This window comes from Diceros bicornis, chromosome 6, assembly GCF_020826845.1.
Source record: "Diceros bicornis minor isolate mBicDic1 chromosome 6, mDicBic1.mat.cur, whole genome shotgun sequence".
Taxonomy (NCBI): domain Eukaryota; kingdom Metazoa; phylum Chordata; class Mammalia; order Perissodactyla; family Rhinocerotidae; genus Diceros; species Diceros bicornis.
The window spans coordinates 16,270,775-16,342,863 of record NC_080745.1 but is presented as its reverse complement, the minus strand read 5'-3'; the positions used below and the strand labels follow the sequence as shown (position 1 = coordinate 16,342,863).

The following is a 72,089-nucleotide window of genomic DNA, read 5'->3' as shown; positions in this document are numbered from 1 at the left end:
TGAAGTTCAGAAGACAATGCTAAACAAGTTCTTACTTTTCCCCATGAATCGCCTCTCATTCCATAGATCTTCAGGATGGGCAGCAGAGAATCACTTCTCTCTGTCTCTCTCTTTATTTATTTCCTGGGGGCCCCTCCCTCAATAAGAGAGAAAGCCCTCTGAGCTTCTCCTGTCCTCCTCCAGATCAGTGCCCTTCAGCGCTCCTTCCAGTTGAGCTGTAGGTGAGGAGACCTTCAGAAGGAATCATTTACAGGAAAGAGAACAAGCTGTTCTCTGTTCATATCAGCTCTCTGCACTTTGTGGACATGGTTTAAAGCTCACAGCTTCTGCCTCTAATCTCAGTTTTGCTGAAGACCAGTCACAGGGAGAGAGAATCATGCTCTGTCAGTCTCCCCCAGAGAAGCACTGTTTCCTCACGGCATCGCCAAGAGCGAAGAGGAACCGGGTGGAAGAGGGGGTGGCTGCCCCAATCCTCACAGTACCGAAGTTTATCCTCTATGCCACGTCAGCTCTGATCTGGAGCGGGCTTCCAGGGCTCTCTGATTTTCTCCTCCACACGTTGATATTTTCACCCCCAGCCCCACCTCACATGTATATGCATACAAGGGTGCACACACACCGGTGGTGGGCACTCACTGCTCCTTTCTCAATTCTGCAGTCAGATGTTCACTTTGGATATATATCTGGGTCATAGACTTTGACTGCTAAGATCTGCTGAAGCAAATATAACAATTGATCTTAGCTCTACTCTTAATTTTTTGAGGAATCTCTGCACCGTTTTCCAGAGGGGCTGCACCAGTTGATCCAGTTATTCCACTGCTTGGTATTTATCTGAATAACAGGAAAACATGAGTGTGTAAAGATGTATGCACCCCTCTGTTCATTGCAGCGTTATTCACAATAGCCAAGATTTGGAAACAACCTAAGTACCCATCAGGGAGGAATGGATGAAGAAGATATGGTGTATGTACACAATGGAATACTACTCAGCTATGAAAAAATATAAAATATTGCCATTTGCAACAATATGGATGAACCTTGTGGGTATTATGCTAAGTGAAATAAGTCAGATGGAGAAAGTCAAATACCCTATGATCTCACTCATAAGTAGAAGATAAAAACAACAACAACAACAACAAACACATATATACAGAGATTATATTTACCAGAGGGGAAGGGGGGACGGAGGAGAGCGAAAGGAGTGACAGGGTACATGTGTGCGGTGACGGATGGTAGTTAGTCTTTGGGTGGTGAACATGATGTAATCTACACGGAAATTGAAATATAATGATGTACACCTGAAATTTATATAATGATATAAACCAATGTTACCTCACCTCAAAAAGTAAAAGAATAACAATTTAGTGCCAGCATGGTGGTAGATACTACTTGAGGCTCCGTGTCACTGGACCCTTACTTCCAGATGTCTTTATCCTCTTGCTGCTCATTTCTCATCTCCTGGGAGAGGAGTGCGACACCTCTTTTGTCCCGGTTGGTGCACTTCTAGATTATCCCGGCACAGTGGTTGACGTCAGCACTCCTGGGTGGGCTCCGTCTCCTCTGCCACTTCTTCGATGGGTGAGGTATAGCTGTGTGTGTTGCCCTCGCAGCTCTGGCTGTGGCCTCCAGCTGCACCCAAGACACTGTTGAAGATTCTGACTGGACTGCCACCAAACATGATGTCCTTTCACACAGGCTATGCCTAACTGGTACTCCTAAACTGTGCAGTCAGCCCATGTCAAGCCCCAGCTGTTGCCATTATACTCTAATGTCAAGGTGGGAGGCTTGAATTGGAGAAGTAATTGCACCCAACTCTACACCCTATACTGGTTTTGTGTGTGTATGTGTGTGTGAGTGCTGTCTGATTCTCAATAGCCTTGACTTTCTCCTCTTCTACCAAATTAACTGAAATAAAAAGTGAAACCCTGGTGTCCTTAGGAGCCTCCGGCAACCCAAGATTTACTAGGAGAGATTGGCTGAAAACATTTCCCACCAGCAATGTGGGATTCTTTTCTTTCTCATCCCATTACTGTATTCTCTCCCTACTGGTTTAGGTAAAAAGGTCCTTAATCTCTTCACAAAGTTGGAAGTCTTCATTTATTTTCTCATTCTCTCTCGGTCTCAAAGTAAAAAAATTAGCACGTGTTTTCTTAGTGATTTCTAACCCGCCGAAGACTTGAAGAAAAGCCAGCAGCCAATCACACCCTCCAGGCTCCCTGGCGACGCACCACCCCAATGCAGTTCACATCCTGCCTGTGTTTCTGTCCAGGGCCCTCCATTCTTGCACATTTCCCTAACATGTCCCAGCTGTGTTCACATCCTTTCTTCCCTGGCACCTGCTCTCAGCTTTCCCTACCTGGGAACCAGCACCTGTCCTAATGCTTTTTATGGACTGCCAGTCTTAGGTCTTTGTGTGTGTGTGTGTGTGTGTGTGTGTGGCACAAGATCCCACGTCAGCTGGGGCCCTCTAACTCCCTCTGCCATATTTCTATGGATTGTCCTTCCTTTTAGAGCGGCTATCCAACTTTGTCTTTTCAAACTATTTATTGGAGCACACAGTTGTTCGAGGCCCCTACAATCATATCACCTTCAAGAAGTTTGTCATGTAAACTCACAGGGTAAAGTGTGACCCTGTCTTTATGCCTGAACCAGGCATTCTCAATACAGCTTCCTCCCAGGAAAAGATGTGCTATCCTTCTCCACCACAGTTCCTCCCACTGAAAGTGATTGTTCTTGCTGGTGCCTTTCAGTAATAGTGGAAAACTCCTCAGCTCCATTGAGCTCTAGGGGATACTGAGGAACTGTATTTTGACATTCCAGATGGCAACTCCCAAAATGTCTCTATTTAGTGCTTGGTAGGTCATTGGAAAATATCACTATTGGACAGTCATAAATACGCAGAGTCCCTAGATGATGTCAAACCGTTCTCTTCCCATTAGACCACAGAGAGCTCTTTGTGGTGGGCATGAGATATGTTTTCTCTCTGCTCTCCATCCATATTCCTCACAGTCAAAAACCCCAGAATATTTGTACTTATCTGTTTCCCCCTAGGGCTGGACAATCTATTTCTTAAAATTTTCTTCTTGGTGAAACTAGGGGGAAAGTTTGGTCTTCCAGATCTTTTAGACTAAAATCTACATAAAGTAAAGAAAGCTTCCCCTTGACAATATGGAAAGCTTTTTCCAACCTACTCTGGGGCATTATTTACTATTTCTGTGTCTTTTCTTCCTCTTTTTTTCCCTGTGAAGGGCTAATGGAGGAAGGATAACCTTACCCTGCTCGTAAATAGAGATTTGAATCAGAGCTCCACCACCTACTAGGTCTGTGACTTTGGGAAAACATATCAACTTCTCTGGTTATCAGTTTACTCATCTATCAAATCGAGTTGTTAATACCCACCTCAAGGGGGTTTCTGAGAATTAGATAAAATAAGTAACAAGAACATTCCAGATTTCACCACCCCAGAGTGCAAATTAGGACACATTTACATTAATGTCACAAATTTGAGAGCTCTGAGGCAACACCTACTTCTGCAGGATATCAGTCCCCCTGAGGTTTCCCTCTTGGTGTCTGAAGTGGGTCCAGGGCTGAGGGTGTTCATGGGACAGCTCATCTCCACCCAGCAGACCTCACCTCCAGCCCCTGTGAAGTTGTGTGATTCCTCGCCTCCCTCAGCGGCCCTGGGCACACCTTGTCCTCCCTCTATATCTCCATTCCTAGTATTCTCTACAGCAATTTGAAAATGTTTTTGGAGCTTTTGACAAAAATATGCTCAAGATTTGTGTAGTAGAAGGGATCTGACGTGCAAGGAATGACTTTGACTCTGTATGTGCCCCCTCTCAGTACCCACTGCCCTGGGCTCACCCTCAGTGGTTCCTGTCAGCATTTGCTGTCCACCCGCCATCTGGCCTGCCTCCCATGCCAGGGAGCATACGCATTCCAAAGTCTTAGGTTATTCCAAGTGTTGCCTGCAAAGGCACAGTCCAAGTTCACCCCTGCCCTCCTAGGCCCATTCCTCGTTTATGCTGGTTCCTGCAGCATGAAGTGAACTTCAGGCTACCACTTCCCTTCCTGCAGTCTCCTGAGTCTCAGTCCTTGGACTAAGAATGTCCACATCTTGTCCTCTTGCAAAAACTCAAAAATACTTTGAGGTTTAAAATGGTATTTTCCCTCCAATCCTATCAGTTCTATACTCACTAAAAGAAAACAATAAGAACAACAATGAAATTAAAAAAATAACAAACATAGGCAGCTCAGTCAGAGCGCCCTGCATCTTTATATAAAGGAGTAAGCAATGTTTGTCAAATACAGTCAGTTTTTAATTGACTGGGCAGGGGGCTGATTGCCTACATTTAAAAATAATAATAGACTGTGCATTTATAGAAAACTGCAAATTTTCATCCATCAGGGGAAACTTCTAGAACTACACAGGAGGCACCATCTTGTGTGTCTGTCTTCTGCTCCATTGGAATGTCATGGGAACAAGGCAGGAACAGGGAAAAGGTAGAAATGTTAAACAGCTAGCAATAAAACATGGTATTTTATCTCCATGAGTTAGAACTGCAGATCCCTGGACCCAGCCCAGACTGAGTCAATCATCCCTCCAATGGGCAAGGTCCACACAATATGGAAGAGGGGAACAGAGGAGCTGCAGTTAGAACAAATAAAATCATTAATTTTCTTATTTTGCATCCTCTTCAACAACAATAACAAAATTACGTCTCTTGGCAGAAAGGGAGCGAATGAGGAGGAGGAGAGAACTCACAAACAAGAGTGTGATGAGCCCTGCCCTTCCTCACCAGACCATCTGCAGGACTCTGTAGAGTGAGGACAGGCTGCAGAGTGCCAAGAGCACGTTGCCTGGTTCCATTTTAACAACTGAAAAATAAAAGGCTTAGCTGAGCAACAGAAAACAACAACAGATTGTTTTAATTGAGATTAATCTTTTGTCCATTTTTTAATCTGCAACTTGTAATGTTTTGTGTGCTTAGATTGTTGTGCCTGCAATTTTTCTTACACTTAAAAACGACATCTAGAGAGCAGTCATCATGTTATAAATATTTAATGTAAAATTAACGTCAAATTAAATTGGAATCATGCTTTGACCAGCTTAACTTAATCTCTAATAATAACAATCTTTTCCCCTCTGTTGTCTGGTTAATTAAGGGTGGGTAGAAATAGACACTTGATGCACCATTGCTGAAGAATGAGTGAAGACCAGAAACTCCGTCAGGGGCTCAGCGACCCCTCCTACTCGAAATCCAGATCAGTCTGGTAGACAGCATTTCCACCTGCACCCATATTCTCTCCCTTTCCCTTGAGCACCCTTGAGCTTCACCCACATTGCTTTGGCTCCTTGGAAATGTGTGAATTGGCATGAGAAAGGTCTCAGACACATGGATATCAGAAGGATATGAGAAGACTCCTGGGGAGATAGTGCCTCACAGGCAACTTCCATCAGAACACGGGGCTGTGAAGTGAACGAAGACAACATCCTCAGAGGAAGGGAAAATGTTGAGAGGACCACTTCCAAAAAGAAAGTGATTCGTGGAGTCACCATGATATAAGTGATTTTAACCACCTGCACAAGAGATTGCTCTAAGGGAAGATTACTAAATGCCATGATGAGACCAGATACTAGTGTCCACAAAAACTCCACAAGGAAAGTAAAACGATTATAAAAATGAATGTGAACTTTACCAGTCATGGTTTAAAAATGTTTTCATAGCTAATATTTCATTTGATCTTTGCAACACCCTGAGAGGTAGGCAGTACTATTTCCTTTTTTACACAGAAGGAAACGATAAGAGGAAAATCCTGAGTTTCTCCCTCAGGCAAACCTGAGACCGCAGTCAGATTTTGTCCTGTACTTGCTTAACCTCCCTAAATCCTTCCAAGTCACTGACTATAAAATAAGAGTTTTTATAATGACCTCATTGGACTGTTGTGAAATAAGTAAAGCAATTAAAACAATGCCCTGAACTTAATGGACACACACATGCACACACACACACAATGGTAGCTATTATTCTAATAGATTTGAGAAAACTGAAGTCTAGAGGAATAATTTAACTTGGTCTAGAGAACACTGAAAATAAGTTGCCACTACAAATAGTGTCTATATTAAGGCTAAAGTCCAAAACTTCCTCAGTATGTCAGTTACAACTATCAAAAGAGATACTATGAAGAGGTAACAAACTTACATATGCTTTGGTAATCTACCCCAGAGATAGTAAAAATATAAAAAGATGTAGGTGTAGGTAAAAGGCTATTCACTGTGAAATTATTTGTCATAGGAAAAGATTGGAATAAACACACATGGCTGTTAATAAGGAACTGGTAGAAAAAACTTTAGTTCGGCCACATAATTCAGTAATCTTAAGCAAGAAAAATGAACGAAGAATAGCTCTCCCTACTGTTACTGTGTGCTCTTCAGGATATAGCATGAAGTGAACAAAGCAAGATGGGCAAAAAAGTATGCATATTACGCCACCACTTATCTATGGAGAAAGAGGATACACATGTATGTAAATATTTACCATATTAAAAAGTGTAAGAGACTCCCACTTTTGGAAAGATGCAATAAAGTACTTTTCCGTATTCTTCCTGCTAAGTACAACTAAAAATGCTGGACAGTACACACAAAACAAACATTAGATGGATTGTAGATGAGAAAGAAGGAAGACTACCTGGGAACCTCGGGAACCAAGGACCACATTGTGGTTAGTTCTTTGGGTTTTCTTTTTGCTTCATATTTTCCAAACATGGAGCTGAAGAATCCAGCTACATAGAAGTACCAATGGTCACAGACAAAAAACACCCCAACAAAAACCTGCTCTTCTGAACCAGAGAACTAGGAAAAGAGCAGCCTTCCAAGACAGAATGATGACTCTGTTCCAGTCAAACACCCCAGAGAAAACAGTGGCCCCGCCCACATCCACATCAGCAAAGGCTGAATGAGGAACCAAGACTTCGCCATTCTGTAAAGAGGCACCCCAACACCCCTGCTGATGTTGTACCAGAGAAGGCCCAGTGGGGAGTCAGGACTTTAATCCCTACCAGATGATAAAGAATCCTCTCTCCTCCTGCACAACGTCATGGAGACTATATGGGGAGCTTAAGTTCCCATTCATACCATGCAGTAATGAGATGCCCTTCCCCTCCGCACTGGGGTGGTGACAGAGAAGATGACAAAGGAAAGTCTGGACTCTCACCACCACTCAGTGGTGCTAGGCCACACCATCTGTGGTATCAGTGGATCCGTGCCATGTGGGGAGCCATATATAGACTACTCTCAGACAGGGAGTTATCAATGGAAGCCTAGAGGACAAACAGAACTCCTGTTTCTGCCCAGCAGTAGTGAGAAGCTCCCCCAATCTTGGATGCCAATAAAGGCCAAGTGGGGAAACTGGCTTTCTAGGTCCATCTGGCTGTAGTGACACAGAAAATCTCCCTTATCTTGGTGCAGCACTGCCAGAAAAAGCTAAATAAAATAAATAGTTTAAATAAGATGCAGAGTCTCAAAACATAATACGCAAACTGAAAAGATTTCAATAAAAGATCACTTATCATACAGAAAACCAGGAAGATTTTAAACTAAATGTAAAAAAGGTAATCAATAGATGTCCAAACAGAGATGACAGAAATGTTAGAATTACCTGAAAAACATTTTTAAATCATTCATCACAGAAATGCTTCAATGAACAATTATGAACATGCTTGAATCAAAAGAAAAAAGAGAAAAGCTCAGCAAAGAAATAGAAGATATAAAGAAAAAACAAATGGAATGGAAGTTTTCAAACTGAAAAATAGAATAACCGATATAAAAAACAAACCAACAAAAATCTCAATGGATTGGGCTTATCAGCAGAATGGAAAGTCAGAGGAAAGAATAAGTGAACAGACAGAACAATAGAAATTATCCAGTATGAATACCAGAAATAATACGGACTGAAAACAATTAATAGAGCCTCAAGGACTATAACAAAAGATCTAATATTTGTATCACTGGAGTCCTTGAAGGAGAAGAGAAAGAGGGTACAGATAAAAAAGTACTCAAAAGAACGATGACTGAAAACATCCAGAATTTGGGGAAAAAAAAAAAAAGAGAGACACATGAATCTATAGATTCAAGAATCAGAACAAACCCCAAACAAGGTAAAACCAAAGAACATATACCAAGACACATCAGAGTTAAATTTTTATAAACTAAAGACAAAGAAAACATCATGAAAGCAGGAGGAATGAAATTATACCTTACCCCTTGGGAAAAGCAATTCAGATGACAGCATATTTCTAATAAAAAAAAAAAACATAGAGTTCAGAAGGAAGGGACATACATCTTTCAAATGCTGAAAGAAAAGAATTGCCAACCTAGAATCCTATACCCAGTGAAAATATCCTTCAGGAATAAGAGGAAAGCAAGATATTCTCAGACAAAGGAAAACTAAAAATGTATCACCAGCAGACCTAACCTAAAAGAATGGCTAAAGGAAGTTGTCAAAACAGAAAGGAAATAAGGAACCTCTGAACATTAGGAAGGAAGAATGAACACATAAGATAAACTATAGGTAAATGTAGTAGTCTTTCCTTCTACTTTTGAGTTTTCTAAATTGTGATTAATAGTTGAAAAAAATTATAACACTATCGATAATGGTTCTAAACGTATATAGTGTAAATTCTTAAGACAATTATAAACGGGGAAGAGTGAAGGGACATAAAAGAATATAAAGTTTCTACATTTCACTTGAATTGGTTAAATATGACACCAGTACACTGTGAGATATAAACACATAATGTCTTTATAGAGCAATGTAATATGTAATTGTAATGTACACATAGAGCAACCACTAAACAAAGATATACACTTATAAACACTATAGATAAGTCAAAATGCAATTCTAAAAAATATTCAAGTAACCCACATGGAGGTAGAAAAAAGAGAAACAAAAAAAGAGAAAATAAACAAAATTTAAAATAAAATGGAAGACTTAAGCCCTAATATATCAATAAATGTATTAAATACAAATGGTCTAATACACCAATTAAAAGACAGAGATTGGCAAAATACATTAAAATATACCACCTAACTATATGCTTTCTATAAAAAACTCACTTCAAATATAGTGATATAAGCATATTGAAAGCAAAAGTATGGAAAAAATATAGCATACAAATATTGACCAAGAAAAACCAGGAGTGGTAATACCAGATAGACTTCAGAAAAGATAAAATTATTACAGACAGAAAGAGACATATAACGATAAAAAGATCAATCCATCAAGAATATATAACAATCCTCAAGTGTATGCAACAAACAACAAATCTGCAAAATATGTGAAGTTAAAGCTGACAGACTGAAAGGAGAAATACTCAAATCCACAATTATAGTTGGAGTCTTTGACACTCCTCTCTCAACAATTTATAGAATAGCTATGCAGAAAATCAGGAAGAACATAGAAAAACTCAGAAACACCATTAACCAGCAGGATATCTTTGACATATATGCAACATTCCATCCAACGACAGCAGAATACGCATTTTTTTCAAAGATCCAACAGAACATATACCAAGATAGGCCATAACTTGGGCAATAAGACAAACCTCAACAAATTTAAAAGCACTGAGTTTATACGAGATGGTTCTCTGTCCCCAATGAAATCAAATTAGAAATCAATAAAAGAAAAATAAGAATATTTACAAATAGAAACTATACAAAACACTTTTAAATAATGCATGGGTCAAAGAAAAAGTCTCAAGGGAAACCAAAAATTATATTGAAATGAATGAAAATGAAAATACAACATATCAAAATTTGTGGGGCACAGCTGAAACAGTACTATGATGGAAATTTATAGCACTAAAACATATTTTAGAAAAGAGGAAAAGTCTTAAGTCAATAATCTAAGGACTTAGAAATACAAGAACAATATAAACCAAAAGCAAGCAGCAGAGGACAAATAATAATGATAAAAGTAAAAATGATGGAATTAGAAAACAGAAAAGCAGTAGATCAAATCAATGACTCAAAGAGCTGATTCTTTGAAAAGATCAATAAAATTGACAAACCTCTAATAAGACTGGCAAAGAAAAAGAGAGATGATACAAACTACAAGTATTAGGAATGAATCAGGGACTATCACTTCAGACCCTTTATTTGTTTTATAAACAGAAGAATAATGTGGAAATCTTGTGAATAATGCTATGCACATAAATTTGAAAACTCGGATGAAATGGACCAATTTATTGAAGAGGACAAATTACTATAGCTTGTCAAATATGAAATAAATAATTAAGTAACTCTAAAACTATTCCTACTAAAAAATTAAGTATTCCTAAAAAGAGATTAAATTTATAATTAATACTCCCCATAAAAGAAATATTCAGACTCAGAGGGTTTCACTGGAGAATTCTACCAAACTTTTAAAGAATTAACACCAATTCTACACTATTTCTTCCAAAAAAGAGAATATGAGGGACACTTCCCAATTCATTTTATGAAGTTAACATTACCCGGATATCAAAACCAGGCAAAAACAGTACAGAAACAGAAAACTACAGACCAACATCTCACATAAATATAGATGCAAAATATCATTAACAAAATATTAGCAAATAAAATCCAGACACAGGGGGCCGGCCCAGTGGCGCAAGCAGTTAAGTGTGCGCTCCACTTCGATGGCCCGGGGTTCACTGGTTCAGATCTCGGGCTCACACCGACGCACTGCTTGGCAAGCCATGCTGTGGCGGCGTCCCATATAAAGTGGAGGAGGATGGGCACGGATGTTAGCCCAGGGCCAGTCTTCCTCAGCAAAAAAAGAGGAGGATTGGCAGATGTTAGCACAGGGCTGATCTCCTCACAAAATAAAATAAAATAAAATCCAGAAACATATAAAAAGAATTATACACCACTGCCAAACAGTTTGTTCTGGGGATGCCTGGTTGGTTCAATGTTAAAAAAATCAATCAGTGTAATTCATCATATCAGCAGGCTGAAGTAGAAAAATTACATGATCATATCAATTAATGCCAAAGAATTATTTGAAAATATCAAGCATTTGTTCATGTAAAAATTCTCAAAAAACTGGAAATACAGGAGAACTTCTTCAACTTGATGAACAGTATCTATAAAAAACCTACAGCTAACCTCATATTTAATGGTGAAAGACTAAATACCATCCCCATACTTATGGGGGCACCAATTTTGTATCTGACCCTTTTATTTAACATAGTTCTTGCTAGTGGAATAATGCTAGAAAAGAAAATAAAAGGAATGTAGATTTTAAAGCAATAAATAAAATTATCTGTATTTGCAGATGTCATAATTATCTACATGAAAGTCAAAAAAATCTACCAAAAAACTCCTAGGACTAATAAATGAGTTCGTCAAGTTCACCGGACACAAGATAAACATAAAAGATTCAATTCTATTTCTATGTATTAGCAATTAACCTGTGGAAACCAAAATTAAAAATACAATACCACTTACAATTGCTGAAAAAAAAAGTTGGGTATAAATCTAATAAAACATGTACAGAGCTTGTATGCTGAAAACTGCAAAACTCTAATCAAACAAATCAAAGATGTAAGTAAATGGAGAGCCATGTTATGTTCCTGCATTGGAAGATTCCACCTAGTATAAATGTCAATCACCTCAAATTGATATATGGTTCCAATACCATCCTTATTAAAGCCATAACAAGAATTTTAGATACAAGAAAAGTTATTCTAAACTTTATTTGGAAAGACAAGGGAACTAGAATAGCTGAAATAATTTGAAAAAAGAAGAAGAAAGTGAGGGGAATCTGCCTACCCACCTACTTTTAAGACTTATATAGCTGACAATAGTAAAGGCTCTGTGGTATTTATAGAAAAAGAGACACATACATCAATGGAATAGAAGAGGTAAACCAGAAATATATCCACACAAATATGCCCAATTGATTTTTGACAAAGGTGTAAAAGCCATCCTACGGAGAAAAGACCACCTTTTCAACAAACGGTGCTGGGACAAGTGGACAGCCATATGACAAAAAAATGAACCTTCATGGAAACCTCACAGCTTATACAAAAATTGACTCAAAATGGATCACAGACTTAACTGTAAAATGTACAACCATAAAATTTTCCAAAATAATTGAAAAGCTACAAGATTTAGTACAAGTCAAAGTGTTGACACCAAAAGCACAATTCATAAAGGGAAAAATTTAATAAATTGGGCTTCATGAAAATTAAAAACTTTTCTCTGTCAAAGACCCTGTTTAGAGCATGAAAAGACAAACGGTAGACTGGAATAACATATTTGAAGACTAGACGTAGTCGGCCCTCTGTATCTGTGGGTTCCACATCCATGGATTCAACCAACTGCGCAACGGTGTACTACTATGTTTATGATCTGTGGTTGGTGGAATCCACAGATGCAGAACCCGTGGATAAGGGGGACAACTAAGGGACTTGAACATCTGTGGATTTTGGTATCTGGGGGTTCCTGGAACCAATACCCCGCTGATACTGAGGGGTGACTCTATCTGACAAAGGACTAATAGCTGGACTCTCAAAACTCAATAGTAAAAAAACAAATAATCTATTTAGAAAATGAGCAAAAGGCACGAACCTTTCACTAATGAGGATAAAGAGATGGAAAATAAGCATGTGAAAAGATATTCAGCATCACTAGTCATAAAATATGAAAATTAGAATCACGATGAGACATCACTTACGTCTATCAGAATAGCTAAGCTAAAAAATAATGACAACACCAAATGTTAGTAAGAGTGTAGAAAAATTGGATCACTCATACATTGCTCGTGGGAATAAAAATGGTATAGGAAAACCGTTTGTTAGTTTCTTATAAAACTAAACATGCAACTACCATACAATCCAGAAGTTGTACTTTTGGACATTTATCCCAGAGAAGTAGAAATGTATGTGCATGCAAAACTTGTATACAGATTTTCCTAATAGCTGAGGAACTAGAAATGCCCAGACACCCTTCACTAGGTGAATGGTTAAACAAACCATGATACATCCATACATCCATACATACTCAGCAACAAAAATGACTAAAGTACAGTTAAATCTCAAGAGGATTATGCTGACTGAAAGAAGTCAGTCCTAAAAGGTTACATGCAGTATGATCCCATTTATATAATATTCTTAAAATGACAAAATTATAGGGATGGAGAAGAGATTAGTGGTTTCTAAGAGTTGAGGAGGGATGGGAGCAGAAAGAAAATATAAAAAGGCAGTTTGAGGGATCCTTGTGGTGATAGAAATATTCTGTGTCTTGACTCTAGTGATGTCAATATCCTGATTATGACATTGTAGTGTATTTCACATGCTATCTTGTATTTTATGTTACGGTACAATATTGTGTATATTGTACTGTATTGTATCTTGGTTGTGATTCGCAAGAGGTTATCTTTGGAAAGACCTGAGTAAAGACTACACAGGATTTCTTTGTATTATTTCTTACAAGTGAATCTACAACTCTCTTAAATAAAAAGTTTAATATTCACAGTAGCCAAAGGTGGAAACAATCTAAATGCCCATTGATGGATGAATGGATAAACAAAATGTGGTATATACATGCAATAGAATATTATTCAGCGTGAAAAAGGAATGCAATCCTGATGCATGATACAACCTGCATGAACCTTGAAGCTATTATGCAAAGTGAAATAAGCCAGACAGAAAAAGACAAATACTGTATGGTTCCAATTATATGAGGTACTTAGAGTAGTCAGATGCTTAGAGACAGAAAGTAGAACAATGGTTACCAGATGTTGGGGTGGGGAGATGGATAGTGGTGACAGTTGCACAACAATGTTTACGTAATTAGAGTCAATGAACTGTACACTTAAAAGTGGTTAAAATGGTAAAATTTATGTTGTATATATTTTACTGATAAAAAAGAGAAGAACCCAAAACAAAGCAAAATAACAACAACAACAAAAAAGTTACATTTAGGGGAGGAAGAGAACATGATGGAAGGAACAGAGACAGAAGCTAGAGTTTTCTCAGTATGCTTTCCTTGGCAGATTTAACTTTGGAAATCTTTTATATAATTATAATACAATTAAATTTAAAATGTGAAATCCTTAAAAAACAAAAGCTGATTGGAAGAAATAACACCGAACTATATTGACTTGTGGCATATACCGATAAAAATTTTTAAAATGTCAGTGTTCTCAGAGATCATATTGTTGGAGATGGCTTTGGTGTTTTACTCTGAGACTATTTTTTGTGTATTTATTGTAATATAAAGCAAATGAGTAATTTTATTGGAGTTGCTGGGACCTGAGAAATTTAGCATGAGAGAAAGAAGATACAAATGTAAGATTTATGAGGTTAAATAAAAATCCTGTAGTTTGCAGACTGCTGGTCCCAGAGAGGATGGTTTGGACTTTCCTCTAAATACAACAAAAAACCCTGCAAGTAACTCAACATGAAATTTAAAAAAAAGTCTCTGCAAGGTGGAAAGAGGAGAGCAGAATGGCTAGGGGCCTCAGGACTGGAGGAATGACCTGATGGTGTGTCCCCTGAGTTTTGTTTTGATTTACCATGTGTCCCAGACTGGGCGCTACAGAGGCCTGCACCCTGGAACTGCCAACAGGTGTAGACACAAAAAGCCCCAAGAAAAGGCTGCTTTCTCAGGCCAAAGGACAGAGGAAGGGGCAGTCCAGCACAGTTATAGTGGAGAGCTCTACCCCTGCTCCATATGCTGTGGCAGCAGGTGAGCTTTTGCCACCTGCACAGGTGACATCAGAGAAGATCAGACGGGGAACCTCATTTCCCGTTCCCCGACCAGCAGGAGCAGCAGGTGGATCGACATCACCGCCGTGCTGCCCACAGCACTAACACAGACACAAGCTAGGTGGGGAACCCCATCCCTGTCTGCCACCCAGCAGCAGCAGCAGGCTGCTTTCTCTGCTGAAAATGATGGCAGGTGAAGACCCCCCCACTGGCATAAGCAAAGACAGAGCAGGGAGCCCCCTCTTTTGTCCCCTATGCAGTGACAGCAAGAGGGCCTGCTGCAGCCAACCAACTGTACTAGCAAGCCCATCATCTCCTATCCAGCAGTAGAAGATGACCCAGACTCACCCCCAGCAGAGAGTGACCCATTGGCAAATGGTGACCTAGACTCAGGGTCTTCTAACTCCCACCTCCAGTGGCAGAAAGCAGCACAAACAGATATTTTGCTTCCCTGGTGGCACCAGCAGAGATCCAGCACGAAGCCATCATCATCAGGAGAACCGGAGAGCAGGCCCAAGGAAGCTACATTTATCCTGCAGACCTGGCACGCCCTAACTCCCACCCAGAAGCCCTGGGAGGCCCAGACAATACTTTCCATTCCTACAGGCAGCACCGTTAGGGATTGAGTGCCACCAGCACTGAGAAGCCAGACGCCAAATGTCACATATTGTATGACTCAATTTATATGACATAATCAAAAGAGGTAAATCCATGAGACATAAGGCAAATAGGTTGTTACCAGGGGCGGGGAGTGGGGAGAAAATGAGGAGGAACTGAGTATTAGGTAAGAGTTTCCTTTTGGGTTGATGAACATAACTTGGAACTAGATAGAGACAGTGATTGAACAACATTGTGAATGCAGTAAATGCCACTGAATTGTTCACTTAAAATGGTTAATTTTATGTTATATGTATTTCACCTCGATGAAGAAAATAAATACTTAACATTAAAAAAACCCCCAAAAACCCTCAAACATCCAGTTGAAAAGGGGAAAAAGACATGAAAAACATTTTAACAAAGAGAATATATAGACAGCAAATAAACACATGAAGAGATGCTCAACATCATAAGCCATTAGGGAGATGCACACTAAAACCAAAATAATACGTCATTACACACCTATCAGAATGATTAAAACAAAAAATAGAGATGATAAAAAATGCTGATGGAGGTGATCCTGCACACTGCTGTGGGAATGTAAAATGTAAAAGAGTTAGGCAGTTTCTTATTAAACTACACATACATGTCCATACAACTCATTAATTGCATTCCTGGATATCTATCCCAGAGAAATGAAAACTTGTCCACACAAAACCTATACACAGTTGTATTTGGCAGCTTTGCTTATAATAGCTAAGTTCTGGAAATAATCTAAATGTCATTCAATGAGTGAATGGTTAAACAAACTGTGGTACATTCATACTGTGGACTACTACTCAACAGTAAAAAAGGAAACAATTCTTGATATACTCAACAATATGGAGGGATCTCAAGGGAATTATTCTGAATGAAAAAATAAATCTCAAATGGTTGCATGCTGTATGATTTTATTTATATAGCATTCTTGAAAAAACATTACAGAAATGGAGAATAGCCTAGTGGTTGCCAGGGGCAGGGATTAGGGGAGAATGGGTGTGGCTATAAAGTGGTATCACAGGGGAGCCCTACAGTGATGGAACAATTCTAGATCTTGATTCTGGTGGTGGTTACACAAATCTACACATGTGGTAAAGCTGAAACCCCCTCTCCCCCCAACACATACACAGAAATGAACGCTGGTATGCTGGTGCAATGTGAATAAGTTTTGTGGATTGTACCAATATAGATATGCCGGTTATGGTAGCATACTATAGTTATTCTGAACATTACCCTTGTAAGGGGCTGGGAGAAGGCTGCCGTGGACCTTATTGTACATTTTTTTTGCAACTAACTGTGAATCTGTAATTATTTCAAAATAAAATATTTTTAAAAAACCTGTAGTTCTGTATTTTAATGAAAGTATCAGTGTGAATTTATGATGTATTTTATGCTTAAACATACATATGTATCTATATGTGTACTGACAAGTTCTGTCCACTGATAAGACCTCATAGAAGTGATAAGTTGAGGAGCAATGGTCACTCCAGCACCCGGACTGCAGTCTCTACCATTTCACACTGAAAGGAACCTGGACTCCATGGATAAGAAAGTCTTGGTCTGGGACAGGAACAGCCCAAAATATAATCAAGCTCACAAAGTCTACTAGAGTAGTATCAAAAGAAATCAGAAACAAACTTGAAGAAGCTCCAAATGGCCAAAGAAGGAACATTATGAGCTTCAATAAGAATAATAACTGCAATGGGTTGAAACACAGCAAATAGGTTGAAAATCCATGAGCTGTCCCAGCACCCATATCTTGATTTTTAAATATCATTCTCCTATAAAAGGTGTCAGGGTTCCTTTCAAAATGCAAGATGAGACTACAGTATCTTGTAGTGCCAGAAAGTAAGGAAGAGCAGAAAAACAAAAGGATGTGGGCATGTCAACAAGGCATAGGAGTCAACCTGAAAGAGTTTCCAGGGACCAAATCTAGAACAATCCGAGCAACAAAAAAAATAACGTAGCTTTGGATTATCACTCAAAACGTAAAATAAATATCCCTGGGTCCATATGGATATCTGATTGAATGAATAAATAAATAAATGGAGAGAAGAGACCAATCATCTTTACAGAAGAATTCTAAATTGATACAGATAGCCCAGCTCCAAGATATGAAGCTTAATGCCCCCTCCCCAACTCCTGAGTGTGGGCTGGACTTAGCTTCCAATGAATAGAATACAGACAAGAGGGAGTAACTTTACAGTGGAGAAATCAAGAAAACACAACGTTGGCCAAGTAATGAAGGTTAACATCACCAGTGATAGCATACCTCCTGATATGATGTGACAAGAAGTGCCCTTCACTTACGCAATATTTGTTCTGAAACTCACAACCTCAATGCAATCATAAGAAAAACATTAGACAAACCCATATTGAGGCACATTCTACAAAACATCTGACCAGTACTCCTCAAAACTGTCAGGGGCACGAAAAACAAGGAAATACTGAGAAATTGTCACAGATCAGCGGAGACTAAGGGTACACGACAGCTTTATTAGTTTGCTAGGACTGCCATAACAAAGTACCCCAGACTGGGTAGGTTAAACAGCAGAACTTTATTTCCTCGCAGTTCTGGAGGCTACAATTCCAAGATCAAGGTGATGGTAGGGTTGGTTTCTTCTGAGGCCTCCCTTTTTGGCTTGTAGATGGCCTTCTCCTCCCCGTGTCTTCACATGGTCTTCCCTCTGGGTGTGTCTGTGTCCTAATCTCTTCTTATAAGGACACCAGTCAGATTAGATTAGGACCCATCCTAATGACCTCATTTAACCTAATTACCTCTTTAAAGACCGTATATCCAAATGCAGTCACATTCTGGGATAGTGGGGGTTAAGCCTTCAACACATGAATTTTAGGGGGACACAATTTAGCCCATAACAGCTACTAAAAGTAATATGATGTGCTGGATTGGATTCTGAAACAGAAAAAGGAAAAATAGTGAAATCTGATTAAAGTCTGGAGTTCAAGCAATAGTCATGTACTAAGATTGGTTTCTCAGATTTGACAAATGAACACACCAGGGTTATGTAAGATATTAACAACAGGAGGAACTGGGTATGTTTTCTGAAACTCTAAACTATCTTTGCAACCTTTCTATAAACCAAAATTTTTTCCAAAATGAAAAGTTTACTTAAAAAACTTGTGAACTCATTTTTTCACACTAATTCATGCTGTCCCCAAATTGGACGCTGATATACAGGACTTGGAAACATTTTTCTGGCTCGGCACAAGTTTTTGAAAATATATGAGAGAGGCTGGAGAAAGGATGATAAGAGTCACACCTGAGGCTTTCCCGAGTGAGCCATGGACTCGTAGTGAGAGGGAGAAAGAGCTTCCCTGAAATCCCACAGCCTTTTACTTCTGCTAATTAGTTCTCAAACGTGGTGTGAGCGCTGGACTAAGTAAAGAAGGTGAAGGTGGAAATGGCTGTGCTTTCTACTGTCCTCGTCTTCTCTAGCTTCATTTTTCCTTTAAAAAGGAAAAATAGCACAGTGCTTACACACAGAGTGTGGAACCGGACTGCTTGTATTCAAAACTTATCCGTGGGAGCTTAAGAAACTTGTTTAGTTTCTCAAAATCTCGGTTTCCACGTAAAATGGGGATAGTAATACTCATTTCAAAGATTTGTTGATGGAATTGAATAAGGAAATTTACATAAAGCATTTAGCACTGTGCTTAACTTGAAATAATTACTTATTAAATTATTGGAAAGTTTCCATCATTTCCTTTGATTATGGCACTTGTAATTTATCTTCATTGTCTATTTACTAGTACCAACAGGTGCTATGATAATTTTATGGAACTTTAGATTTACCAGGTCCCTTTTCATATAGAGTATCTTATTTAACTCCACAACAATCAGCAACAAAAGGTAGACATTATCAGCTTCAATTTACAAACAAGGAAACTGGGACTCAGAGGTTAAGCCGCTTGTCCCAGAGCACAGTCGGTGTGCTCAGGATCGGCTGGATGTTCACACGTCACGCTTCGTCTTCCTGGGCATTCATTTTTCAGCCTCCCTGGCAGATGGTTTGGGGCCACGTGACTGTGTTCTGGACAGTGGGATGTGGGCAGAAGTGAGGTACACTACCTCCCAGCCTGGCTGTAAAGCCCACTGCAGGGTCCTACGTCCTATCTTTTCCCTTTCTGTGGCAATTCCAGAGGCCATGAGCTGAAGATGGAAGCACCATAAGATGGAATATTGCTGGATTCTGAGCCATCACATGGAGAGGAGCTGCCTAGGGGAGCTGCCTGACTCAAATCAGTCTATGACGTGAGCAAAAACTAAGTACTCATATCTATTTATTTGTATTTCGAGGCTGGGCCTCCTTGCTCTACCATCTATTGCTTTCTTCTCAACGAATAAACTCACTGGTTTTTCCATGAAAAACAACCTCACTGCCCCTCCTTTGCTCATGTCTCTCCCTCTGTCTGGTCTGTTCTTTCTCGACAGAGAAGACTCAGGCATTCCCATGCTCACCTGTCAAAACCCTGCTTGTCTTGGAATAGGGTCTTCTTTATGCTTACCTGCATTTTTGTATTTTTCTAGTATTAACATACATTACTATTTTAACACCTAAATGACAAATATTTATAATAGAAATACCCATGGTGAGAGGGAAAATAAAAACAGAAGAAAACTACTGTCATTCAAATGCGAGCTTACATCCTTTCTCCTTATGCTAGACTATTACTTCCATGACTCCAAGGAACTACACCTCCTGTGACTCAGGCCCCTGTGAAGTTCCCCTCCACCTTGTCACATGACTGAGCCTGTGAGTGCTTTAACCAATAGAACATAACAGAAGTGATGCTGTGCCAGTTCTGGGGATGACACTTATTTGGTCTGGTAGCTTTTGCTCTTGGAATACTTTTCTTGGAATCCAGCCACCCCTAACCCTAACCCTAACCCTAACCCTAACCCTAACCCTACACTGTGCCATGACGCAGGCCTAGCAGCTGCACAGAGAGCTAAGGAAGAGTTCTGAGGAACCGAGGAACTGGCCTGAGGAACAGCCCCAGATGAGCTCCTGTCAAGCTGTTCTGGTGCCTTGGCCAACACTACCTGAAGAGAAAAGCCACCAGGTCCACTCACGGAACGGTAAGAGACAATCAAATGGTATTTTAAGCCACTAAATTGATTTGTTATCCAGAAATAGATAACTGAAACACTCTTCTACAAAGCCTTCTCTGATCTTTTCAACTGGCAGTAATCTCTCTCTCCTGTGACACGCCATGGGTGCATTTATTAGTTACAGAGGTATTATAGTTATTTGTTTTTATACCTTACTTTGATCACAGAACATGAGCTCCAGAAGCAGGGCTGTGTCAAACTGGATACTAGGAGCACTGTAGGAGAGTGGGTGAGAGCACAGACCTTGAAGTCAGACGACCTGGGTCAAATTTGGATTCTACTCTTTACCTTGGGAAAGTCTTTCAACGTCTCTGAACTTCAGTTTCCTGATCTGTAAAATACGTTTGCTGCAAGAATGAAATTCTTGAAATTAACTTGCAGAGTTAATATATGTAAAGCACTTAGATCAATGACTGGCACATAACAAACTCAGTAGATATTAGTATTAGCTTGTCTTTTTCCCTATTATCCAGCTCAGCATCTGATATATTGTAAGGACTCACTAAGTCTTAAATGAATAAATAAATAACGGGTGTGAAAGTGGGTGTGGCAGGTTCAAGATGCCTGCAAATTCTTTCACACTCCTCCTTTTGAGAAGAAGCTCTTGTTCCTTCCCCTTGAACCTGGGCTAGCCTGTGACTACTTTGACTAGTAAAGTATGGGGTAAGTGACACTGTGCCAGTTCTGGGAGCCCTAATCCACTGTGTAAGATCCATCCACACTGTTAGAGAGGCTAGACTCACCCTTCCACCTGTCCCCTCCAAGGCACTGGGCATGTGTGTAAAGACACTTTGGACCCTTCAGATAATCCAGCCACCAACTGAGGACCATCACGTGAACTCAGTCAACAACATGTAAAGTAAAATTGCCAGCAAAACTCTGACCAAATTCCTGACTCACAACATCATGAGACATAATAAAATGCTTATATCTTAAGCCCAAATTTTGGGGAAGTTTGTTATGTAACAATGAGTCTCTCGGGTTTATCATTTCCTTCTTCAGTATACCCGAGAAGCTCACTGGGAAGAATCTCGGTCAGGGCAAGGAGCAGAGTTATGTGTGGGTGAGTTCATGTCTTCTTCCAGAGTAGGCCACCACAGTCTGATAATGACAATTTCATCTTTCTGCGGCTCAGGGCCTACTCATAAAAGCTCGTCCTCTAATGACAGCAGAGCCTGTGACCAGTCCATTCATGGGACACTACAGAAAACCCCTGTCCCTGGTGACCAGGCCCCTTTCTCTCCAAGCCTACAGGAGAGACTCCTCACGGCCACCATGACTTGTGGGATATGAAGCCGGTTGTCCTCAGGGCCTGGCCGTGTTGGTAGCCCCTGACCTGCTCTCTGTAGCTTCACCAGAGCTTGTCAGCCCACTAATCATGCTGCCTGTACCATGGATCAGCTGTCTTCTCTCTCAGTCACTCTGCTTCCTGAAAGACTGGACTTGGGGTGGGGGACAGAGGGATGAGGACACTGGCTAACAGAGATTGCCCAGGGCACTTAAGAACTGATGTGGGGGAAACAAAATCAATCACAGTTCCCAATGAGCTGCCTCTGATGGCCAATTCTCTTTCTTCACTCAGACAGGCTTTCCAATCTTTAAAGGATTCTGTGATCTGAAATACTCCATAAATCTCCAGGGGCCTTTCAGAGTCCTGCTCTGTATTTCTTTCACACGTCCTGACAGTCCCTGTTCAAGTGAGGAGCTCTGTGCAGAGCTGGCTGCAGCCTGGCCGTTCCCTCTGAGCTCTGAGGGATAAATCTGTCAGTAGCCTGGCAGGACGGTGCCCCTTCCCTGAGTTTTGAGATACGTGCACAGGGCTAGGGCCTGGGAGGATCAAAAGTCTGAGAATGCTTAATGATACCAATGCTTTCCAAAAGCATGAGAAGAGGAGCATGTTCCAGGTTTTTCCCTTATATCTTTAAGATAAACATTGATTATAGTCAGGTTAGTAAAGCCAATCTACATTTTCTTGGCTCTCAGCAAAGTCTGGTATAAATACAAGCAGGTCTAAGATGAAAGGCCTAAGTTGAGACATCGTTATACCGGTCTTTGGAGGTGGCGTCAAGCTGTGGCCCAGGATGCAGGTGTGGGGAGAGCGGCTGTGGGAGAGGCCACCACTGATGGAGCTTCTACCATGCACTGCCATCCTAGGGGACACACCTACCCACCAGTTCATCTTACCTTGCCTGGTGTATCCTTCAGAAATCCCTGAGGCAGAGCACATGTCTGTTTTCTCTGGGCACAAGGCCAGAAGGCAAGTAGATGCCACCCCATTCCCTACACCTGTATGTGTTGGATTTGGGAAGATGGGACCAGTGGAAGACAGCTAGATGAAACAGACAGGCTGGAGGTGTTGAGGAGCACTCGCACCAGTGTCTCTAGAACCCTAGAGCATCTGGAAGTTCTCCTGGACTGACAGGACATTTATCTCCTGGCCGCCTCTCCTGATGACCAGGGAAGGCCACACGGAACCCCCGGTGAGTGTTAAATAAAGTGCCCTCTGACTTCCTCTTGCTTTCTCCTCCCAACCCCCATCTCAGCTAGAAATCATAAACTCGGTGATGTGAGGGGCTAATCTCTGCCAGTGTAGACATGACTGATACTCCCTGCTAGGCGATCTTAAATAATGTAAAACGACACTCAGAGATTCGGTCTATCTTCATCAACTAAATCTCTTTCTAAAGGTGGAGTGTCAGCCATTGGAGCAGGCCATATGAAGATGTGTTGAAACCCCAAATCACTTGAACAGGAGCTCCCTGTTCTGAGTATAAACTGGCCCTGCCCTCCCACCATCACACAAACTCACAATACTTTCTCTGTCTTCATTTTCTTGGGAGCCAGCTTCCTCCAGGTAGGCTCTATCATGCATTCTCCCATGAAGGTATTTGCTTCACAGCTACTCTTGACCTTTGTGTTTTCAGTCCCTGCTCTCTCTTCTCACTTACAGCATGATACCCAGAACAGTCAGCCCAATTCCAATTCCTAGCTGTGTGACTTGGGACACTTTGTATAACCTCTCTGTTCCTTGGTTTCTCCATTTGTAAAACGAGTCTGATGATGGCACCTACCTTCTAGGTTTGTTATGAGGGTGAAATGAGATAATGCTCGTGAAGCATGTTGAATAGCGCCTGTGACACGGGCAAGTGAACAACAAATGTCAGCTAGTCCTCACCTGAGGCCCATTGTGCAGGTTAGATTGTCTTGAAGACATGTTCTCATATGGAGTCACAGTCGTGGACTCAGAGAGACTCAGATAATCATCCAGGCTGCCTCCACCCACTGGAGCAGTGTTTCACAAACCGCATACCGTGGAACACCCCTGAACCCCGAAATGTTGTACAACAGGTGGACATGCATGCCTTAAAAGGTGCTATGCTATCAGTGTGTGAGACAGTGCATTCTGTCTCCTTCCTGAGAAAGTCTGCAGTAAACACACGCTTAACTTGGTTTAAGCATTTCTAGTATTTCTAAACTTTAATTTTCCATAAAACATTTTCTGAGAAGCAACTATTAATGTCATATAGAACATTAGTTTTTTAAAAAGCAGAGACAGAAATATTGTTATGACCTTTCTTTCACGTGGCTATCCAACTTACACTTGAATACTTTCAGGGCCAAAGGAGCCACCACTGTAGAAGGCTGATGATGCCATCCACCGTTCTTCATGTTGAGCAGCCTCTCTGTAGCCTCCTCTCAGTGATCCTAAATCTACACAATAGATCCCCATAGAAGATGCTCCCTCTCCCTTCCACCTTCATGTAGCCATCAAGCTCCCTCACACCCTAACCAAAATAAAATAAAATAATAAATAGACTTTCATCATCTGGTCTGCTGATCTCCAGTTGGCGGGTGATTTGTTAGTTGGTTGGTGCAGTTTATCAGTTTGTCTCTCAGAACTCATTTGACATGATTTTTAGTCCCCTTTACGATCATGGTCACTCTCCTAAATACACTCCAATTTATCTATACCTTCCCCAAGTGTCACATTTGAACTATCACCTTCCCTGTCCGGACACTGTAATTTTGTTAATCCAATTTTAAGATCATAGATGTATTTATAACACCACTGCTGCAGCTGTTATAATATATGACGTATCAAACTGAGCTCTCTACAGCTGTATAAAACCCTAAGTCACAGGGAAATCTGCTAAGCTGGCTCTTCCTCCAATCTGCCCCTTTACGGATGGGGACACTGCAAACCCACGGCCTTGGGTTAGTTCCACTTTCTTCCCCAGTGTGTAGTGTAACTGACTGATCCAAACAGAAAAACAAATGCAAAGAAGAATTGCATACATCTGCTTCTGTTTCTGTAAAAAATTTAGAGATGTATATATACACACGTACATATGCATTTACATCTTTGTATTTGCATATAAATAAAAAATTATGGAAGGATACACAAGAAACTATTAATAATTGACACCTCAGGCAAATATGATTAAAGGATCTGGAATGAGATATTGTACACTTTTAATATTGTTTGACTATTACCATGCACGTATATTTCTTCTTCGGCAAAAAGAGAACTAGGTAAAAATATTCCCATGTGTTTTGTTGGAGTCAACCCATTAATATCCTCTATAAACTTTGCTTCCTTCCCATACACAAACTTAAAGAGCTTGCCTGCACAACCTTCATCCAGCACTTTTTTTTTATGTTGGAAAAAAAGACAAAGAAAGAGCCAGGGGCACACAGACCCTCCCTCAATGGCAACATCCTATACTCCTTGCGTAAGATATCCATCTAGTTTGGTTTCCCCTAATAGCCCTTTCATGAAGACCATACTTCTGTATCTTTCTCTTGATAAAGACTTTTTCCTTTCTTCAAAAACGAAAGTTGCAGCAAGAATGCAGGATGGAAGTGAGAGCATGCATGTCACGTACAAGCAAGTGGCCAGGGGCGGCCCGGAGCGTGCGCCGCAGAGAAGCAGGTTTCCTCTATACCATGACTGCATGCCTGACCTCGCAGAGGCAAGGATCCACTGAGCAGACTGCTTTATTTTCTAACTTGCATTTCCCTCAGGATCCTTCCAGTCCAGGGCACCTGAAAGAATGACTCCAATCAGAGGTCCTTTGGGTTACAAAATGTCCTCTTTTATTTGTCCAAACAGAGCAGATGGGAGCTGTAGTCACAAAGGAGGTGCATTTGGGGAGAGATCCCAGCAAGGTTTGCACAGACCCTGCTGTGGGGATGCTCAAGTGCACCTTCAAGGAGCATATCAGGTGGCTGAGCAAGTCCGGGGCAGAGTGGGGCTTATGACTTAGCATCGTCCTCTCCAGCCTTGTCTGCATGCTTTGGATCTCCCACACCACCCCAAGCTCTATAATATTGTCATCTTCCTCTTCTCAGCAAGTGGCATTGAGCCCAGTGGCCACATGTCCATGAGTACTGAGGGAATCAGTGTGTGTTCTCTTCCGTGGATCACTCTGTATTTTTTCTGCCTTGGAGATGGTCCACAACTGGCTTCCAAATGCAGCCCCATTAGGCTCCTCCATTCCACAGCTTCGATGTAATAATCTCCAAGAGACCTCCTCAGAGACAGGCTTGCTATGCATTCACTCCTAATTAGCTCGGCATCACAGGACATATTATCCAGGGTAACATGAAATCCGGCACTGGAAACACTCATCACTTAGACAAAATTTATACCAAAATACTGCTCCATCTGGGGTGTTACTTGAAAGTAGAAGGTGACTTGCTAGAATTTAGTGAGAGAAAAGCTATACACAACTCATTTGTATGGAGTTAACCTCTGTATGGACTTCCTTGGGGATCTGCTGCATTTATCGCACACCAGAACGATTAATGCCATGGCAGATTGCTGTAACATAACATACACGTGCTGTCATTGTCTCGCAATAACACAAAACCAAGACATTCACTTGGGCTGGTGTGGACCCTTCATTTTGACAGTTCCAGCTCAGTGCCCACTGAACTTGCAGTGTGAATCCACATGCTCTTCCTCGACTTTGATTCACATTTGTGGCTACCTGAGGCCAAATATCCACGAGAAAACTGAAAAGCTCCATTAAAAATCTTGCTTTTTAAATGTCTAGATGTTTGACTTTGTCTAGCAAAAGCATCTAGAGTTTTTACTGCTTTTTGCTCAGTATTTAACCTGTGTTTGGAAGCCCATAGACCTATGTAAGACCCTCAGACCTGAGGCTTAAACTTGAAAATGACCAATAAACAACTTCAAGGCGTGTGGCGCTGCTCCTCTCTTTCATAGGCCTCTTGGAGCTGTTGTCATAAACCCAGAGACAACAAGACATGGCTGTCTGGAAGGTCAGAGCTACGTGGCCTTGGGGACATGGGGTCAGGCTCACGGTGAGCTCTCAGCAACGCTCCTGGCGATTACCGAACATAGTGTGGCAAAGCCTTGTTCTGAGATGATTTTTTGCGCTAATCCTGTGTCCTACAAAGAGAAGAAGATGCAGGAAAACTCCAGGAGGGCATAGCTCGCCAGTCAGTCAGAGTCTAACACCAACATTATGAAGAGCAAGTGCTGCCTTCAAATTATGTTTCTGTTATGTGACCTCCCTACCCAGGAGTCCCCAGGGAATGCCTTTCCTGAAAGATTCTTTCATCTTATCCATCTAACATTGGAGACCTACAATTTCTCAGTGATGAGTGTCCACTCCATGCCCATCCATCTCCTTACCGCCGTCCTCATTAAGCTCTCATCTACTGGTTATCTATACCACCTTGCCTGGGAATCTTTTCTTCACTCTGAATCTTATTTTCCCCGTCTATAAAATGGGGAGACATTTCCCCAGGAATTTTTAAGGATTCAATGTGACCATTTATGGAGGGGGCTCAGCCTTGCACATGGTAACCCCTCAATAAATACCCCATTGGCATCCTTTATGGGTCAGTACAGAACAAAGGCTTGAAAGTCAGACTGAGTCTCTAGCTGGGTAACCTTGAACAAGTTATGAGCCTGCCACATAAGATGGTTAAATTAAATGAGTTAGCCATGTAAAGCACCTTGAACAATGTCTGGCGTCTAGAAAATACTTGATAAATGGTAGCCATTTGGATTAATGTCCTCTCCGAGGAAGACTTGATCTCTCTCCTTTGCCACGGTCCCCTCCAGAGCAGTGTTAGTCTCCCACAGTGGAATTCTTTGCACCTAGTTGTTTCTTGTTTCCAGGTATGTTTTTTCACTTTGGGGAAAATTCATCCTTTACCTTTCCAATAGGTGTCCAACTATATTTGAAGGACTAATTGATTGGTGATGGACTATTGCTTGATGCCCTGGGAGCTTTCGGACCCCTGCATGCCTTCAGGGATGAAGGGGACTCTCGCTTTGACTGACTAGCCTGGGTGACAAGGATTTCCTGTAGGCCCTAGGGGAGGCCAGGGGCCTCAGAGCAGCTGCTGAAGTGTAAAGGGAAAGGCCAGGCCCAGGGCAGGCTCTGGATCTGATGCCAGTCTCCCAGTCACTGGCACGGCCCCTCCCAGGGCAGGCCTGCTCTCCCCTGCAGTTTGTTGTCTATGAGGGCCTGTCCTAAGGGACTGTTCTCACTGCCCAGCAGGCCAACAGGTGAGAAGGTGTCTGTAAAGTGTGAACCTGCTTGATCTGTCTCCAATTCTTTTTCTTTTGTTTTTCCTCATTTTTTGAGTTACAAGTGATGTATTGGTTCAGATAGAAATCATTTCCTAAGTTGCCAGAGAGAACAGTCTTCCTTTACATTCACTAATTGAGACATAATTATGTATTCACGTACCATAAGGTCAACCCTGACACGCTCAGTAACCCTTTGGGACTCGGGGAACTGAGGCCTGAGAGGAGAGGACGAACTGCCCGCTTAGAGGAGGCTGTGCTGTCCGCAGGAGCAGAAGACGTTGATGAGTTGTTGAGGCTATTCCATCCTTTGACTTGACAAATTCCTCCATCTTTGCACCGTGAGGGGGAGGGGGGCCCCGCCCTGACCTGCCTATGCTCCCTGTCCTCCTGTGGGGACCTCTCCTCACCTTGACCAAGGGGGGCACAGCTGGCTCCTGGGACACCCACACGTTTGAGGAACAATCTCAGCAGGACTCCAAGCTTCCTGGTTGCATACTAGACATCCACCACTATCTAATCACTGGTTTTCTCCTGCTTAACCCCAAGCCTGTTGTCTTTAGCATTCTGGAAATCAAAGAAAGCAAGAAAGAAACTTTTGGGGCCGGCCCAGTGGCGCAAGTGGTTAGATGCGTGCGTTCCGCCGAGGCGGCCCGGGGTTCGCCGGTTCGGATCCCGGGCGCGCACCGATGCACGGCTTGTCAGGCCATGCTGTGGCGGCGTCCCATATAACGTGGAGGAAGATGGGCATGGATGTTAGCCCAGGGCCAGTCTTCCTCAGCAAAAAAAGAGGAGGATTGGCAGATGTTAGCACAGGGCCGATCTTCCTCAAAAAAAAAAATGAAAGAAACTCTTGAAATTCTTGTTTCGGTGGAGCCCTAGCAGGGCAGAGATGCCAGTGGGCAGCTAAGGAAACAAACAGTCCCTGGAGCGTGGTCGTGTGACCTTGGGCTGGGCCGTGTCTCAGCCTGGCGATGTCTAGGGTAGTCCATCACCCCTGACGGCAGCTGAGGCTGGAGGGCCCAGCCTCACCAAAGATGCACCTCACCCCTTGCTCTCTCTCCCCTAATCCCAGCCTCATGTCAGTCTCTAAATCCCACTCCCACCCTGAGGCAGTATTTCTCTCTCACTTCCAGCACCTACTACCCAGTCCAGATCTTACTACCTCCTCTGCATATGTGACATGGCCTTTGATTGCGTTTCTGGGCTTCCAGGTCCTTTTTCTTAGAGGCTCCTCCCTAATTAAGACCCAACACCTGTGGTGACCAGAGACCCCCAAGCTCCTGCTGGGTGGTAGAGTCTCTGTCCACCTGGACATATAGCTCAGCACCTACTAAATTGACGAGCAGCAGTGCGTCTCTTCCTTGACTCATGCTGTCTCCGTCCCCACATCATCATCCACGCGTTGTCTTCATCCCCCAGGCCTGCCCACATGCCACCTCCTCCATGAAGCCTTCCTTACCTCCCCACCTGGTGTGTTTCCTCCCTCTGTTAGCCTCTCAAGTTCACTTTGTGGCTCACAGATCCCTCTAGTCCGTGCAGCGATGATTTCAGACGTCTTTCTCCTCTGCCATACAGCATGCTTTTTGAAGTTGAGGACTGAGGCTTTTCCATCGTGGCACCCCCATGGGTGGAATGTGAAATGTCAGCTCTCCCACAGGGTTTGGAATACTGAGGAGTATTCCACAGTAGAAGAAAACCATAGCTGGTGGCACTGCGAGGTGGCACACTTGGCCGTGGCCGTGGCCTGGGGTACTGTCAGGCATCATGATGGACACATACCACACGTGCACAGAATTGCCAACCCACTCAGTTGGACCAAGAAGGAAACAAGTCCCTGGAGGAGGACCGTGTTGCCCTGGAGGAGTGGCTGCCCAGGATGCTGTGGAGCGAAATCAGCAGACTGTTGGACGGTGTGCCATCCACCTGCACTGCCAGGCCTGCCTCCAAAGGCCCTGTGCCCCGCTGCACGGGGGCTCTGAGGGCCGTGCGGACTCAGCCTGGGCCACTGTTGGGCCACTGCCTGTCACGTGCCTTTGCTGGGGAGCCATACCCTATTTATAATATAGCTTAGGGGTTGTTTGCAAGAAAAAAAAAAACAGAAGAAAACCAAAAAGAACCGTATTTCCATAGGATGCCACTTCTCATCAGGTAGCTCATCCCAGAAGTGCTGCCCAAGTCCTTGCTAATGTGAGACCCCCCCAGCCCAACAAAGTCACAGGGACCCTGAGCTTCCACTTGGTCCCACACGTCAGCAGGGGGTGGTGGTAAGCATCCCCTGCCATGGTTTCCCTTACACCTTGGCCAAGAATGTCACTATTCTTGGTTAAATGAGCCTAGAGCTGGTGACAGTTACCAGACATCCTGTGACAGGTAACTCTGGTGAAGGCAAATCTTTCCCCCAGGCTTGAGTGGCCTTCAGTGCCGATCCTGTCTTTCTGTCTGCTGGCTGATATTCTTCTGTTCCTCTCTTGCCTACATCCAGATTAGGCAGATACATTTGCAGCCATGTGTCTCTGGTCCTGGTCTGCTCAGCGCTGACCTCACAGGAAGTTCACATGGAGGGCTCTGACCCTCCTAGAGGAGAGGAAGCAAAGAGCGCCAGGAAAGGAAGCCAGAGGGCAGGCCTGATGGACAAGCCTGGGGGAGGAGGGCTGGAGGAGGTAGGGTCCTGGGTCACAGGTGGGAACACTGCCCCTGAGCATGCAGGGGAGCATGTGGGGGAGAGGGGTGGAGCCCTACAGACTTCAAGAAAAAAACTTGAGAAAGCACAGAGATTGCGACATCCCATCCTCCACCTCTACCCCCTTCCAGCTTTTTCTGGAAAGAATACCTAGCTTTCTGTTTCCTCTGGCTCCCCTCATTGCCTCCCTGACCTCTTCTCAAGAGTCAGCTCTGGGCTCACCACCTCCAGGCAGCCTTCTCTGAGTTCACCTTCTCTGTACTGGGGTTCCTTCTCCGATGGAACGTCAGTGATGCTGTTCCATGGTTGTCAACTCCCTGTTCCCTCGCCCACTGGACTGTGAGCTTGCTGATGCCTTTCATCTCTGTATCCTCAACAACCAGCCCTCTGCCCGGCCAAGTTAGCCTTTGCAGAAGGCTTGGGATCACATATCCCTCATCTCCCAGCTCTCTTTCACTTCTCCACTGCCGCTGTCCTAGCTCACACCCACGTCATCTCCTGCCCAGGCAGCTACCATGGTCCTCCGTCTCCCCCAACTCTTCTCCCTGCCTCCACCCCAGCCAGTGCATGCTTACCTGTCACCAAAGGGACATCGCAGAAGAAACAGAAAGACCGCGATTCAAATCCCAGCTCTCCCATTCACTAGCTGCGTGACCTTGATTAAGTATTTTATTATTTCTAGCCCTCAAATTCCCCATGTCTATAATGGATGCTAACACATCTTCGATTATAAAAGTGGGATCATATATTAGAAGACACCATTAAGTCTTCTTCTCCATAACAGGTAAGTTAAATAAGACAATAAGGCCCTCTCTCCTGTCTCGTAGAAAGTGGCAGGTGCTTCAAGGACAGACACACTACAGCTTTTCCCATCCCAGATGCCCAGTACAGTCCGTGGCTCAGAGGAGACGCAGGTCATTGTTTGTAGATCAAGCGGAAGGATCTACCCCAGGGCATTCCCTTCTGGTCTCAGATAGAGCCTGCACCATGCCCCTGCTTTACGTGGGGCTGCCCCTCTGATTACCAACCTCACGCACCCTCCTGGCACACGTCCTCCAGCCCGACTCCAGGGACAGAGACAAGTGCCTCAGGGAGATCAGAGATTGGGGTAAGGCCTCCCAGCACCCAACCCTCTGCCCACACACAGTGGGACCTTAAATGTTGCCAGGGCTTGTGGAAATGCTTTCACATGCATATCTAGTTGAGCAGCTACTATGAGTCAGGGACGTTCCCTAAGAGGTTAACTGTTACGGAGAACCTGTGAGGGTGGGGAATGGGAGTGGAAAACTAAAAGGGGAAGCATAGAGAAGCAGAGGAGGAACGGAGTGAAGATGGTGAAGGAAGCACAGCAGAGGACAACTCCAGGAAGGTAAAACAAAGACAAATCAGAAGATACTGGAAGGTTGGGGCTAGCTTCCCATCTGAGGCTCCGAAGCTGGAGGGGAGAAGAAAGAGATGGGAGCAAATGGGCCAGGCAGAAAATAAGCCGTGCCCAAGAAACCTTTTACCAGTGGATTTGGACGTCACCAGAAGTGATTTGGGAAGATGCGGTCACAGGTCTGGGGCATCCTGAGCCCAGGGTCCTGTGTCCATCCCTGGTTAGGCTTGCTGGAAGCTGCCTCTCCACCGAGCTGACCTCAGGGTCCAGCTGCCTCATTGACTCCGTCCCCCCTCTCAGAGCACAACCAGTCACCAAAAGGCTCCCACTCTTGTCCCTCAGATCACCACCAGAATGTGTCCGCTGCATGCCTGCATGAGCTATCATAGCCACCCTGTGTGGAAAACATGCTAAAAACCATACTGACGCTCAGCCCCTATAGCAGGGCTTCTTATTCTACTGGGCTTCATCCTCAGCCTCTCTCCCCAGGTCCCAGGGAAAGACTTCTCCACCTGCATCCCCAACTCTAAGCTAGCTGTGGACTCAGAGCCAGACACTGTTAAGAAATTACCTGGAAGTTCACCTGGGCCTCTGCTACCTGGCCAACATTGTCCTAAGCACTTTACAAGGCCTTAGAGAGGGATCCCATCAGTGTTCCCATCTCGCAGATAAGGTTACAAGCATAGAGAAGTTCGGTGAATTCCCCGAGGTCACACAGTGAGTAAGTGAGAGTCCTGGGCTCCATCTGAGGTGAGCTGATTCCAGGACCATGTGCTTATCACCACACTATACTGCCTACCCCAAGCCTAGAAACCTCCCTCTGGCCCTGGTCCCATTCTAACCCCTTACCTGTTGATTTGTCTAGGACTTTAGTTTACCATTCCCAGAGCAGCACTAACTCAATCTCACTGATAAAGTCAGTCCCCAAAGGACAGAAAATCAGCTCAGGACTAACCCCTAGCTCTTGCCTCTATCACAGTCTGTGGCACTACCCAAGACTCAGAGTTTGGACTTCAGGATCCCAAATAGTGCAGCTGGGTAATCACACTCTCTTCCCAAGTGTTTTAGAAAGAATGGGGACTCTGGAGCATCATTCTGCTTTATTGAAAAGCTAGGCCTGACCCGTAAAATCCAGAGTTAGATCAACCTTGGTGGTAACTCACGTAAAACTGGGCATCCTAGGAAAGCAAGATGGAAGGTAACAATGGAAGTCAGTTACTGAATTTTGGTACGTATTCTCAAACTTCTCCAAAGTTTCACCCCATTTCTAGGTAGCAACTTTGCTCCTTCAAATTTGCGGGGGGCCCCCGGGAAGCTCCATAGTCAAAAGGCAGTTGCTAGGTGTGGGGGTGCCTCTCTGGGCAGTGTGGTGCCCATGTGGAGCCCATGTGAGGCAGATGGGGCTGAGCTCAGAGTAAATGGAAAGAAGAAGTATGACCTATAACCTTCTCTCTGGAACAATGCATCTGAAATATATTTTATTTAGTCCCTTTCTTCAAAAACATCTTGACTTCCTCATCTTCTTAATTACCACTCTAAATTCTTCCCCTACAATTTCTACCTTTCCTTAGTCTTTTTTTTTTTTAATATAATCTTTTACTGAGACAACTACAGATTCACATGTAGTTGTAGGAAATAATAGAGAGAGTTTATGTACTGTTTATCCAGTTTCACCTAAGGTAACATTTTGTGAAACTATAGTACAATATCACAAGCATGATATTGACATTCATACAATCTTCAAATCTTATTCAGATTTAGCTAGTTTTTACTTGTACTCATTTGTGTGTGTATTTATTTTCATACAATTTTCTCCCATGTATAGGTTTGTTTATTCACTACCACAGTCAAGGTACAGAACAGTTTCATCTGTCCTGGACCTGGTGTAGCCCATCTATGACCACACCCACCTCCCTCCAACATCTCCTGTCCCTAGTCCCAGGTGACAGCCAATCTGTTCTCCATCCCTATAATTTTATCATCGCAAGCACATTATATAAATGGAATCACACAGTATGCAACTATTGGAGAATGGCTTTTTTTGTTCAGCATAATTCTCTTGAGATTCATCCAGGTTGTTGCATGTGTCGGTGGTTGTTTCCTTCTTATTTCTGAATAATATTTGCAGTATGGAAAAACCACAGTTTGTTTAATCATTCACCCATTGAAGGGCATCTGGGCTCCCTCCAGTTTTTGACTATCATGAATAAAGCTGCTTTGTACATTTGAGTAGAGGTTTTTACACGGGAAGAAATTTCCATTTCTCTAGAAGAGATGCCCAGGAGTGCAGTTGTTGGGTTGTATGGTAGATGTTTGTTTAGTTTCATATGGAACTGCCAAACTATTTTCCAGGTGGCTATAACAGTTTACATTTCCTTAAGTAATGCAAGGGTGAGGCAATTTCTCCACATCCTTGCCAGCATATGATGTTACCACTATCACTATTTTTAATTTTAGCCATTCTGATAGATGTGTAGTGACATGTCATCATGGTTTTAATTTGTATTTCTTGGATAACTAATGATGTTGAACATATTTTCATGTGATTAGTTTTCATCTGTAAATCATCTTTAGTGAAATGTCTGTTCATATCCTTTGCCGATTTTCTAATTAGATTGTGAGTTTTTTACTGTCAGGTTTTGAGATTTCTTTCTGTATTCTAGAATATTCTGTATCCTTTCAGTACTCTAGATTCTTACATATCTAACGTAAGATATGTGGTTTGCTGACATTTTCTCTAATATGTAGCTTGCCTTTTCACCCACACAGAGCAAAACATTTTGTTTTGGATGTGATTCAGTGTGTAGATTTCTCTTTTTATGAGTCATGCATTTGGTGTCAAATTTAAGAACTCTTCTTCTATTCTTAGATCCTGAAGATTTTCTCCTATGTTTTATTTTATTTCAAAAAGTTTTATAGTTTTACATTTAACTCTGAGATCCATTTTGAGTTAATTTTTGTATAAAATGTGAGGTTTAGCTTAAAGTACCTTTTGTAACTGTGGATTTATCTATTTCTCCTTTCAGCTCCATCCAAGGTTGCTTCATATTTTGAAGCTCTGTTGTTTGGTGTGTACACATTTAGTTTTGTTGTATCTTTCTGGTAGATTGCTCTTTTTATCACTATGTAATATTTTTCTTTATCTCTATACTTTGCTTCCCTCTGAGGACTACTTTATCAGATATTAATATAGTCACTCTTTCTTTTTTATAATATTTGCATGGCATATTTTTTCCATCATTTTACTTTCAGTCTGCCTATGTCATTGCAATTTAATTGAGTTTCTTGGAAACAACATTTCCTTGGGTTATTTTTTGATTCACTCTGCCAATCTCTGCCTTTTGATTGGTGTATTTATACCATTTATATTCAAGGTAAGTATTGATAAATTAGCACTTAACTATTCTATTATTTTATCATTTGTTTTCTGTGTGTTTCTTATGGTCTTGTTTCTATGTTTCTTCCCCTTGCCTTCCTGTGAATCACTTCAATATTTTTTTAGGATTACATCTTTATAATTTTCATTTCAATCATCAAATACGACATAAAACTTATGAGAAAAAAGGTAATTCATTGTATGTACCTATATTCCTACTCTGTCTGTTTTTCCTTTTTCCTTTCTGGTGCTATGTGATTCTTTCTTTTATCATTTCATTTTTTGAGGAATTGCTTAGACCAATATTTACGGGTAGTCCTGCTGGTGAAAAAAACCTCTTAGTTTTATTTTGTCTGATAGCTTCATTCCCAAAGGATAGTTTTACTGGATATAGAATTGCTAGATGCATTTTGTTTTCTTTCCACACTCTAAAAATGGTGTGTTCTTTTCATGATAAAAACACTCCACAAACTAGGAATAGATGAGAACTTCCTGACAAAGGGGTTAGGAAAAAGGCAAGAATGTCTACTCTTACCATTCTTATTAAACATAGTACTGGAAGTTCTAGTCAGTATAATAAAGCAAGGAAAAAAAATAAAGAAAAAACATACAGACCAAAAGGAAGAAATAAATCTGTATCTATTTACAGATAACATGATCCTGTATATTGAAAATCCTAAAAAACCCACACACACAAAAATTAGGGCTACTAAATGAGTTTAATGATGTTGCAGGATATAAGATCAATATACAAAAATCAATTGTATTTTTATATACTAGCAACCAAAAAAAACCTGAATATGTAATTAAGAACAGAATTCCATTTACAATAGCATCAAAAAGAATAAATATTTAGAAACGAATTTAAGCAGAGAAGTGGAAGAATTTTACACTACAAACTAAAAGCATTGCCAAAATAAAATTAAAGACCTAAATAAATGGAAAGACATTCTGTGCTTGTGGATTAAAAGATTTAATATCGTTAAATGGCACTCTTTCCTAAATTGATGTACAGATTCAATGAAATCCTTATCAAAATCTCAGCTAGGCTTTTTTGGTGTTTTGTGAAAAAAGGGACCCATTGATCCTAAAATCCATATGCAAATACAAGGGACCCATAATAGCCAAAACAATCTTGAAAAAGAACAAAGTTGGAGGATTCACTTCCCTATTTTAAAACTCACTATAAAGCTACAGTAGTCAAAACAGTGTGATACTGGCATAAGGACAAACATATAGACAAATGGAAGAGAATTGAGAGTCCAGAAATATATCCTCACATTTATTGTCAATTGATTTTCAACAAGGATGCCAAGACTATTCAATGGTGAAAGAAAAGTCTTTTCAACAAATGGTGATGGGACAACTGGACATCCACATGCAAAAGAATGAGGTTGGACTGCTGCTTAAAACAATGTATAAAAACTAACTCAAAATCTAAGAACTTAAACTATAAAACTCTTAGAGGAAAACATAGGTGTAAATCATTGTGACTTTGGATTTGGCATCATTTCTTATACATAGCACCAAAAGCAGAACAAGACAAAATAAATATGGATAAACTGGATTTCATTAAAATTTAAAATTTTGTGCTTCAAAGGGCATTATCAAGAAAGTTATAAGAAAATCCACAGAATGGGAGAAAATATTTGCAAATCACATATCTGACAAAAGACTTATAACTAGAATATATAAAGAACATTTACAACTCAAAAATAAAAAGACAAATAACCCAATAAAAAATGGGCAAATGATTTGAATTGGCATTTTTGCAAGGAGTAGCCAATAAACGCAATAAATATACTCAACATAATTAGTCATTAGGGAAATGCAAATCAAAACTGCCATGAGATAACACCACATCCCCTAGGATAGATGTTAATAAAAAAAGGTGAACAATGAAAGGTACCTGAGAGGTTATGAAGAAACTGGAATCCTCACCCATCATTCACAGGAATGTGAACGGTGCAGCCACTTGGGAAAAACAATTTGGTAGTTCCTCAAAATACTAAACATATAGTTATTACCATATGAACCAATAATTACAGTCCTAAGTACATATCCAAGAGAACTGAAAATATATGTTTACATAAAAAACTTGTACACAAATATTTATAACGGCATTATTTGTAATAGCCAAAAGACGAAAACAATCCAAATATCCATCAATCAGTGAATGGATAAACAAAATGTGGCATTTCTATACAATGGAATATTATTCAGCCATAACAAGAAATGAAGTATCAATATGCTACAACATGGATGAATCTTGAAATATTATAAGTGAAAGGATCCAGATACAAAAGTCCACATATTAAATGATTCCATTTACATATAACGTCCAGAATAGGCAAGTCCATAGAGACAAAGTAGGTTAGTGATTGCCAGAGAGAGAGAGGAGGTGGGAATGGTGAGTGACTGCTAACAAGTACCAGGTTTCTTTTACTGATGTTGAAAATATTCTAGAATTACATAGTCGTGACGGTTGCACAACTTTGTGAATATAGTAAAAACCACTGAATTATACACTTGAAAATGGTGAATTTTATGATATGTAAATTGTCTCAATTTAAAATAAACAAACATTTAAAGTAAACAAAATGCCACTTCCTTCTGGCCTCTATAATTTCGGATGAGAAATTCACTTTTTTGGTAATTGGTATTGCTCTCTAGGTTATGTTTTGTTTCTCTCTGACTGCTTTTAATATTTTTTTTTGTTTTAATTTTCCGAAGTTTAATTATAACGTATATTGGCATGGATTTCTTTGGTGTCTTGTTTCTCATTTGCTCAGCTTCTTCAATCTGTAAGTTTTCATCTTTCACCAAATTTGAGAAGTTCTATGCATTATTTCTTTGAATATTGTCTCAGCTCCACTCTCTTTATACTCCACTCTGGGACTCTGATAATACAAATGCTGAATCCTTTGTTATTGTCCAACAGGTCTCTGAGGCTCTGGTTGTTTGGTTTGTTTTCTTTTTAATATATATTCGTTTTGTTGTTCAGACTAGATGAATTCTATTGATCTGTCTTCAAGTTCACTGATTCTATCCTCTGTAATCTCCACTTTACTATTGAGCCCATCCAGTGAGTTTTTTTTTTTTTTAATTTCAGTTATTGCATTTTTCATTTCTACAATTTCCATTTGGTTCTTTTTATAGCTTCTATTTATTTGCTAATATTTTCTTTTTTCAACTGTTTCAAAAAAACTTATAATTTGTTGTTGGTGCATCTTTATGATGGTTTCTTTAAAATGCTTATCAGATAATTCCCACAGCTGATTCATCTTTTAGTTGATATTATTTGATTATTTTTTTCTCATTGTGACTCTTAATTTTATGTATCAACTTGACTGGGCCATAGTGCCCAGACATGAGGTCAAACATTTTTCTGATGTTTCTGTGAGTTGTTTTGCATGAGATTTACATTTAAATTGGTGGACTTTGAGTTAGGCAATTGCCCTACATAATGTGGGTTGGCCTTATCCAATGAGTTGAAAGCCTTAATAGAACAAAAGACTGTTCACTGAGCAAGCAGAAATTCTGCAGCAGAAGGCCTTCAGACTTGAATTGCAACAGTGGCTCTTCCTGTGTCTCCAGCTTACCAGCCTACCCTGCAGATTTTGAACTGGAATAGATATACTATTTTTGTTTATCATTCATCTCTTGATAAATATTTAAGCTGTTCAAGCTTGTTTATTTTTTTTAATTTATTATGCAATTCCTTTTTTAACTCCTTGATTGTTTAGGAATATGTTGATTAATTTAGACAAACTTTGGGATTTCCCAAATTTCTTCCTGCAGTTCATTTCTAATTTTATTCCATTGAAGTTGAGAAAATATGATAGCAAGCCTTTTAAAATTATTAAGACTTATTTTGTGGGCTGGCATACAGAGACTAATTCATGTGCATTTACATGGTTTATAGTGTTTTCTTGAGGTGTATTTATGTGGTTATAGTGTTATTCTAGTCTTCTATTTTGTTGTTGAACTTCTGCTCTGTTGTTCTATTTTTTATTGACATTGGGGTATTAAAGTCCCCAACTATTATTGTTGAATTGTCTATTTCTCCCTTCAATTCTGTCAGTTTCTGCTTCATGTATTTTGGGTCTCTGATGTTAGGTGCATATATGTTTATCATTATTCTATTTTCCTGATGGATTAACTCTGACACATTATAATAAGGTCTTTCTTTCTATCTAGTAACAATTTTTGTCTTAAAGCACTCTTGTTTGCTTCTTGCATGCTATATCTTTTTTCATTCTATATTTGTGTCTTTGAATATAAAATGTGTCTCTTTAGACAGCATATAGTTGGATCATTTTTTAATCAATTCTACAATCTCTGTCTTTTGTGGTATTTACTTAATTTAGACATAATGCAATTACTAATAAGGTGGGATTTACGTTTGCTCTTTTGCTATTTGTTTTATATATGTCTTATGTCTTTTTCTTGTTCCTATATTCCTTGATTTCTTGCCTTCTTTTGTGTTAAATAGACAGTTTCTAGTGTACCTTTTAAATTTCTTTGTTGTTTCTTTTACTGGACTTTTCCAAGTTGTTTTCTTAGGCATTGCCCTGGTGATTACAAGTAGCTTTTTAACATTGTACAAAAACTTTGCTCCACTATTACTTCATCCCCCTCATACTCTTTGGGTACTATTATTTTTATAAAAACTGTATCTTTATATGGTATACACCCGTCAACACAGTTTTATAGTTATTTTAATGAAGTATTTTAAAATAAATAAATAAGAAAATATTTACAGACAAAAAGATGTTTTTATAGTCTTTCGTAACATATAAATAGTTACTTTTACTGATGCTCTTTTTTCCTTTGTGTGGATCTGAATTACTGTCTAGTGTTCTTTCATTTTAGCCTGAAGAACTCTGGTTAGCATTTCTTTTGGGCAGGTCTGTTAGTAACTAATTCTCTCAGTTTTATTTATCTGGAAATGTCTTAATTTGCCCTTCATTCTTAAAGGAGAGTTTAGCTAGATAAATACTTCTTGTTTGACAGTCTTTTTCTTTCAATACTTTGAATATATCCCACCATTTTCTGACCTTTGGTTTCTGATGAGAAGTCAGCTGTTAATATTATTGAGTATCTGATGTACTTGATAAGCTGCTTCTCTCTTACTGCTTTCAAGATTTTCTTTTTGTCTTTGAATTTCATCAATTTAACTATGATATGTCTATGTGTGGATCTTCTGGAGTTTATTCTACTTGGATGTGTAGCTTAATGTTTTTCATCAAATTTGGGAAGTTTTCAGACATTATTTTATCAAATAAATTTTGTCTCTCTTTCTTTTCTCATCTCCTTCCGGGACTCCCATTATGCATATGTTGGTATGTTTGCTGGTGTCCCACAGACACCTGAGGTCCTATTCATTTTTGTTCATTATTTGTTCTTTCTGCTCCTCAGACTGGATACTCTCTGTAGACCTATCTTTAAGTTCATTGATTTTTTTCTTTTTCCAGCTCAACTATGTCCTTGAATTCCTTTAGTGACTTTTATCATTTTTATCAATTCCAAAATTTCTATTTAGATATTTCTTATACATGTAATTTATCTCTTTATTGACATTCTCTGTTTGGTAAGAGTCATTGTCATACTTTCTTTTAATTCTTTAGACATGCTTTCCTTTAGTTATTTGAACATATTTATAACTAATTTAAAATCTTTTCATAGTAGGTACAAAATCTATGCCCCTCAAGGACATTTTCTGTTGCCAGCTATTTTTTTTTCTGTGTATGTGGCATAGTTTCTTGCTTCTTTTCATATCTCATAATTTTTTTGTTGTAAACTGGACTGGTGACTTCTTTCCCTGGTCTTTCCTGTGCATGTGTTCAGCCTTTTAGCTCCCCAGGAATATGTCAGAGCTTTTCAAAGTTTCCTATGGTGGTCTAGTTCTCCAGGATTTTTTTTTTTTTAATTCTCAGTCAGGCTTTAGTTTTACTTAAATTAAATCACTGCCTTAGGCAGCTGAAATGTTGCCAGAAGTTTGGTATTGGTTCAGTAATGTCATGGGAGTAGGTTTCCTTCTCCTGCCCATTTCTTACCCCCAGCTCAGCTTAGATGAGCTCTGAGTCAAATAAAATAACCACCACATTCTGTGAATAGAGATTTACCAGGGAGCTGAAAGCTCTGACAAAATATTGTCTCTCCTCCGGGAACTGCTCCTTCTCTGTCTCCCTTGTGAACTTCTCATCCCCACCTCATCTGTTAGCAGTAGGTGCGGTTTTGGTCCTATCCTAGGATGACTTTTCATCTCACTGGACCTGTTCTCTCTGAATGCACTCATCCATTCATGGATCATGTATACTCTGATGACTTTGAAATATAAATCTCCCTCCCAGAACTCTGAGGATTTAAGCTCTCAACTGGAAAGCTTGTCTTGAACATTTCTCTAGTAACAAAAAACAATATTTCAAGAATTGAACTCACTCTCTTCCCTGCCCTACTTGCCTAAATGACTCATTCTCCTGTTTCTCGTATGAGTGATGGAGACCTCTCCACAAGGCAATCCAAACAGGGTCTCCCTGTGCTTTCTTCTTCCACATCACTGCCACTCCACATCCACATAATTGAAGTTCCAAACAGTTCTGCCCCCTAAATTCTCTCCAATGCTTCCTTTCCTCTCTACCCACACTCTCATTACTGCAGAGTAGGCCATTTGCCTCAATTTTGCAGGCAGAATAGAGACACCGCTGTGATATTCTGTAATTAACTCACTCAGAGTTCTTACCAGTCTATATTCTGGTTGCCCTTTGCTAACCTATCTTCTACCCCAGAACACAATCTCCAGGAAAGGGCCAGGTCTCATTTTTCCTTATCTCCTTGGCTATGGAGCTTGGTAGGCACTCAAACAATATATGTTGAATAACTGAATATTTGTAGCAATGATTAAAACTCTAATGATGCCCAGGTCAAATTGTAAGTTTGGGTTATCTAGGAAAAAAATGGGTGATAGTTAATAAAGACAATGAGTGATGTTGAAAATGCTTCTGACATTAATCAGATGTGCACTCCTGAGGCATTGTACTAAGTGCTTGTGAAGGAGGGAGATATGAGAACACCATGAAAAATTTGGCAATCATTCTCCACTCTGCAGAGTAACTTTGTGGTTCAGCTATAATTTAAGGAAAGATGTGACTAGACAGCTCAGGACCACCATCTTTTTGGACTCTAAATCCTTGTTACTTGGCTAGAAAACCCAGAGAGATTTGACTTCAATTTTCTTGAGAGTAGAAATGTATTTCTTCCAGTCATTGACATGTCAAAGTATTTCTTTGTCATATTTGAGCAAACACTGTCTTAACAGTACCCAGAAAAACAGATAACCTTGACCACTGGGAATTTTAAATTTGAATTTGAAATGAAATCTTTGGAAAATAAAAGATTCAAAATGCAGACACCTTTAAAAGGCATCTATCTCCAGAATCTGATATTTGCAAACAGAAACTCTCCCACAGCTTGTGTCCAAGGCTAGCTTTCTAGTGAGGCCTGGGAGTAATATATTTATTTATGCCACTGTACTGAGTGGGATAGTGCCCTACTAAAATTCACATCCAGCTTAAGAAATAGAACATAACCCTTACCTTGAGAGATCTCGAGTATCCCTCCTTTATAACCAGGAGACCAATTATAAAGGAAGAAATCTCAACAGAAGTGCTAGCTGTGGGCAGAGTCTCTCTTGCCTGCCACCTCTAAGGAATCCAAAAGACCAGCTATTCCTTCCTGCTCTCCATCACCTAGAGTTCAGGTAGATGACCTGGATTTGGCCTATCTGTTGCTCCCATTTAGCACCTTGAATCTTGAGACAGTGACAGAAACACTCAGGGACACTTGAGAAAATATTCAGGACAGCCAAAGGCCCAGGAGTGTCATCCAAAAAACTGTTCTTGTGGCTAATGCTGGCTGAATTTCCTGTTGTCTAGCCTCCTCTGATTCTAGCCAGTTCTCCAAGTCATGATTGCCAGCCTTCCCATGGATTCTGGGAGTGTCCCTGTACACATCCAATAAATTCTGCTGCTGCTTAAGCTAGCCAGAATCAATATCTGCTGCTTGCAACTAAACCCCTGCTCTTGTGCTCTCTCTGTCATAGGGAAAATCCATTGCAACATGGCGGCTGCTGTCTGATGTATCTCTGAGCTCTAGCCCCCAGCCCCAGCCTCAGCCCTAGCCCTGGACCAAGCTCAGGGTCAGCACCAGAAAATAGCTGTTGACTAAATGAGGTCTCAGGATAAAAATTTATAAAAATATATCTAAGGACTTAGACCTAGAGAATTTGGGAGAAAACTTCCCAGCTCCAGGAACTCTGCCTTTCACAAGAGACGCCATTGTGTCTATTGATTTGGATTCTCTGGCTTGGAACAAGAAGCACAAGTCACTTGTCTTTCTCCCCAGTAATATTGAACAGCTGCTCTGAAGTGAACACCAGATGATGTGCCTATAACCCCCTTCTCTAAATAAATGCAATAAATATGACTTTCCCTTTCATAAAGCATGGTTGGGAAATATGCCCAAGAATCATCATCTTTTCCCTGCTCTGGCAGCTCTCTGGCATCCTACACAGCAAGGCAACTGTGCATGTTCCCTGGGCAGCACCAGCCCCACTCCAGGCAGCTGCCATCACACTAGCTTTAGAGTTGAGAGGTCAGGGGCTGTCTGATGTGAAGCCCTCTGCCTCTCTGCAGAGGTGGCCAGTCCTGTGCTGCCAATTAATCCTTCCAATGAGCATTCACTGAGGGCTGAGGCCGGTCTGGAGATCTGTAGTCTAATTAGTGCCAACAGACACACGGAACACATTTGCCCAACAGATGGCCAAGGCTTCTGCATGATGCTTGTACTGAATGCAAGGGGTAAAAGGGAGCATGGTAGAGGTACAAGAGAGGGTTAGAGAAGATCTATGGAGGAGGTGTCCCTGGAACTGGGTTTTGATGTCAGATAGAGCTTTGTCAATAGCAAATACAGGGTGGACGTTTCAGACTAAAACACAACATGAACAAATGCATGATGGCCTGAGGCTGCAAGAAAGAGTCATGATGGGAGGGCAGATTTGCAAGTTGTCTTGCAATATCAGCAAGCCTTCTCTGGGCAGGCCAGAAGTGGGCCTTCCTTTCCAGTGGGATCTGGGGACCAAGGCTGAGGGATCTGGGGACCAACCGTGGTGTGGAAGGACCTCCTACCCGGGAGAGAACCTTCAACATAGAGCCACGACTCTAGCTCGTCCCTGATCATTTCCCACATGCCTGGACACAGGCCCTTTCTTCCTTTATAGGGCTGGGCGGGACAAGTGAAATGCCCAACAAAGAGACTCACCAGATGCTGTGGCCCTCAGTCTGGCCACAGAGCTCTATCCATTCATTCATCCAACGTTTATTGAGCACCTGTGGTGTACTGTGCCATGGGTGGGTGCTCCAAAAGTAACTGATGCACATCTTTTACAGGAATATGATTAAATACTATGCAACCACTAAAAATGATGTGCAAAGAGCATTTAATATGTAGAGAAGGAACATATTCTATAGGAAAAAGGCAAGTTACAAATATGTTATACACAGAATAATGTTATTTTTTATAAGAGAAAAACATTTTCTCTGCATATAAAGATATAGAGACTGGAAGGATATATGGATAATATTGATATATACACACACGTGCACACACGCAGACACACACGCACATACATACGAGCGTGCTTTGTCCCTGGCGTGGTTACAGGTGATATAATTTCTTCTTTATTTCTATTTTCCAGATTTTCTACAACGCACTTATTTAATTTTGAATCTGGAAAAAAATTAAAGAAAAATTTAAAATACAACAGAAAGCACGGGGCTTGTGCTCCCAGAGGTGCTTGGGGGCAGTGCAGGACTCCATCCACATGGGGGTGGGTGGATGCAGATCTTAGGAGATTCCGGGTCCTATCTGAGTCTTTTGCTTCAGCAGGCAGTCATCCTGTTGAGTTCTGGCACACAGCTACCGGCTTATTTTGTGGCCTGTGGTTCCAATGACGTTTAACTGCCAGGGCTTTTGCTGTCTCATTTTGGTCTGCCTGTTTACCTGGTGCTTCTGGGGCTCCCACTGGGCCTTGCTGGTGCTACCTGAGGAGGAGAAGGTGTGTCTCCAGGTGCGGCACTGATTTCTCCTGGGGGATAGGGAGTTCAGGCCCATGGGGACAAGAGGCTTCTCTGGCCAGACACTTATTGTGACTAGATCCCTTTAACAGTGACCCCCAGCTGCCATCATGTCTCTAGTGGGAGAACAAAGTCTCAGCCCCCCGTGGGACAAGGGGGCTTCCAAGGCCATGCCGCTAGCTATGGGGGGGTCCCTCTTGCCTAAGCCCCCAGGTCCAGAAGCCTCTCAGTGGAGGAGGACAGTCTCAGGCCCAGGTGGAGAGCTCTGCCCCCCGCCGTTTATTTTAGTATGGTTCCCAGTTGATCCCCCCAGCCTGTGGCATATTCATAGGAATCTTGTTCAATATGGGGAGGGGAGGAAAAAGCCTACCTGGCTGCCTTCTGCTGCTAGGCGGGGGCTGGGAAACGCCAGATCTGGGTCTCCTTCTTCTGTTGGGTGGGGGACCTGAGACGCCTTGCCACTGTGTTCTTCCTCCAGTCTTGGAGTCTCAAACCACTTCTCCTTCTTACCACCTCTCAGAATTCCATTTTGACTGCATGTTGTCACAAGTTGTATTGAAGAGAGAAGCAAGGAGATCTGGGTCTTTATCATCTTGTCTGAAACACAGGCGCCCTCCTCAGTCTTCATTTCCTTTTTCCTCCATCTACTCCTTTAAGTTCTCTGTTGAGATATAATTCACTTATTATAAAATCCACCCATCTAAGATGTACAGTTCAATGATTTTTAACAGAGTTGCCAAGTTGTGCAACCAACACCACTATTTAAAACCAGAACATTTTCATCACCCCAGAAAGAAACCCTGTATCCATTAGCAGTCACTTGCCCTCATTCCCCTCTCCCCTCAGCCCCAGGCAACCACTAATCTACATTCTCTCTGTAGAGATTTGCCATTTCTGGACATTTTACCTAAATGGAAACATATAATAAGTGATGTTTATGCCTGGCTTCTTTCGCTTTGCATAATGTCTGCAAGGTTCGCCTATGTTGTAGTATGTATCAGTACTTCATTCTTTTTATTTGCAAATAATATTGCATTAAATAGATATACCACATTTTATTTATCCATTCGTCACTTGAATTTTTAAGTTGTTTCCACTTTTTGGCTATTACGAATAATGCTGCTATGAACCAGGCACATCGTGTGGACGTAGATTTTCATTTCCCTTAGGTATATGCCTAGGAGTGGAATTGCTGGCTCATATGGAAGGTAGTACTGACACGTGCTACAACATGGATGAACCTCAGAAACACTACACCAAGTGAAAGAAATCAGCCACAAAGGACACATACTGTACGATTCCGTTTAAATAAAATGTCCACAATGGGAAAATCCACAGAGACAGAAGGTAGAACAGTGTTTGCCTATTGATGGAGTCAGGGTTGGGGAAGGGGGCCACTTCTAATGTGTACAGGAGTTTTTTGGGGGGTTGATGAAAATATTCTAAAATTGACTGTGATGATGGTTGCACATACCTGTGAATATAATGAAAACCATCGAACTGTACACTTTAAATAGGTGAATTGTACAGTGTGTGAATTATATTTCAATAAGGCTGTTATTTAAAAGGAAAGAAGAGAAGAAGGAAGGAGGGAGGGAGGAAGAGAGTAGTGTGGGGAGACAGGTCTGGGCCCTGCCCCTGGTCCCGAGGGCAAGTTGCCAGTGTCCCTGAGAGCCACACAGCTCCAGCCTCAGTGCCTCTTCTGAAGGAAGGGCTGCCATAAATCACGCTGCGAGGACTGGCTCTGTAAACATGTGCCCGCGGCCTCAGGTATGCACCCCTCCGCAAAGCTTAGCCTTGATTACTGCTTTATTGATCCTCGGATACCTTCTGGGTATTGAGTTGCTTGAACTTTTTCACTTGCCTTGTAAGCCTCCCCGCACAAGTCAGTTGGCCCCATTTCCCAGCCCAGGATTCCCAACGACCCCAATCTTCCTGCTATAAATGTCAGAGATGATAAACTGGGGCCAAATCTCCTGTAGGAAATGGTGGAAACCCTATCTCTGAAATGGAGGGAGGCAAGACTGGACAGAGCTCGGGGGAATTCACCAGAGCTGCTCTGCCCGCAGGTGCCCTGGGTGGGGGAGAAGGACAGGAGGGAAGGATGGAGACTAGATTTGGGAGCTTGCTTTTCTAAAACCCTTCTGTCCTGGTGGCTTGTTTCCACCACATTGTAAAAACAGCAAAGGGAAGTGAAAAATTTTATTAGCAGTTAAAGGCTCAGGATACATACAAAGTAAGTAAGAGACGTACACTTCCTTCAAAGAGAATGTGCATTGAGCAGAGGGGCTCGGGGCAGAGCAGGGTCGCAGGGCCAGCCCCAGAGCAGCAGGGAGTCACAAAGCCTGCAGGTTTGGGAGCCTGCCATGACACAGCAACTTCTTCAGGTAGAGTGTATTAGCAATGCACTCTCTTTTTATTCATTAGCTTAAACAAAAGAAATTAAAGATAAAATGTATATATATGGTTATGGTTCTCAATGCAAATAGAAATGGTTTGGAACCACCTGGTCCTCTGAATTCAGGAGCCTGTCCCTGCTTGTCAATCTCATGAGGTTGGGGTGAGAGGCAAAGGAAAAAATGTCCTGGGAAACATTCTGGAAACTGCAAAGCACTAGACAAAAACCAACATCTTGCCTCTCTCTTGGGGATTTCTTACTCAGGGACCCACCTGAGGACCAGCAGGAGAGGGCCAAGAGCACTCGCTGGCCCTCCGTCCTCCAGAGAGAAGCAGACCAGCCATGCAGGCTGCCCTTCTGCTGGCAGCCCTGACTTTGCACAGATCCCCACATTCAAACCTCTGCTTTGCTAGGAATTGCTCTTGTTAGGGAGAACTTAGCAGTTTTCAAAATCCCCACGTGCCTACTCTTTCATTGGTGACTCAACAGAATGGTGAGTTTAGAAGGGCAGAGATGAGCATCTCCAGGTACAAAGGGAGAAACTGAGGCTCAGAGGTGTTGGAGTCCTACGTGCTTCATCCCACATGGTCTGCCGTCATGGGGAGAGTCACAGGCGGTGGCTTGTCAGAGAGGCCCAGGCTCCCCAGCCCCAGTGCTAAAACCATGACCCAAACTGCCCTGCGGGTCTCAGCTCCTTTGCTCTCCATAACTTTGCCCATGTCTGGGTGCAGTCCTGAGCCAGGCACACTGTGGTCCGGAGGGTCCTCATGCCAGGACCCTAACTGCCCACTGAAGGAGCCTTGGCATTTCGTCACACAGGGATCAAAGCTGATGAACCATGGAGCACACACCCTTTGTGCTGAGGAGGCCTGGCAGTGCAGTGAAGGAGGGGATCAGCTGGGCAGAAGGAAGATCCATGTAGCCAGAAGGAGCACCAAGATGGGTGGGGGTACTTCTCTCTTCTACAAAGAAGAGACTCCTAACATGTTTTGGAAACACATGCTGCTTTTTCTTTTTCCTGAGGAAGATTCACTCTGAGCTAACATCTGTTTCCAATCTTCCTGTCTTTTCCTGAGGAAGATTCACCCAGAGCTAACATCTGTTGCCAATCTCCCTCTATTTTGCATGTGAGTCGCCGCAACAGCATGGCCGCTACTAGAAGAGTGGTGTAGTTCTATGCCCAAGAGCTGAGTCCTGGTTGCTGAAGCAGAATGCACCGACCTTAACCACTAGGCCTCTGGGCCGGCCCCGACACACGCTCAATTACCCACTTTTGATAGAAACGTAAATACAGAGGAATATTTCTCTGTTATAAGGGGAAAAACAATGCAAGTATTTTGATGAATGAGCGCTGACCTTCCGCCCCTTAGCTGGAGACACGAGGGAAGCCGTGGGGCTGGGGGGACTGAAGCGGGGGCTGCTTCTCATCTCTGCGTCGTTGTCCCCACACTGGAAGGCGTGCCTAGTTTCATAAGATGCTCTGAGTTTTCAAGGAAACCTGGAAATGTGTGCTTTTTTATGATGCTTCCCCATTTTGATCGATAGTGTGAAACTTCTTTTCCACTGAAACTCCATGAAGACCAACTATGTAAAATGCATTGGTGGCCAAATTTGACTCACAGCTTTGGATGTCTGCCTGAGGTTTTATGTTACGTCGACTGTAAATGTCTCTCGCTCAGAAGATCACACCAGCTCTCAGACAGTGAGCTGACTTACCCTCTGCAAGCTCACCCCAAAGACCTGGGAGGGAGCACAGAGAGGCTCCCAAATATCATCTTCCTTGAGAACATTCGGGATGCCCCCACTCCCTCCTTCTCTGAGGACCAGCCGCATACATGTATACTGATCAGCTTTATTCTTATGAAATAAAAATGGATTTGTTGGTGCAATTTTTGGTTTCGTGATAAGATGGAAAATGAACTCCTCATTCCAAAAGACTCAAGCATGATTTAATAGATTTTGTTCAAAGCCTTACCCTATTAAGCTGAGGACACAGCTTTCTTAACAAACATCATTACTAGTTAATGGAAGGTTTAGAGCTGACCCCCGAGAATGTGAAGTTAAGGGGCTTATATCTTAATATAAACAGGCTGTGAACTTTTGACTAAAACAGATAATGACAAACAAACCAAGATGAAATGAAAACTAATCAGAGGAGAATAATTTTCTGAATGTTTTCAAGAAGCCCTGCTAATCCTAGAGGATATGATCTCACCCTCCAGCCACGTAGCCTCTGTCCACACAGGGCAGCTGTAGACGCACCGACACAGTGAGTCCAGCGAGCACCTCTTGCTCGCAGTGTGCACAGCCGTGTGGCGCTGGAGGCTTGGCCAGCACACTGGCTCTTCCGCCCGGTCCCGCTCCCTTACAGCCCTTCTTCTCCTGGGTTTGCTCTTCTCTCCTGACCAATGAGCCTGTTCTTTGGGCTCTCCCTGGTGTGCTCCTGCACAACTATATTTTTCCTCCCTGTTCATGTGATCACAGAATTTTTTTTTTTAATGTATTGAGGAAATTAGAATGGGCAAAAATGAAGTTGAACAAATTCATTGACTCCTTCCTTCAGTACGTTCCCCACACAGCAGTCAGAGTGATCCAGTTAAAATTCAAAGATTCTACCACCCTTCTGCTCAGAGCCTGCAATGGCTCCCTATTTCTCTGATGAAAGCCAAGATCCTTCAAATGACCTTCAAGTGTCTCTATGATCTTCCCCCCACCTCCCCCACACTCATATCTGTGGTCTCATTTGTGCTCTGATGCTGAGCACCTTTTCATGTACCTACTGACCATTTGTACATCTTTGGAAAAATATCCTCCTACTCTCTCTGTCCTCCATGTATTCACAGCCACACTGACTCCTCAAGCACACCAGGACCACTCACCCCAGGGCCTTTGCACTTGCTGCTCCTTCCACCTGGAACCTCTTCTCCAGATAGCCACATACCTGCTCCCTCACTTCATTCAGGTCCTTACTCAAATGTCACCTCATTGTGGTTTTGATTTGCATCCCTGATGATGAGTGATGTTGGGCACCTTTTCATGTACCTACTGACCATTTATATGTCTTCTTTGGAAGAATATCTGTTCAGGTCCTTTGCCCATTTTTTAATTGGGTTATTTGTTTTTTTGCTATTGAGTTTTCATAGAAACAGAGAATAGAATGATGGTTGCCAGGGGATACAGAGACATAGGGAAATGCAGATCAAAGGATACAAATTTTCATTTACAAGACTAAGATCTGAGGATCTAATGTGCAGCATGGTGACTATAGTTAATGATACAGTATTATATACTTGAAAGTTGCTGAGAGTAGATCTTAAGCATTCTCAGCAAAAAAAAAAAATAGAGTTAACTATATGAGATGAAGGCTATGCTAATTATCTCGAGCTTGGTGAACATTCCACAATGTATATATGTATCAAATCATCACATTGTGCACTTTAAATATGTTTGTCAGTTATTCCTCAATAAAGTTGGAAAAAATGTCCCTTCCTGAGGCCATCCCTGACTACACTACCTAACACTTCAGTCGAATGCCCCCAGCTCCACCACCCCTTCCTTCCTCCCTCCTCCCTCGTTCTCCGTAGCCCTGTCGCTCTCTGATACGCCATCTGCCTTACATACTACCTTGCTTCTGAACTGCTCCCCTACCAGACCGTAACCTGCCTGAGAGCAAGGATTTTCACCCTTGTGCTTGCCACATGGTCAGCTCTCAATAGATGTTGAAATTTTTATTCCTTTTTTTCAAAACAAACACTGAGTAAAGAGGTACACGTGCCTGGCGAGGCGACACCAAGGAAGCCGGGCGCTGGAGAGAGCTCCGCTCCCCCTGACCTTTATTCCTGGGGGCCTGGGCAGGTCCTTTGCCATCTCTAAGCCTCAGTTCCCTCTGTAAAATGGGCACATTTATACCTACCTGTCTTACCTAACAGGATGTTAGTGAGATACCATTGAAAGAACAGAGTCTAAAGTGCATTGCAAGAGCTATACGCTCTACGGGAGGGTTCCTTGGCACTATTGAAATTCGAGACCAGCTCATTCTTGCTTGTGGTGGGCTGTCCTGTGCATTGTAAGGTGTTGAGCAGCATTTCTGGCCCCCACGCACTGGATACCAGTAGCAACGCCCCTATAAACCCGCTTTCCTGAGTCTTGACAACCAAGAGTGACTCCAAACACTGCAAATGTCTCTGGGGCAGGGGCAGAATTGCCCCCGTTGAGGACCACTGCTCCATGAGGATCTATTAGTTGTAAAGGAAATTATAATATTCATCATTTAAATTCTTTAACTGGTCTGTGCTTCACTGAAATTAAAAATTTACTTCTATGGTCTCCTTGATTGGTTGTTTTATTCATATGAGAATGAACTAGAAGCTGATCCTGGCCCAGGTAGCCCCAGATGGCTCCAGCTCTGACTCTCACAATGGATGTCCCTCCCTCCATCTAGGGAGCAGTAAAATGTTTTCAGAGTTTACATCTCAATTTCAGAGCCTTGAATGGCATCTTCAAAGTACTGGGGAGTCTGTACCAAGTTCCAAAGAAGAATCTAGTAGTAAGTTGTCGGGCAGGAAATGCTTCCATTCTTTACCAGCCACCACCACCATGTCCTTTAGGAAAAGCTCCAGGCGTCTGGAGGAGGCAGTTACACACCCAGGCTAAGGCTGGTTGAACGCAGCCGACTAAATCTGACAGTTTCTGGCAGCCACCTGGCTTTGGGGGCACTTCTGAGGGGGCCTCTTCTTAGGGGTAATAACTGGTCCCAAATTTAACACACTGCACTCAAAATGTTGTCTGTTTAAATTTTCCTGTAACTGCTTTAATCTTCTCCGTGAATCCCCACCTCCAGGAAGTGGAGATAGGGAGCAAGTGAAGGCAACTGTGCCTTTCCAGTCAACAGCTTCTCAATTTGTTTCTGCTTTAAAGAGTGTCTTTTAGGAAATAGTCAGTTCCAAGTTCGGTTCTCCACTTGGGTTGTGGCTCCCTCCCTCTCTTCCAGATGGTGATCTGGATGGGAGCGAAAGCCCTGGCGCAAGGGAAGCGGTGCCCCATTGAGGGTCAGCATGCGGCCTGCTCTGCTGGCCGTCCCCACGGGTTTCTGCTCTGTGAGGTCTGCTCTGGTCTGCGGTGAGGACACTGAGACACCAGCGGTCCTGGCTGCTCTTGCAGCCGGGAGGGCACCATCCACTGCTACTCCCACTGGCTGGCATGGGCCTCTGGCCTTTGTGGCCCTCGGTGCCTCTCTCTTCTAGACACTAGATTGTTGCTCGTCCGCGTTGCACTTCACGTACTCTCACTCGGCAAGCAGGAGGTCTTAGACCCCAGGCACACCTGGCCTGGGCTGCAGGGAGTCAGGAGGCCTGCTCAGATCTGACCATCTAGGCCCCTGGCACTCACTCCCGGCCTGTGTTGAAGCTGACATGGAGCCAAGGCCGGGCTTCTCCCAAGAGCCTAGAGCCTCATTCACTCATTTATTCATTCAACAAATATCTATCAAGTGCTCACTCTATGACACACACTGCTGTAGGCACTGGAGATTGAGCAGCAAACAAAACAAAGTCTTCAGTCCAGTGGGAAGAAAAAGAGAATAAGCGAACAAATAAAATGCACAGTGTATCAGAGGGTGACAGATGCTACAGAGAAAAGTATATCCAGGAAGGCGATGGGACCACTGGGAGAGGAGGGCACTATTCTAAATAGAGTGATGGGGAGGCCTTCTCTGATCAGGTGATATTTGAAAAGATTTGAACGGAGACCTAGAATTAGTCAGGTAAATCGTGAGAATATCTGCTGGAATAATCTTTCAGGCAAAGGCAACAGCAACTGTAAAGGTCCTGAGGCAAGAGCATGTCTGGTGTGTTTGCAAAACAACACAAAGGCTGGGACGGTCAGTTAAAGAAGGCTTTAGAAACACCCAGGTAGATATGGAGATGCCTCAGAACATTAAGTGGCTGGCTTCCCTTATTACAATGGCCTCCTAGCTGGTCTCCCTGTCCCGCTCCTGACTATTCTCTATCTTGAGGACAGCGTCACGGTGACAGTGGGCTATGGAGCTTGCTCTCCACAGCTCTCCTTGCTCTCCCTCTACATCGCGTGCCTGCCTCACCAACTTCTGGCCCAGGAGAGGCAGGGTCTCTTGTTCCCCTTTCAGTCTGTTGGAGAGCTCCCTCACTGTGTATCCTGAGTTATCTCTTTGCAGTATGACTCACAGTAAAATTCTATGATCAGAGTCATAGAAAGTCTCACTCTCCCTTCTTCCTTCTTCCCCAAATCCTGGCTTTGTCTTACAAGATGCCTTTGTGAGAGTTAGAAAACATTGCTCACTTTCAGAGGATGCAGCCGTGCACCATGACATCTTGCCAAGCCACCCCGAGGCTGCATTTCTGCCTCTTCCTCATGTCCTCGAATAAGGAATCCTCTAGCCTGCAGCTGGGTAAAGGCCTAACTGGCTGTCAAGACTATTGATTCCTAAGAACTTGAGAAAGTCAGCTTTGAGACTCAACAGTGATCAATGACCTATGTGTCCTAGAAATACCAAGGCTAAACTTTCCTGGGATAATACACTTTGTGGTGTGGTCCTGGGGATAGAAGATCACTTTTTTCTTTCTTCTCCTTTCTCTCTCCCCTCATGACCAGGACATTTGTAGGCTGTTTCCAGAAGTTAGTGTTCAATAGAATAACAGACGTGGGTGGAGAACAAGGTATACGTGGAGACAAATTGAAGCCAGGCTTGGGCAAAGGAAGGGAACCAGAGGAGAGGATCAAGACCTAATTAGCTGATATCCACTAAAGGCAGTGGGTGTCAAAGACCACTAAGGGTCTGAGATTTTACTCTACTTACAAAGTAACAAGTTAGCCTGCCACAATTTCATGGATGATGGCAAAAGACATGAGACTGCTCCGTCAGAGACAGAGGACTTTATTGCGCACAGCACCGCAAGCAGCATGAGCATCAGCACATTTGCATCAAGTCTCCCTGTCCCCCCAAATCTCACAGCCATGAGGCAGAGAGTCCACGTGGTGACCGCACATGCAGTGAGTTTGCATCACAGGTGAGAAACCCCGAGCTTAGGGAATCTGAATCTTTTATAATGTGCAGTAAGCAAACCTGCCTGATCTTTGCCCCAGAAGGAGACATTATCTTTGCTATACTGGACAGTAAGCAAACCTAGCTCTGGAGGGGCACCCTATCTCTCTTTTCCCAAGCTGTTCTCTGTACAAACATTCTTGAAGAGAATCTGGGGCAAAGGCAGCCAGCGTCTCTGCTCACAAGAAAGGTGAAAAACACACGGAGAATTGTCTCCTAGCATGGCAGGTAAGAACTCAATCTGCAATGCTGGTGGAAATTCGGGAATTGGCCACTGTCGCCCCAGAGGTCCTGTTCTCTGTGAGAAAGGATGAAAAATATCAAGCTGAAGACCATGCTTGTGTCACTAGAAGATAAGTTTGGCCTTTTTGTCTCTGATATTGCCTCAAAAGTAAACAAAAATGGGCCTAAACACAAAACATAGGAGAGACTGAGGAATTTGGCAACTCGAGCATTGCTCCCCACTGGGCAGGTTTTCTGTGGGAAGTCGTTGGTCCCTGGCTGGCTGGGCCAGCAAGCAGCTCAATCCATCACTGACAGCAGCTCTGGCAGCAGCCGGCATGTCCGGGCCTCTGGAGCCACATCTCCAGGCACAGACCAGCCATTAGGTGTTTAGATCCAAATCAACATTTATAACAGCCTTGGGGAAGTTGCAGTGCCCCGGAGACCAAGTAAACTACTATCAATAAAATCATGAATTAAAATGGCACAGAGAAAGTTTTGTAAAATCTTCTGCATATGGAATTATTTTAACAAGAAATTTAGTTTGCTTTTCCTGCTGCTTTGTCTGCTTATATAAGAGTTTTACTTAGTCACTAATTCAGTTTATTTGATTAAATGTCTGTAATTTTTTTAGAAAAAAATTGTTGAGCACTTGCTATGACTTGGTCTTGATTAAGCGCTGAGGATTCACAGATAAGTAAGTGGCCTCCATTTCCTGAAGAAGCTCCGAGTCCTCCCAGCAATGCAGTCTTCTGAAGGGGCAGCCATGGAGGAGAGCAGAAAGAGGCAGAGGTGTGGGCAGAGTCAGCGTCTGGCTTATAGCCACAGAGCACTGACCTCTCTTTATCCACTGGCGTAGGAACAATTCCCTTCATCCTAGCTCCTCATCCCCTACTGCCTCCTCCTTCTTGGTTTCTGATTATGCTGTGTCCTGAAAATGCCCACTTGGGCTGCAGAAAAATTTTCGGGCAAACTGGGCAAAATGGTGAAAGTCCAGGATTACTTGGCATACTCAGAGTGCTAAACAAAGGTTGGGCAAGATGTTCAGACAAATCTACTCTATTTATGATAGGTGAAGAAATTAAGAGAATGAATGAATGAATAAATCATATAAAATGTGATTTCTTGTAGCATATAAAAAAGGAAAGATGAACTTTACACCCATTAGGATGGCTGTTCTCCAAAAAAGAAGAAGAAGGAAAGAGGTGTTGGTGAGGATATGGAGAAATTGGAACTCTTGCGCGCTGTTGGTGAGAATGTAAAATGGCGTAACCGCTGTGAAAGACAGTATAGCAGTTTCTCCCCAAAATAAACATAATAACCATATGATCCCGAAATTTCACTTCTGAGCAATGTATCCAAAAGAAGTGAAAGCAAGGACTTGAACAGATATTTGTACAGCCGTGTACATAGAAGCACTATTCACAATAGCCAAAAGGTGGAAATAACCTGAATGTACATCCACCAATGGAAAGATAAACAAAATGTGGTATATATATATAAAATGGAATATTATTCAGCCTCCAAAAGGAAATAAATTCTGACACAGGTTACAACATAGATGAACCTTGAGGACATTAAGCTAAGTGTAGTAAGTCAGACACAAAAGGACAAATACTGCACGATTCCATTTACATAAGGTACCTAGTGCAGTCAAACTGATAGAGGCAGCAAGTAGAAGGGTGATTGCCTGGGGCTGGAGGGAGGGGGAGATGAGGAGTTATTGTTTAATGAATGCAGAGTTTCAGTTTGAAAAAGTTCTCGAAATGGATACTGGTGATGGTTGCACAATAATGTGAATGTACTTAATGCCATTGAACTGTACACTTAAAAATGGTTAAATGGGAAATTGCATGTTGTGTATGTTTTACCACCATAAAAAAGGAAGAGTAGAATATTCAGTGAGTCATCAGTTGAAAAATTGATGGCATTTTTCACTTTTTAGCCAGATGTTTTGGCGTCATGTAGACACTGCCAAAGTGAAATGATGAAGGATCTGGGAATTGAAGCCAGGACTTTGGAGTCTCAAGTGACTGCGATAATTACTGCATTTCATTTCCTGTATATAAGGCGACTCGAGTTCAAGACCAAAAGCAATATTCCAATGGGCTGTGATTAATTGCCCCTCCTGTGTTTAAATGGACCTCCTCGTGGCTTTTGCTATTGTTCTGCACAAGTAATTAGGGCAGTTTCACTGCAGAGGTCATTCTTGTGCATGTCCTCATGGAGAAAAAAACAAAGGGCGATTTCTGTTCAGCATCTAATGAGATTTCAGACTTGAAATATTTTAATCCACAGTTAGATCATGAGCACATAGGTTTAACTGGGAAGGGAAGAAACAGGCCTGGAGCATGCTGTCGTTCGCTCACACCATCTCGCTTAATTTTCTTAGTAATTCTATGAAGTATATATCATTTTTTTCTTCCTTTATAAATGAACCTCAGAGAGGTTAAGTAACTTGCCCTGTGTCACACAGTAAATGGAAGGATGGAAAGTTGTGCTTTGCCCTGATACCAAATCCTTTCTTGCTTTTTTGAACTCTGCATATTGGCAGGAAATGGAAACCTTGTCTTTCCCTGAATGATGACACTTATTCATTTGCTTATTTATTCACTCAGCCAACAAATAATTTTCTTCACTTCCTGTATTCCAGTGATAGGCTCTGGGGATAGAGACATAAAGCAGTCTGTTGGTACCTCTAAGAAGTTCCATGTTGGTGAGTCAGGTAAGAGAATCAGGTAAAAGACTGTGATTTCTGTGTTGCAGAGGCATGCACAGGTAGGAGAGAACACAGAGGAGGCAGCATAACCCAGACAGAAAAATGAAAAGTAGGCATTCCAATCACAGAGAAAGAACCCCAAATTCCCTGTAGTACCCTTGGAGCCATAAGGGCGGGGTGACCCAAGCGGTAAGGGGAGTGGATTTGATCCTGAGGTGGACAGTGGAGAGAGAGCCACTGACATTCTCAAATGAGAAAATGACAAGAGCAAATTTGCAGTTTAGGAAGATCACTCTGATAATTATATGGAGGCGGGGGGCTGGGCAGGCAAATACAGAGGCAAGGAGACTGTTTTAGTTTCCTAGGGCTACCGTGACAAATTACCACTAACAGGGGGCTTAAAACAACAGAAATTTATTCTCAGAATTATGGAGGCGAGATGTCTAAAATCAAGATGCCCCCAGCGCCAAACTCCCTTTGAGGGCTCTAAAGGAGAATCTGTCCCATGCCTTTCTCTTAGCTTCTGGTGTTACTGACAATCCTTGGCATTCCCTGGCTTGTAGGTGCATCACTGGTGGCATTATGTTGTGTGTCCAACTCACTTCTCTTCTTGTAAGTACACTGGCAATCTGATTGCCAGTGTAAGTACACTGATTACATCTGAAAAGACTCTATCTCAAAATAAGGTCACATTTATAGGTATCGGGGGTTAGGACATGAATGAATTTTTTTTGGGGGGTGGGGATGGGGAAACAATTCAACCCACAACAGAGACCAGTTGGAGGACACTTGCAATTGCCCAGCTGAGACAGGATGAGACACTGAGCAGCAGCGCAGACGAGGAGGAAAGGGGCTGATCAGGAAGTAGAAATGGCCGCGCCGGGTGATGGGATGTGAGAGCCAGGCAGCAGTGTTGGCGACGCCAGGCTTAGGGCTGATGGGGAGGTAAAGGAAGAGGATTAGTGGGCAAGAGAAGGGGCAAGGACGGTGTTCTTTAAAATGACAGAACTCTCTCATGTTTACAAGACAAAATAGCAACATTTGATTGGGGCCCTCAAAATTGTCCAAGTCTGGCTCACACCTCTCTCTCCAGCCTCATCACGCACATCCCTGCCTTCCTCCAATGTGTGCACGTGCAGGCACACACACACACACACACACACACACACCAGGCAGTTGTTCTCTCCATCTGTTCACCTTTCTCCTAGAGCATGTGCCAGAGACGGGGCTCCTTGAGGACGGCGATGTCCTGTGCCTGTCTGTGTCTGCCTGGAGCAGAGAAGACAGGATGTGCAGAGAGGGAAAGCACGGTGTGGCCCCGGGGGCAGCTCAACCTGTTGAATTCCCTTCCTCTGCCCACACGTCACCCTTGGGGAAAGGAGAATTGATCCCTCCTGTCCCTCCACTTCCATAGCATGTCGAGTCTGCTGTGTGCATACAGGTGTTCTGCTTGTTCATCATCATCGTGTGTGTCTGCTCCACCGCTAGAGTAAGCACAGATGGCAGAGTTGACGTCTTACTCATCTTAAATCTCCAAGGCCTCACGGGGCCCATCCCAGAGTAGGTGCTCAAGAAATACTTGATGAGAAAAGCAAATTATATTGGCTCTTCAGGGAAAATTGCTGGAGTCAGCTGCAGGGATCAAGTGCACGGGCTTTGAAGTCAGGCAGACGCACACGTGAAGCCTGGCTCTGCTACTCAGCAGCTCTGTTCACTCAGGGCAATTTTTTAAACATCCTACACCTCATTTCCTGGCTTGAAAACGGGGATCACAACAGTGGGCTGCAGTGAGATCCCACGCGGATAGCATCTAGCATCCTGTCTAACACCCAGGCTTGGAACAGGCTGGTCATCATGTTTACTCTTCTGAGGCCACCTGGCCCTTGTGATAGCCTGTTCCCCTCTTGAGAACAGACTGAGGGGATCTGTGAGTCCCGGTAATGCCAGCCCCATTCTCTTGCCCCAAAGTAACTACAAAATTAAGATGTAATTGAGAGGAACATGCACGGTTCTCCCTCGTTCTATATGGTTTGGATATTGAGCAATCATGAGACATTGGAATGTCATTGCGAACAGTTGTTTCTAGAGGAAAGCCTCTTGCAGGAAGAGTATAGAACAAGAAATGTGCCAAGAGAACACGTGTAGGAGATGCACAATGTGGGTAACAATTGGCAGATGGCATGGGAGCTTGACATAGTGGAAGGACCCTGAGCTGCTGTCTCCCAGTCGAGTCCTGGCTCCATCTCTTATGGGCTGTGAGACCTGGGACAAGTTGTGTGCCCTCTCTGACCTTCATTGTCTCAGCTTTCTCATGGGGCTGTTGTGATACCTAGAAATAAAATATATAAACTGACAAACCCAGTGGACCACACAGTCACTATTCAGTGCACAGTGCCTCTGTTTTTCTGTCATTATGAAGATGATGGTGGGGATGGAGAGAGGCATCAGAGGACCTCAGTAGTAAATACTCTGTGGTGAATCAGCCCCCTGCCAATCTCAGCCTCACTCTCCCTGAGGCCAGGGGTGAGCTCTATTATCTAAGAGAATGTGTGTAGACCTGCCCTGCTTGGAAAGCAGTGTCCCCTTAGAGACCAGAAGTGACTCTTCTGGACCCCAATAGAGCCCCACTCCTCGGTCCTGCCTGATTGGCTCAGTCTGGGTAACAGGCAAGCTGGGGCTGCAAACCCCACAGGGAGAGTCATGTTGGAGGGAGGTGAGAGAGGGAGAGCGAGGCTGGAACCAAACTCAAAAAGGACCCAGGAAGCCAACCAGTGGGTGGGATGGGGGAGGATGAGCGTTTGGAGTCGTGGGTTTGGGGAAGGAGAGAGCAAGTCACCCCAAACAACTGTGTGCTGACTGAAATTTTTATTTGGGCAACTTTAGAAGTGTTTGCAGGAGGCCTACAAAGTAACACCAAACTGCCCAGTGTCCTAGAGACTTGAGAGGTCCTTATTTTAATTCAAATGAGAATTATTATCTGTCTGGAGAGGTCTTTGAGCCTTGATGTCATGAAGTGGAGGCTGGGGAACTTGCCTCTGCTCCTGCTCTGGCATTTTGTAGTTGGATGACCTCGATTAGACCTTTTACCTCAGTGAACCCAGCTCTCTTCTCTGTGAAGACTGGGTTGGAGAACTTGATTTCTTATGTTCCGTCTGACATTTTGTAACATTTAGTTTTGAATTCCCAACCTTCCTTTCTTTCTCATCCCAATTTTTTAAGTGTGGGAACTATAACTTGGAAAAAACACTTTTGCATTAACTTTTTACATCACTTCCTAGACGCTAAGATCTGCATCACAAAATCACCCAGGAAGCCTGTTAAAAAAATGTCCTCCTCTGGGATGGGCCTCAGGGACGTCTGTCAACTTAGCAAGCTCCATAGGAGAATTTTTATGATCACACAACAATTAGCCTATGCTGTCTGAAAGTGTAACCTCATAAAGCAGCTGCTGAAGATTGAACATGATTCAATCCTTAAAAGGCACATCTCGAAGCTGTAATAAAAGCCAAGGTCTGCACTAGCAAAATGAAGCCAAGAGTTGAGAGAAATATGATGATGAAGACAGCATCCATCAGCCTGAGGATGTCTGTGAATCCCTGAGTCTGTGCCTGGGCCACGGGGTTCCACGAGGACACAGGTTGTCAAAACGACCTTGGTACTTGGACCAGCTCTCCTCTCATTGTTGACCTGACGAGCTCGTCCATGCTAGAGGTCACATGAGCTTTGGTTTAGGTACAGGGCATGTGTGTTGAGTTGCTTCTAGGAGCAGGAAAGAATTTGTGCAGAGTCGCCTCCATCCTGCAGCCCTCATGGGCAGGAGCTGGTGGGATCTGGGTATCCTCTGGCCATGGGCAGAGGGACACAAAGCGGCCCACCATAGATCAGACTCTCAACCACGGCCACTCAAGAACAGAGCTCTGCAGTGGCTGATTCCCAGGAAGTCACAAGCTGGACAGATGGCAGAAGTTCAGAGCTTTGTGGCCCCCTTTGAGGAGGCTGGTGGTCCCTGCAACCCAGCAGAGGCAGAATGTGCGGCCCCTCACATCTCCTGGGGCTGCTGCTGGGGTCCTGACGTTCAGCTCTGACTGTGCAGGAGAGAGAAGGTAGCCTCTCAGCAGGTTCAGTTGGCCTCCTGTGCCTCTGGGGACCTCTGGGCTCATGCATGCCAACCTCCACCTGGACATGGCCCTTCTCCAACATCTCTGTGTGTTCAAGCTAGCTTCATGTGTCCCCAATACACAGACACTGCCAGTTGAAAACCTGTGCTTGCTTAGTTGGGAAATTTTCCATTGAAAGAAAAGGCAGTTGGATATGATTAATATTTTAAAGAGCAGCAGCACTAAGTAATATTGAAATCAGCCCCTCAGCTGTCCCTAAATCCATGTTATTGAAGAACTTCTGTGGGCCATTCTTCCTCTCCTTCTCTCCCTATCTCTTTTATCTAGGCCTTTGCATACACTGTTCCCTCTGCCTAGAACACCCCCCACCACCTTCCCTTCACGTGTTTAATCCCTATTCACTTTTTAAAAGAGAAAGTGTTACTTTTAGAAGAATTTTAGATTTATAGAAAAGCTGTGAAGATAGTACAGAGTTCTCATATATTTCACCCTTAGTTTTCTCTGTTGTTAGTATGTTATATTAGTATGCTCCATTTGTCACAACAAATAAACCAATATTGATACATTATTATTCTCTAAACTCCCTACTTTATTCAGATTTCCTTAGTTGTTACCTAATATCCTTTTTCTGTTCCAGGATCCCATTCGGGATTACACATCACATTTAGTCATCATGCCTCCTTAGGCTTCTCTTGGCTGTGACAGTTTCTCAAACTTTCCTTGTTTTTGATGACCTTGAAAGTTTGAGGAATTTTGAACAGAGCTCATTTTGTAGAATGTCCATCAAGTGTGTTTTGTCTGCTATTTTTTCTATGATTAGACTGAGGTTATGGGGTCTTGAGAGGAAAACCAGGAAGGTACAGCACCATTCTCATCACATCATATTGAAGGTACTGCTATCAACATAACTTAGCCTTGTTGCCTTGAACACTGGCCAAAGGAGTAGTGTTTGTCAGGTCTCCCTACTGTAAGGTTACTTTTTTTTCCCCTTTTCCATTCTGTCCTCTTTGGCGATAAATCACTATGTACATCCTACGCTTAGGGTAAGGAGTGGGAGTTTTGAACCACCTCCTTGAAGAGAGAAGTAGTTATATAAGTTATTCAGAATTTTTCTGCATGGGAGGTTTGTCTATTCACCATTTTTAGTTATTTATTCAATCATGTATGAATAGCAATGATCCATGATCTCATGGATATTTATTTTATACTTTATAAAATAAAGTTATTGGTTATAATCAAATACGACTTTACTTATTTTGTTGCCCAAATTGTTCCAGCTTTGGCCATTTAGAGCTCTTTCCATTGGCTCCTGTGCCCCTTGGACATGCCTCCATCGTTGAGTGTGTGCGTGTGTACATGCATGCATGCTTGTGTGTACTTATATTCTGGTATTATGAAGTACTCCAGGCTCTTCTTGTATATATCATGCCCCAGCCTTATAAGCAACCATATCTCCAAGGAGCCCTGGTTCCTTTCACTAGAGAATGGTAATAGAATCCAAGATCTGGGTGTTGTGTGTGCTTGTTGCTACTAGGATGCCATTACTTCTAGGCCCTCTCAACTGACAGTACAAAGAAATATACGTGAGTATACCAACCCATGTATATACAGGTATCTATAACTATTTCTGTGTGTATCCTTCCATATGTTTATTAGGCTAAACATAAGTTGATACTGATATCTCCAACTCTAATCCAGTACCACATGGATCATACTCTTCCCCCAACTCTTGCATATCTGCAACCTCCCACTGCAACAGTGAGAAACCTGGCTCCCACTATGTGTCATCCATTAACTATTTGGTTCCAGTATACTTGTGTAGTCGTTTCAGAATTGTTAACCCATACCACTGTGGGAAACAACTTTACCAGCTAGAGCACAGTACTTATGTACAGATCCTTTTGCCTTTAGTCTTACAGACCACATTCATTTCCAAAGTTACTTAGGTCAGCACTTTCTTTCCCTATTCTGTTCAGTGAAGTTGTTTCGTACGTGTATAACACAATTACAGTAGTTACTTTTTTTTCCGTAGTGTGAAGTTCATTGTGGCATCCACTGAGCTCCTAGTTGATTTTTTTAATTTGTATACATTAAAGTCTAATTTTCATTCTGTAATGTTCTATGGGCTTTGACAAATGCATAGTGCTGTATACCCATCATTACAGTATCATAAAGAATAGTTTCACCACTCTAAAAGATCCTCTAAAAGATCCCCTATGTTTGGCCTATTCAATCCTTCTGCCTCCCCAAACTTCTGGCAACCACTAATCTGTTTACTAACTCTATTGCTTTGCCTTTTCCAGAGTGTCTTAAAAATGAAATAAAAAATTTTAGACAACAGTGGAGAGAAATTGTGCCTGAGCATGGATTATACCCAGAGGCTTACTTATCCCTGATTTAGATGAGGAGTTTGAGAGTTTTGACTTGATGAGACTTAGATGAAATTTTGGACTTGGGTTGAAGCTGTAATAGATTGAGACTGTAAGGACATTGGCATGGGGCAAATGTATTTTGCACGTAGGGTGGAGATGCTTTGAGGCCAGAGGGTGAAGTGTGACAAGCAAAATAATATCTCCCAAAGATCTGGAATGTGTAAGTATGCTATCTTGCACGGAATAAGGGACTTTGTAGATATGATTAGGTTAAGGATCTTGAGATGGTGAGATTATCATGGATTATCAGGATATTAGAGTGGGCCCAATCTAATCATATTGGCTCTTACAAGTGAAAGAAGAAGGCAGGAGGGTCAGATCAGAGTGATGTGATATTAGAAAGACTCAACTAAACATTTCTGGCTTTGAAGACAGAAGAGGGCCATGAGCCAAGGAATCTGGGCAGACTATAAAGCTGGAACAGGAAAAAATAAATAAAAGAATTCTCCCCTGGAGGTTCCAGAAAGGAATGAAGCCTTGCCAACACCTTGATTTTATCCCAGCGAGACTCCTTTTGAACTTCTAACATCTAGAACGGTCAGATAATAAATTTGTGTGTGTTAAGCCAGTAAGTTTGTGGCTACCTCAGGAATAGGAGACTAATTCAAGACCTATGATCCGTTAGAGTTAATTCTTGTGTAAGGTGTAAGGTGTAAGGTTTCTGTCTGGGTTCGTTATTTACATACAGACATTTGATTATTCCAGCAGCATTTGTTGAAAAGACTACCCTTTTTCCATTGAATCGCCTTTGTCAAAGATTAGTTGACTATATTTGTTGGGTCTATTGCTGGGCTCTGTATTATGTTCCATTGATCTATGTGTCTATTATTTTGCCAATACTCAATTGTCTTGATAGCTGTAGCTTTACAGTAAGACTTGAAATCAGGTAGCATGAGTCCTCCAAGTCCTCCTTTGTTCTTCTTTAATGTTGGTTATTCTAAATCTTTTGCCTTTCTATATAAATTTTAGAATTAGGTTGTTGATATCTACAAAATAGATTGCGAGAATTTTGATTGGGATTATGTAGAATCTAAAGATCAAGTTACGAAGAATTGACATCGTAACAATATTGAGTCTTCTGATATATGAATATTGACTACTTCCCATTTATTGAAATCTTTTATTCCTGTGGTAAAATTTTTGTAGATTTCTGCACACAGATATTGTACATATTTGCTAGATTTACAACTAAATACTTCATTTTTTGGTGCTATTGTAAAGAGTATTTTTATTTGTTTGTTTTATTTCAAGTTCCAATTGTTCATTGCTAGTATATAGGAAAGAAATTGACTCTTGTATATTGGCCTTGTATCCTGCTACCTTCTTTTACTTGCTTATTTGTTCCAGGGTCTTGTTTTTGTTTTTGTAGATTCTTTGATACTTTCTACTTAGAGAGTCATGCCATATGTGAATAAAGACAGTTTTATTACTACCTTTCAAATCTCCACACCATTTATTTCTTTCCTTGTCTTATTGCACTGGCTAGAATTTCTAGTATGATGTTGAATGGGAATGTTGAGAGAGGACATCTTTGCCTTTTTTCCAATCTTGGGGGGAAAACATCAGGCTTTCAATATTAAGTATTGTATTAGGGGTAGGTTTTTCATATATACTCTTTATTAAGTTAAGGAAGGTTCCTCCTATTCTTAGTTTGCTGGGGATTTTTATCATGAATGGGTATTGAATTTTGTCATATGCTTTTCTGCATCAATTGATATGATTACATGTTTTTCTTATCCAGATTGTTAATATGATTAATTCTGCTGATTGATTTATTAATATTGAAAAAGCCTTACATTGCTGAATTGAATGCCACTTGATTGTGATGTGTTAGCCTTCTTAGAGATTGCTTAATTAATTTTCTAATATTTTGTTAAGGATTTTTGCAGCTATGTTCTTTAGAAATATTGTTCTGTAGTTTTCTTGTAATATTTTTCTCTGGCTTTGGTATTAGAGTAATGCTGTCCTCAAAAAAATAGGTTAGGAAGTATTCCCTCCATTTTTAGTTTCTAAAAGAGATTGTGGAGAATTGATATTATTTCTTCCTTAAATATTTGGTAGAATTTACCAGTGAAATCATGTGGGCCTGGTACTTTCTTTCCTTTTTCCTTTTTCTTCTGGAAGTTTTTTCATTATTAATTCAAGTTATTTAATAAATATCTATTCAGGTTATTTATTTCTCTTTGAGTGAGATTTGGTAGTTTGAGTTTTTCAAGTAATCATGTATTTCATTAAAGTTATTGAATTTGTGGACAAAGTGTTCTTTATGGTGTCTTTCTTACTATTCATTTAATGTCCATGGGATCAGTAGTGATAACTTCTCTTTAATTTCTAATATTGGTAATTTGTATCTTCTCTCCTTATTTCTTTGTTAGTTTGGCTAGAGGTTAACCAATTCTATTGATCTTTTAAAAGAACCAGATTTGATTTTGTTGATTTTTTTCCTCTTTTCAACTTCATTGATATTTACTCTAATTTTTAATATTTTCTTTCTTCTGCTTGCTTTAGGTATAATTTACCCTTTTCTCTAGTTTCCCAACATAGAAGCTTAGGTAATTTATTTTAGATTTTTCTTCTCTTTGAATAGTTGCATTTAATGTTATAAATTTTCCTGTAATAACAACTTTATCTGCATCCTCAAAGTTTTGATAAGTTGTATTTTAATTTTCATTTAATTAAAAATATATTTTTAATTTTTGTGACTTATTTCACTCATGGGTTATTTAGAATCATGCTGTTTAATTTCCAAGTATTTAGGAATTTTCCAGCTATCTGTTACTGATCTCCAGTTTAATCTCCTTGTGGTATAGGAACATACTTGGTAAAATTTTTATTCTTTAAAATTTTTAAGACTTGTTTTATGGCTAGAATTTGTCTCTGTTAATGAATATTACATGTGAGCTTGAGAAGAATGTATATTCTGCTGTTGTTGGAAGAAATATTCTAAAAATGTCAATTAGATCAAGTTGATCATAGTGCTCTTCAGGTCATCTTATTGATTTTATCCTTACTGATTTTCTGCCTGCTTTATCTATTAATTAATGACAGAAGGGTGTTGAAGTCTTAAATTATAATAGTAAGTTTGTCTATTTCTCTTTTCAGCTCTATCTATTTTTGTCTCATATATTTTCACGTTCTATTGTTAGGTGTGTGCCCCTTTAGGAGTGTTTTGTTTTCTTGAAGAATTTACCTTTTCATTGTTATATAATTCCCTCTTTATTCCTAATAATTTTCTTTGTTCTGAAGTTTGTTTTGTCTGAAACTGACACAGCTATGCCATCTTTCTTTTGATTGTTATTATTACGCTATATCTTTTCTCTATCCCTTTACTTTTAGGTGGTCTGAGTCTTTATATTTACAGTGAGTCTCCAGTAGAAAACATGTACTTGGTCTTGTTTTTTTTAATCCACTCTTATAATCTCTTTTAATTGGTATGCTCAGATTATTTATATGTAAAGTGATGATTTATATAGTTGGTTTTGTTTACCTACCTTATTTGTAACTTTTCTTTATTCTCTGCATTTGTGTTTTGTATCTTTTTTCCCTATATTTTTGCCTTCTCTAATTTTAACTATGCATTTTATATGATTCCATTTTAAATATTTTCTTACCATATCATTAATACTTCTTTTTAAAATTTCTTTTTGCGATTCCCTCAGAGGTTACAATACAGATTTTTATATAATCTAAGTCCACATTCATATAACACTATATTACTTTGCGTATAGTGCAGGTAACTTATAACAGGATATTCCCAACTCCTCCCTTCTGTCTCTTGAGGGCTAGTCACGTGCCAGGCACTATGCAAAGTGCACTGCATGTACGGTGTTACTTGAATAATAATATTCAGCAGCTTTGACATAAACAATCACTACACCCCTTTTACAGAAGATGAAATTGCAGCTTAGAGGAATTTAGTTCCCTTCCTGGGTCACATAACTAATAAGGCCCAAGATTGCCAGAACTCCAGGGCACGGAAGGACTAGAGAGAGCTCATACAGTGCCTGGAGGACTAGAGAGAGCTCATACAGTGCCTAGTTCAGCACCAAGCGCATAGCAAAGGCTCAGTAAATAAAATAACCCACACCTCTAGAATGGTAAATGCCTCAGTAACTGACCTGGCACAGGATGTTTTGTAAAAGGAAGAGTGTAGGTTGGCTGTGGTTTGCTAAACATAACAGGGACTAAAATTTATTTGTTTTTTGTTTGTTTGTTTTGTTTTGTTTTGTTTTTTAATTTTTTGTTTATTGCAGTAACATTGGTTTATAACATTGTAAAAATTTCAGGTGTACATCATTGTACTTCTATTTCTGCATAGATTACATCATGTTCACCACCAAAATACTAATTACAACCCATCACCACACACATGTACCGAATTATCCCTTTCACTTTCCTCCCTCCCCCCTTCCCCTCTGGTCTGAAAGCTGTACTCTTTAACTCCCCTCCTCCCTCATGTTTTTGATATCATATCTAACCTCTTTGTTGTGCATATGTATCCATTACATTCTAATCATGGAAATAGATAATTTTTCCTATTTGTGGTCTTTTCTTTTCCCCTTAAATCAGTCCCTTTAACATTTCTTGTAGCACTGGTTTCTTGGTGACAAACTCCTTTAATTTTTGCTTGTCTGGGAAAATTTTGATCTCTCCTTCCATTTTGAATGATAAGCTTGCTGGGTAGAGTATTCTTGGCTGCAAGTTTTTTCCTTTTAGCACTTTAAATATATCGTGCCATTCTCTTCTAGCCTGTAAGGTTTCTGCTGAGAAGTCAGCTGATAGCCTTATGGGGTTTCCTTTGTACGTAACTTGACATTCTCTTGCGGCTTTTAGGATTCCCTCTTTGGCTTTAATTCTGGACATTTTGATTATGATGTGTCTTGGTGTGGGCCTCTTTGGGTTTATCTTGTTTGGGGCTCTCTGTGCTTCCTGTACCTGGATGTCTGTTTCCTTCCTTAGGTTAGGGAAGTTTTCATCTATTATTTCTTGAAATAGATTCTCTGCCCCCTTGTCTCGCTCTTCTCCTTCCGGGACACCTATAACACGGATGTTAGTGTGCTTGATGTTGTCCCAGAGGTCCCTTAGACTGTCCTCAGTCTTTTTAATTCTTTTCTCTTTTACCTGTTCACCTCGGGTAATTTCTTCTAGTCTTTCGTCCAGCTCACAGATCCGTTCTTCTGTATCCTCTACTCTGCTTTTGAGTCCCTCTAATGAATTTTTCATTTCCAGTATTGTATTCTTCATTTCTGATTGGTTCTTTTTTATATCTTCCATTTCTTTGTTGACATTCTCACTGAGTTCATCTATTCTTCTCCCCAGATCAGTGAGCATCCTTAACACTCTTAGTTTGAACTCTCTGTCGGGTAGGTTGCTCATTTCTATTTCACTTAGTTCCTTTTCTGGGGTTTTGTCCTGTTCCCTTACTTGGAATGTATTCTTTTGCCTCTTCATTTTGCCTCTTTCCCTGTGCTTGTGTCTACGTATTAGGTAGGTCAGCTACGTCTCCTGCTCCTTATGTAAGGATAGGTGACCTTATGTAAGTGATGCCTTAGGAGGCTTCCAGTGTGGTTCCCTCAGTTCTCAATGTTGCAGGGGTGACCCCTATGTGGGCTACGTGTATCCTTCTGCTGTGGCCTGTTTGCTCTCCCTGTAGGCGCCCAGGGAGGCTGAGATATGCTCCTGGCCAGCTGTTGTAATGCTCAGCTGCTTGTAGTTGTTGTGGGCCCTTCAGTCTCTTTATCAGGTGTGGGGAGCCCCAGCACAGTTGGCTGCAAGTTCTAATACCACATTTGTGTTGCAGTATTTCTTTTAAGTGAGTAGGCCCCCACCGTGGCAGGTTGTTAGGCTCAGGGCCTTACAATTGCTGTAAGCCTCTAGCCTGTTAGGTCTCTTGTCAGCTCTCTGAGGATTGCAGCTGGGTGGGGCTGGCCTCAGGCACAGGAGCACCCAATTGTTTCAGGTTTTGGAAGGTGGAGCAAACATCCTATGTGGGTCTTTGAGAAGCACAAGTCTTCTGCGGCTGAGAAGCCCTGCCGCCCGCAGGTCCACACACACAGTCAACACAGTCCTGCCCCGTGTGAGCGCCCCGACCTCCCCAAGCGGACCCAGTCTCTCCACGGCAGGAGCCCCACACACTCTGCCACGGCCGCACACTCTCCATCCGCTCCTTGTGCACACCCTGCACCGCTCAAGTCGGCTCAGTTGCCAGGCTGCAGAGAATCCAGTCACCAATCTATGCAGGCCCACAAGTTGCCTGAGGGCTTGTTGTTGGGTGGGGCCAGTCTCTAGGGTGGGCTGCCTGCCCTGGCTGAGCTGGATTAAATCAGTGCTCTAGCGAGTGGAGCAGACCCTGGGCTAGCAGGCCTCGGGGAGAACTCCAATGGCGTCTGTGTCAGCACGCCCACACCAGGCCACAACAATGGCCGCCGCCAATGTCCCAGTCCCTGGAGAGGTCTCACCCCTCACCGAGATGCACTCAGGGCCTATTAGGTGAGTCTCTTGTCACCAAAGCACTGTGCACCTTTCTTTCTGGTGATTTTAGGATGCTTCCTGAAACAGGTGAGTTTGCGCGCAGGCCCTTTAAGAGCCAGTTTTAGTTTCTTTGTGAACCGGGTTTTCTGGGGGTGCTCCCCAGTGTTTTAGTAGCAGGCACAGTCAGATATTATGCCGCTGGTGTCGATTGTGCTGGGTCCACAAAATGCCCACAGCGGGGGCGCTCCCCGGCTCAGGACCCCGCGCCTCCAGGGAGGGCTGCGTACCTGTGCGCTGCTCCCGGCGGCCGTGAAGCTGGCGGCTTGTGAAGGCGGCGTTTCTCCTCTCCGGAAGGGAGTCTCTGCCTCTTCTACCCCAGTTAGGATTGTCCGTTGTTGCAGGAGTTCCTCTCATCCAGTTTTCAGTTCTGTCTCAGGGGTAATTTTTCCGCGAGTAGTTGTAAATTGGCTGTGTCCACGGGAGGAGGTGAGTTCCGAGTCTGCTTACGCCGCCATCTTGACTCCCCCCTTCCTGTTTGTTTGTTTTTTAAACTCAAATTAACAAATGTGACTATTTTCTGTGCCTCTGATATCCACAGTAACCAGCATGTTAGCTCTGATTTACTGAGGATCAATTTTTGTCTGGCATTGTGCTAGGCAAGTCCTCAGGCCGTCCCTATGACTTATGTTCTAGCCCCTGCTGACAGAGGAGGAGACTGAGGCTCAGAGAGGTAGAGGTCTTGCCAAGGCCACAAACTTTCGGAAAAGCTGAGACCTGAGCCCAGTCTGCCTACCTCCCAAATCCATGGCTCCCCTTATGCAGCAGGCCTGAAATAATTGCTACTATATCCCTTCTTATCAGGGGATGAGCAGAGATCCCCAGCTGCAGCTTCCTGCCAGTCCTGGAGCGTTCGAAGCTTCCTGGATCTGGGCCACCTGGCCAGGGGTCCCAAGGCCTCAGCAACAAGCTCAGGGATCCAAGTAA

The 72,089-nt window shown here is 42.2% G+C and overlaps 1 long non-coding RNA gene across 1 annotated transcript; it reads right to left on the bottom strand.

Annotated features, from left to right (window-relative positions):
* Positions 1 to 45,023: 45,023 nt before the first annotated feature.
* On the bottom strand, positions 45,024 to 71,623 carry LOC131406986 (uncharacterized). Its single transcript, XR_009220421.1, has 3 exons — positions 71,393 to 71,623; positions 46,038 to 46,328; positions 45,024 to 45,634 (listed from the first exon to the last, which is right to left on the bottom strand). It is a non-coding gene; the product is annotated as an uncharacterized LOC131406986 (long non-coding RNA).
* Between the last annotated feature and the right edge of the window lie 466 nt (positions 71,624 to 72,089).